This window comes from Hemiscyllium ocellatum, chromosome 33 (genome assembly GCF_020745735.1).
Source record: "Hemiscyllium ocellatum isolate sHemOce1 chromosome 33, sHemOce1.pat.X.cur, whole genome shotgun sequence".
Classification (NCBI taxonomy): Eukaryota; Metazoa; Chordata; class Chondrichthyes; order Orectolobiformes; family Hemiscylliidae; genus Hemiscyllium; species Hemiscyllium ocellatum.
Window position 1 is genome coordinate 13809821 of NC_083433.1, and position 60948 is coordinate 13870768.

At 45.5% G+C, this 60948-nt stretch overlaps 1 protein-coding gene across 1 annotated transcript; it reads left to right on the forward strand.

Moving 5' to 3' along the window:
* Positions 1–11356: 11356 nt before the first annotated feature.
* Positions 11357–40333, forward strand: LOC132831490 (parvalbumin alpha-like). The gene is made up of 5 exons (XM_060849660.1): positions 11357–11465; positions 26859–26927; positions 30863–30995; positions 35181–35290; positions 40080–40333. The coding sequence occupies exons 2-5, from the start codon at positions 26867–26869 to the stop codon at positions 40106–40108; spliced, it is 333 nt and encodes a 110-aa protein (XP_060705643.1). The 5' UTR covers positions 11357–11465; positions 26859–26866; the 3' UTR covers positions 40109–40333.
* The last annotated feature ends 20615 nt before the right edge of the window (positions 40334–60948 follow it).

Consider the following 60948-nt stretch of genomic DNA (forward strand, 5'->3'; position numbering starts at 1 on the left):
GGAATTTGGAGCAGAGGAGAAGGAGATGCTTTATTTAATGTTTGCTGCAAGAAATGACATCTTCAGCATTAGAGGGTGAGCAGGAGAGGAGGGAGTGGCGAAGCCCTACCAACAATGGGGTCAATGGTGATGGAACGTCACGGGTGCAGAAGGAATAGCTGACTGGTGAGGTAGGATTGGTCAGTACCTCCAACCTTGTAAGTGATAGCTGTGTATTTAACTAGTGTTTAACTCTCCAATCTTTTTCACTCTGTTTGCTTTCAGAAATAGCTTATGAAGTTTTCATAGTGAGTTCATGCATCTTCTAAGCATGTAGAACATTGTTGTGGGATGGGAGGTCACAAGGGCCAAGTGGAGTGTATGCACCGTAGGGACGTACATAATCGTGGACACACCATGTGCCCCAGACAAATATATCTGAGTTCTGAGGAAGGTCAGTGGACCCGGAACGTTAACTCTGACTTCTCTCCGCAGATGCTGCCAGACCTGCTGAGCTTTTCCAGCAATTTCTGTTTCTGCAGGTAGGGTCACACAATCCTGAGCTTCAGGGATGCAGAGCCTGTGGAGTATGTGCAGCCACTGTTGTGTATGTGCAGGGCAAACGACTATGTGTATGGCACCTATAGGGTGGTGGTCACACTGCAGATTAGAAACATACAACCAAAGAGGGAATGAATCTAGTAAAGCCAGGCAAGATCTGAAACACATGCTGCCTGAGCATGTATTGGAAGCCAGTTAAACTGAGAATTTTGCAAAAGGGTTGGATAATTACCTGATATCTAAAGTTGCAGCACTATGAGAAAGAGTGGGACTAGTCATGTTGCTCTTATACAGAGGAGAAAGTGAGGTCTGCAGATGCTGGAGATCAGAGCTGAAAATGTGTTGCTGGAAAAGCGCAGCAGGTCAGGCAGCATCCAGGAACAAGAAATTCGACGTTTCGGGCATAAGCCCTTCTTCAGGAATGAGGCCTCATTCCTGCACTTTTCCAGCAACACATTTTCAGCTCTTATACAGAGCCAGCAATGATATTAAGGGCTGAATGGTCTCTTTCTGAGCTCTAACCATTATACAATCACATAAGAAGACATTAATTAACAACTTAACTATTTCAAGGTGGAAAATGGATCTGAAGAAATGCTACTCCCAGTATAGCTTGCATCTGGTGAATAAAATTTGGCAGCTTTTGAGATTGGTCTAGACGGTGACTGATGGGTGAATGGCCCCCTATGCCCACCCTGTGCATTTAGTTTATCTATAGGGTGAGCCAAGCTCCAATAATACCACCTTTGGTTTTTACCTCATGTCGCAGGCTACATAGAACCATGTAGACCCTCCACCCCAGACAGCTAAAAGAGAACCCGGGATTTGGCATTTAACAGCTTGTTTTGAGCCACTACAGGAGAGTCAGAGAGGTCACATCTGTGAAATGTGGGGAGTGTTTGGAATTTGTATGTTGCAATTCTAGTTCAAGATGTCAGTACGTGGATAATCATGGCCAAGGAGTCACATTACATGTTAAGACAACGATGCCTCAAATGACAAATTTCCCCAGGGGTATCAAGGAATCTAAAGAAACTGTGTTTGCCCACATTAACAGTGGGAGCTCCTACTTAAAGGTCTCCGTTCTCCTGAATTTCCATCTCTCCACCTGGCTGTTGCCCTTTCAGACAGCCCTCGTAATATGCCTCTTTGAACAAGTCATTGATCCTCCATTGAACAAGATGATTTTAGAGTCCATAATGTTATACCGCATGGAAGCAGACCCTTCGGTCCAACGTGTTCATGCTGACCCCAGATATCCAAAATTAATCTTGCCCCATTTGCCAGCATTTGGCACATACCCCTCTAAATCTTTCCTATGCAATACCCTTTCAAATGTTGTAATTGTACCAGCCTCCACCACATCCTTGGGCAGCTTGTTCCATACACGCGCCATCCTCCACATGAAAAGGTTGTCCCATAGATCACTTTTAAAAATGTTTTCCCTCTCATCATAAACCTATGCCCTCAAGTTGTGGACTCCCCTACCCTGGGCAAAAGACCTTGACTGTTCACCACCTCCATGCCCCTCATGATTTTATAAACCTCTATAAGGTTGTTTCTCAGCCTCCAATGCTCCAGGGAAAACAGCCCCAGCCTATTCAGCCTCTCCCTATAGCTCAAACCCTCCAACCGTGGCAACATCTTTCATGCACCCTTTCAAGTTTAACAAAGGACATGGAAGACGTAGAATGGTGACATCTTGAAAAATGTCCATATTAAACAGAAGGTGGTGTTGGATGTCTTAAAATGTGTAAAGGTGGATAAATCCCCAGCACCTGATCAGGTGTACCCTCAGGTGGGAAGCTAGGGAAGTGATTGCTGGGCCCCTTGCTAAGATGTTTGTATCATCACTAGTCACAGGTGGGGTGCCAGAAGACTGGAGGTTGGCACTATTTAAGAAAGGTGGTAAAGACAATCCAGGGAACTATAGACTGGTGAGCCTGACATCGGTGGTGGGCAAATTGTTGGAGGGAATCCTGAGGGACAAGATGTACATTTATTTGGGAAGGCAAGGACTGATTCGGGATAGTCAACATGGCTTTGTGCATGGGAAATCATGTCTCACAAAATTGGTTGAGTTTTTTGAAGAAGTGACAAAGAGAATTGATGAGGGCAGAGCAGTAGATGTGATCTATATGGACTTCAATAAGGCGTTCGACAAGGTCTCTCATGGTAGACTGGTGAGGAAGGTTAGATCCCGTGGAAGGCAGGGAGAACTAGCCATTTGGATACGGAACTGGTACAAAGGTAGAAGACAGAGGTTGGAAGGAGGGTTGCTTTTCAGACTGGAGGCCTGTGTCCAGTGGTGTGCCACAAGGACTGGTGCTGGGTCCACTGCTTTTTGTCATTTATATAAAGGTTTTGTATGTGAGCATAGAAAGTGTAGTTAGTAAGCTAAGTTAGTTAGTAAGTTCCCCTGTATCCCTTTCCTCCTGACCTTCTGAATGAGCCTACCATGGGGAACCTTATCAAATGCCTTGCTGAAGTCCATATACACCACATCCACAGCTCAACCGTCATCAACCTTTCTAGTCACATTCTCAAAGAACTCGATAAGGTTTGTAAGGCATGACCAGCCCCTCACAAATCCATGTTTTGGCTTTCATTAACAGGGGGATTGAGTTTAAGAGTCGTGAGGTCATGTTGCAGCTCTATAAAACTTTGGTTAGACCACAATTGGAATACTGCGTCCAGTTCTGGTCGCCCTATTATAGGAAAGATGTGGATACTTTGGAGCGGGTTCAGAGGAGGTTTACCAGGATGCTGCCTGGACTGGAGGGCTTATCTTATGAAGAGAGATTGACTGAGCTCGGACTTTTTTCACTTGAGAAAAGGAGGAGGAGAGGGGACCTAATTGAGGTATACAAGATAATGAGAGGCATAGATAGAGTTGATAGCCAGAGACTATTTCCCAGCGCAGAAATGAATAACACGAGAGGTCATAGTTTTAAGCTGGTTGGAGGAAAGTGTAGAGGGGATGTCACAGAGAGTTGTGAGAGCATGGAATGTGTTGCCAGCAGCAGTTGTGGGAGCAAGGTCATTGGGGACATTTAAGAGACTACTGGACATGCATATGGTACAGAAATTTGAGGGTGCATACATGAGGATCAATGGTGGCACAACATTGTGGGCTGAAGGGCCTGTTCTGTGCTGTACTGTTCTATGTTCTATGTTCTAACATATGGGGTCTTGATGATTCTTCATCATAATTGAGTCATCTAAACGTGAAACATTAGCTTGCACTCTCTCTATGGATGCTGCCTCACCCACTGTGATTTAGAGCATGTGTTGTTGTCAGTACAGATTCCAGTAATTTGCTCTTACAAGGAGCAAATTATTTCATTGGTAGAGGGATTGAGTTTCAGAACCATAAGCCCACGCTGCAGCTGTACAAAACTCTGGTACAGCTGCATTTCAATTCTGGTTACCGTATTCTAGGAAGGATGGGGCAGCTTTGGAATGAGTTCAGAGGAGATTTACTCAGATGTTGCCTGGTATGGAGGGAAGGTCATATGAGGAAAGGCTGAGGGACATGAGGCTGTTTTCGTTAGAGAGAAGAAGTTTGAGGGGAGAGTTAATTGAGTCATACAAGATAATCAGAGGATTAGATAGGGTGGGCAGCGTGAGCCTTTTTCCTTGGATGGCGATGGCTAGCACGAGGAGACATAGCTATAAAATCTGATTGAAGATTTGTAGCTCGGGTATCCGTTGTTGTGGTTCTGCTCGCCGAGCTGGAAGTTTTTGCTGCAAACGTTTCGTTCCCTGGCTAGGGAACATCATCAGTGCTGTTGGAGCCTCGTGTGAAGCGCTGCTTTGATGTTTCTTCCGGTATTTATATTGGTTTATAAATACCGGAAGAAACATCAAAGCAGCGCTTCACACGAGGCTCCAACAGCACTGATGATGTTCCCTAGCCAGGGAACGAAACGTTTGCAGCAAAAACTTCCAGCTCGGCGAGCAGAACCACAACAACATAGCTATAAATCGAGGGGTGATAGAGTTAGGACAGATGTCAGAGATAGGTTCTTTATTCAGAAAGTAGTAGGGGCATGGAATGCACTGCCTGCAACAGTAGTAGATTAGCCAACTTTAAGAGCATTTAAATGGTCATTGAATAAACATATGGATGATAATGGAATAGTTTAGGTTAGATGGGCTTCAGATTGGTTCCATAGGTCGACACAACATCGAGGGCCAAAGGGAGTGTTCTGCAATGTAATGTTCTGTGTTCTATAAAGGCAATTAGGGCTTGGCAACAAATGCCAGTCCACCCCATATTAAAGAACAAAAGGGAAGGGCCATTGTGACACAATGAGAAATAAGGGGGTGAGGGGAAAGCAGGGGAGTGAGAGCAAAGAGCTAACACTGTTATGATGGGATGATTGGTCTCCCTCTGTGCAGCGTATAAAGTGTAAAGCAAGATAAACCAAAAAGATTAAAAGCAAACTTGAGATACATTGGATAGAGCTGCAGGACGTAACACTGTTGAGGATTTCCTAACAGAGTTTCATTCGATGAAAATCAAGCTGGTACAGGTTTACATAGTCATCTGAATCCCTGAGATTATGTTACAGGCTGTTATTGACCCCAGTCTAGCTGTAATTTTACATAGGGTAGATAAAGAGAAACTATTTTCTGCTGGTGGGGGATTCTAGATCCAAGAGACATAGTCTGAGCATTAGGGCCAGACCAGTCAGGAGAAATCCTAGGAAGCACTTAGAGTTTTGGAGTCATCCAACACAGAAACAGACCATTCGGTCCAACTAATCCATGCCGACCATAATCCCAGACTAAACAAGTCCCACTTGCTTGGCCCATATCCCTCCAAACATTTCTCATTCATGTACTTATCTAAATGCCTTCGAAACATTGGAACTTTGACACACAAAAGGTGGTCGATGTTTACAGCCCTCTTCCTCAAATAACAGCTGATATTGGATCAGTTGTTAATGTTTAGTCTGTGACAGATATATCTTTGTTAAGCAAAGATATTAAGGGATATGGGTCTGTTTCTGTACTGTGTCTCTCGATGTGGGCTAAAGAAGGTGGGGGGAGGCAATACTGGGGTTATCGCTGGACTGTTAATCCAGCGACCCAGGCAATGTTCTGGGGAGGTGGGTTCGAATCTCATCCGTGGCAGATGGTAACATTTTGAATTCAGTAAAAATATCTGGAATTACGAATCTGATGATGGCAATAAATCCACTGTCAGGAAAAGTCCATCTGGTTCACTCAAGCCTGGGATCCTTACCTGGTCTGGCCTACGTGTGACTCCAGACCTACAGCATTGTGGTTAACTCTTAACTGCCCTCTGGGCAATTAGGGATGAGGAAGAAATGCTGGCTCAGTCAGTAATGGCCTGATCCTGTGAATGAATTTAAAAAATGGCAGCTATATGAGTTAGACTGCAGATCGACCATCGTCATGTTGAATGGTTGAGCAGGCTTGAGAGGCTGAATGGCCTATTCCTATTTGTATCTTCATTTGTTCTTCCTATAATAGGTAGATTATGAGTGGTGTGATGGCTCAGTGGTTAGCACTGCTACCTCACAGCATTAGGGTCCCAGGTTCAATTCCAACCTCAGGCAAATGTCTGTGTGGAGTGTGCACATTCTCCCCGTGTCTGTGTGGGTTTCATCCTGTAGTGTAGGCCAGGTAAATTGCCCCATAGTGTCCAGGGATGTGTGTTTAGGTGCACTAGTCAGGGGTAAAGGTAGGGGAATGGGTCACTCTCTGGAGGGTCGGTGTGGACCTGTTGGGCCGAATGGCCTATTTCCACACTGTAGGGGTTCTTGGAAACAAAAATAGACTGTTCCTCTAAACTCTGTGAAACAAGATGCCTTTTCAATTAAAATACCTCGCTGGGATATTCCAAGCAGCAGTTGTTGGACATGGAGGGTACGTAGATTATGACAGAACATTGAGCTCCAAGACAATAGAGCTAGTGAACAAACATTAGACAGGAGGGGTGTCAGGCAGGGTCCATGGATTGGGATAGGCTTCGAGGGATCAGAGACAAAAAAGATTTGGAAGTTGTGAGCCAGGGTCACAGTGGATCATGGCTCAGGAGAACAGGTCAGATGAAAGAAATAGAAGCAAAAAAGGGCCCCTCCAGCCTGTTCCACCATTCTATAAGATCGCAGTTTATACTAGAAAACAAAGCACAGAGAGCGAGTACTGGAGGAACTCAGCAAGTCTGGCAGCATCTGTGCAGAGAGGAACATCTCCAGTCTGGAATGACTCTTGTTCAGGAGGTGAAGGAAGGGCGAAGGGAACAAGAGGGTGTAGCGGCCCAGTGTAAAAGGCAACGGGTGGTTCGTATTGATCACAGAGAACTAGAGACGTCAAATGGATGTAGGTTAAGCTGAGAAAGGGAAAGAATCAGTTTTCTCGACAGAGGGCAAAGCAAACAAGATCAAAACATGACAAGGCTCTGGGCTTGGTGTGGAAGTGTAAGAGAAATGAGAAACAGAAACCATGAGGTCAGGCTGTGAAACTGTGGAATTAAACTGAGTCAGAGATTCATAGAGATGCACAGGATGGAAATAGACCCTTCAGTCCAACTCGTCCATGTCAACCAGATATCCTAAATTATCCTAGTCTCATTTGCCCATGTCCCTCCAAACCCTTCCTATTCATATACCCATCCAGATGCCTTTTAAATATTGCAATTGTACCAGCCTCCACCACTTCCTCTGGCAGCTCATTCCATACACACACCACCCACTGCTTGAAAAAGCTGCCCCCTAGGTCCTTTCTGAATCTTACTCCTCTCACCTTAAACCTATGCCCTCTAGTTTTTGACTCCCTTACCCTGGGGAAAAGACCATGCTGTTCACCCTATTCATGCCCCTCATGATTTTATAAACCTCTATAAGGTCACCCCTCAGCCTCTGACACTCCAGGGAAAACAGCCCCAGCCTATTCAGCCTCTCCCTATAGCTCAAACCCTTTAACCCTGGCAACATCCTTGTAAATCCTTTCTAGACCCTTTCAAGTTTGACAACATCCTTCTCATAGCAGTTAACATTTCAGGTCCAGAGCCCCTTCCTCAGAAATCAGTTCTGAGAAAATGTCACCAGACCCAAAACATCAATTCTGATTTCTCTTCCCAGATGCTGCCAGACCTGGGGTCCAAGTCGATGTGTTTGTTGATAGAGTTCCGGTTGGAATGCCATGCTTCTCGGTGGATGGCAGCTTGGTGGATAAGGAGATCAATGGTCTTTAAGACTGTTTTATGGGATGTGCTGCAAAGCCCAGCATTTGTTGTCCATCCCTAATTGCCTTATAACTGAGTGGCTTACTGAGCCATTCCAGAACTGCCAGATTCTACTCCTATATCTGATGGTCTTATACTCTTACCTTCCCACTTATCTTTGTATCATCCCCCTCGCTCGAGTCAGCTCTACATGGGGCCTACATGGGGCCTTCTCCCAGGCCCCGATATTTCAAGATGGCGACGGTGGAGTAGCAGTGTTTGGGTTACTAAGCCCGTACCCACAATGCCCTGAGTGAGGGAATTCAATAATTTTGACCCAACGCTCATGAAGGAACAGCGATACGTTTCCAAGGCAGGATGGTGAGCGGCTTCGAGGGGAGCTTGCAGGGACTGGCGTTCCCATGTAACTGCTGTCCGTCCTTCTAGATGGAAATGGTCACTGGTCCAGAATGTGGCATTGAAAGGGTTTTGGCGATTTGTTGCAGCGCATCTTATAGAAAGTACAGCTGCTGCTACTGAAAGTCGATGGTGGAGGGAGAGGGGTGTTTAAGGTGGCACCGATCAAGCCGATTAGTTTCTTGATTGTTGTTAAAACAAACTCAGCCCAGCAGAGAGCTTAAAATGAAAACAATGCACCTGATCTGTAGTGTGCCGCCCTACAGCTTGGATGTCTGTTAACCAACCCTGAAGACATTAGATCTTTCTCGCTCTGTAATAGGAGGTATGATGTACGTTTTGTGGTATCTGTTGGCAGGTTACCCTCAGAGGAACCATCTCATGCAATCATGGGCTTGTTGGGAAAAAAGAAGAGCATTGGTACTAATTGATGTGCTCATGCTGAGAACCAGTGTAGATATGGGATTACCTGCAATGCAGAAGCTAAGTTGGGCAAGGCAAGCTTAATGGGCTGAATGGCCTACTCCTCTTCCTATGTCTTATGCCTTTATTTTCGGATCTATTCTTTTGTGATGCTGTTATTGATGTTACTTCTGGCTCTGATCGGAAATAGCTCAGTGATTACTCTCCCCCCATCTTTCCAATCAAAATGTGGTTTCTTCCAAATTTCTACCTTTGCATTCCTCCTGCTCTTTGGCGTTACCATTTCTGCCAATTCACATCAAGTCCACAAACGTCCTAAACTGGATTTCATCATTAACCATTACTGACCTCCCTCTCCTTAACACAATTATATTCTACACCATTCTGGTTTTGGCATTATTACAGATTATAAGAACGTGGAATTTCGACAGGAGGCGGTTCGGCCCATCAAGTTTATGCTGGCTCTCAGAATGAGCACCTCAATTAGTCCCATTGCTCCTCTTTTTCCCAATGACCCTGTAATTTGTTTCGTTTCACTAATCATACACTCATGGTTGTATTTATCCCCTCCCACCATTCCCTCTGGCAGTCTTTTGCACATCCTAACCACTAACTAGGTACCCGTTTTCTCCTCATATTAGTTCTTAACATTCACCACCATTGTTGATCCTTGCAATTTTGCAAAAGAAATCAAGAGCCAAATTTGAGTGCAGTATGAGTTCCTTGATTAGGGCCATTAATCTGATCTAATCAGGGAGTTTGGGCTGACAGATAAAAAGGGTGAGTGTTGGGGATGAAGCAATGCTGTGGTTAAGGACTGTTCATGTGTAAATAAAGGGACACTAAGTGACAGGACACTGGTCTCTGTGGAGTTATTTCATCAAGGAGGTCAAGAGTGATGTTTGTGGATCGTTAAAGATGGAGACTGAGTATTTTATCAGCTTAACTCATGGGCTTCAGGAAGCAGGAAATATCTCCACGTCTGGTCCTCACATAGAGTCATCAGCTTGGAAACAGACCCTTTGGTCCGACCAGTCCATGACGGATATAACCCCAAACTAAACTAGTCCCTCCTGCTCACTCCTGGACCAAATCCCTCCGAATGTTTCCCATTTATGTAATTCCCCAAATGTCTTTTAAACATTGTAACTGCACCCACATCAATCACTTCCTCAAGAAATTCATTCCACCCGCGAATCACCCTCAATGTAAAATATTTGCTCCTCATATCTTTTTTAAATCTCTCTCCTCTCACCTTAAAAAAATTGCCCTCCTAGTCTTGACTACCCCCATGCTAAAGAAAACTCTATCTATACCCTTCATGATTTTATAATCTTCCATAAGGTCGCCTCTCAACCTCCGACCCTCCAGTGAAAAAAGTCCCAGATTATCCAGCCTTTGTTTATAGCTCAAACCTTTAATTCCCAGCAACATCCTGGTAAATCTCTTTTAAATCCTCTCCAGCATTATGATATTCTTCCTATGACTGGGCATCTGAGTTAAAACCTCCTCATGTGAGTGGCAGCAGTAAAGTTTGTGTTCCTCCTGAGCTATTATTATGAGTTTGTTAATACTGAGTGATTTGTGATGCCTCTCTTTGGAAGGTACTTATGGGTCAGCCACTTTAGTATGGAGCCTGCAGTCTAACCATTCCTATTCTGCTGGCTCTGAATTGATTTGATGAACCGCTGACTGAGCCAGCTCACAGGACCTTGGCCAGGGTATGGGAGATACCTCTCAGCCTCTGGCCCGGACTCAAGTTGTCACCCTTGTGCACTTTGTAGAAACTGAAAGACAGCATCTCCCGCACTGCAGCACTCTCTCAGTACTGCACCAAGCAACGATGCCAAGTCCCAGAACTGGAAGTGGGGGGGGAGAGGGGATGGAAAGGAACCCACATATACCTGGCCAATCAACAAGAACGGCCAACAATTAAATCAAGCTGCAGGAAGCTCACTGACATGTCGCAGCAGAATACTGTACTGCAGTCATGTTGCACATTATAAATTATAATTGCACAGTCGATGCCAGCTCACAACGCAAACTATTTTCATCCACAAGGTGTGCCAACTAGCTAGTGCCAGTAGGATCATTTGAATTCCCACGTTCTCTTTTATTGTGATTGAACAGAAAAGAATATGGACAATTTCTCTTCACAGTACCTTTAAAGGCAATATTTAAAAGCTTCTCTCTACTCACTTCAAGGCCCCTTAAAAGGAGCTATTAGTCCAATCGGCATTTAATCCACTCCTAAATTTATCATCTGCACCACGGCCAAATGAAATCTAAATTAATCTTGTGAGAATGCAGGGATCCCATATCATCTATATGATACTTGCAAAAGGGCCCACCTTCCCATCCAAATACCTGGGACAGATTAAACTTAAAGAAAGCATTTGCTACAATTTAGACAATTGCCTCACCAATTCTATCGCAGCAGAGATGGATATCAGGAGAAGTCACATGGGCAGCTAAGCTGTGGGTCCAAACTTGGGGGAGAGGGATTGGGTGTAAAGGCACCATTGTGGGAGTGTTGGGATTTGAGGGTTGGCACTCTGTAGCTCACTTATTTGGAGTCAATGCAGGGGTGTCAAAGCAGGAGAGAACTGCTTCTTTACCACAGTTACATAGCTTCACACTGAGTTTTTCAGGCAACCAGCTTGAGATATTAATAGTGCAAGTTTGATTAGGCAAAGTAAATGTGATACTGTCTCATTTCTGACTATCTGATCCTTCAGGAGCTGAAAAGAGATAACTTCCTAAAATAGAGCGGGAGCCGAGTACATAAGGGTTGGGGCTGCTTTCCCCAGTTACCCATTGCTTGTTCCTCAGCCACCTCCTAATTCCTGCAGTCCTTCCGCCAACGCGTGTCCAACACTTTAAGGTAAGTCCCTCACCTGGAGCTTTGCTCAGGAAACGCGGAGGAAGAAAGGAGAGGAAGGATGCAGCGAAGCCTTTTCAGAGGGATCGCTCTGAATGCTTAAAGTGCAGAGGGGAAAGGAGCAGGAGGAAAGAGAAGCCACTTGAATAAGATCTAAAAGAAAAAGGATTTAAAACAGAAACAGAATGCGCCAAAGGGGAGAAAAGCAGTGGGAATGGGAGTGCAATGATGGAGGGAACAGCAAACAAGAGGGAAGGATACAATTAGGAGGAGGAAGTGTGCTACAAAACATCAAATTGAAGTGAGAATTTTCATAATAAAACTATTATTTGAAAAGCAATTTAACAGAATAAAATGAAATAGATAAACACCAAAAGAACTGTGGATGCAGTTAAATCAGAAGCAAATGCAGAGATTGCTGGAAAAGCTCAGCAGGTCTGGCAGCATCTGTGGAGAGAAATCAGAGTTAATGTTTCAGGTCGAGTGATCCTTCCTCAGAAAATAAAATCAATTCGAAAGTTATTTGGCTTTTAATGACAGGTGGAGAGATGTTCTTTGAAATTATGGATTGTCCATCAGAAATTTAAAATATTGATAATGATAACTGAACGCTTCAACTCTGGAGTTTTGTTTTAGTTTTGCACGTTACTGAACGAGAACCTAATTCCCTAGGTTCTGAAGCTGAAGAATTATATTTGGTAGTTGGGGATTCCAAAACAATTTTTTATGCTGTTTGAGAATTCACATGAAACTTAAAATAAGGGCTGAACAGGCTTTTTGGATATTGAAGTCATTTCTATTTATCAGTTCAGTAATTTGTATTGTGTGTGATTGTGTGAAATGGACAATCCTGTTTTTCTCAATGTGATTTTCCAATTCCTTCAGTCAAAAGGCACTTTAGCTGTTATTCAGACATTTTTAGTCAACTTGCTCAGCATTTATACATCTCTTGAGCATTTAATTCCAGGCCTCTCGGCTCAGAGATAGGGACACTACCACTATACAACAAGAGCCTTCTTAGTCTTGTATTATAATGGTTGCTCCTTTGATGTTGCTCTAAGTAAAACTATTGGCCAAAGTTAAAATGATCGCAATATGCTTATGCTTTCCTGGTCAAAGTATTCAGGAAGGGTTAGGTTTCTATGGACATGTTGTTCTGACGGGAGGGTGAGGAAGATTGGATCCCCAAAGTCTGAGGCATGGACGTCTGTGCATGATGCTCACTGATAAATCACACTGGAGCGGAGCTCTGAAACTGGGATCGGGCTGTGCAAGTAGGCACCACCGCCGTCTGAGTGAACTGGACTGCCCCAACGATGAGGATTCAAATGTTGGTCATGATGGTTCAGCTTAAAGATGTTTGGGTGCCTGCTAATATTTTATAAATTTGGCAAATGCAACAAAGCATCTGATGGGTAAATGGCACAATGGCGAAAAGGATCAAGTTAAAAACCACACAACACCAGGTTATAGTCCAACAGGTTGATTTGGAAGCACTAGCTTTCGGAGTGCTGCTCCTTCATCAGGTAGCTGTGGAGCAGGACCATAAGATATATAGCAATTTATAGCAAATGGCGTCTGTATCTAATGGTCCTGCTCCACAGCTACCTGGTGAAGGAGCAGTGCTCCAAAAGCTAGTGTTTCCAAATCAACTTGTTGGACTATAACCTGGTGTTATGTGGTTTTTAACTTTCAACTTCCACCTTGGGACCCTCCAACCACATGGGATCAATGTGGATTTCACCAGTTTCCTCATTTCCCCTCCCCCCACCTTATCCCAGATCCAATCTTCCAACTCAGCACCACCCTCTTGAACTATCTACCTGTCCATCTTCCTTCCCACCTATCTGCTCCATCCTCCTCTATGACCTATCACCATTATCCCCACTTCCGCCTATCTATCGCACTCCCAGTTACCTTCCCCTCCAGCCCCACATCCCTCCCATTTATCTGTCCACCCCCTTGTTCCACAAGCCTTATTCCTGAAGAAGGGCTTTTCCCCGAAACATCGACTCTCCTGCTCCTCGGATGCTGCCTGAGCAGCTGTGCTTTACCAGCACACTTTCGACTCTGATCTCCAGTATCTGCAGTCCTCACTTTCTCTTGGCTGATTTTTAACTTGGTCCACTCCAGTCCAACACCGGCTCCTCCACATCATGAAAAAAACCAAAGTGGAGAGGGGAGCGAGAGGGAGAACACACGAAACACTCTTTCACCATTTGACTCCATATTTTGAGGTGATTTCATTTGACGATTGCTTTAATGCGGTCAAACATCGCCACTTTTTCTCGCAGTGAGGTGACTGAGCCAGCACTTGTTGACCGTCCCTAGTTGCCCCTTGGGAAGGCGATGGTGAGCTGCTTTCTTGACCCGCTGCTCTAGGTACACTCGTTAGCTAGAGAGGGAACTCAAAGATTTCAATGGTAAAGGAATAACGATACAGTCCCTCGTTGGATGAAGAGCAAGCCAAAAACTGAGGCATTTTGTGTATATAACTGCGTGATAACTGCTGCTTTACAGTTTGGGCTATGTTTTCACTTTGTTGTGGCTGTGTTGCTACCATTCATTAAGCATGCTTCCTGGCGACACTCTGAGCTTACTCCCTGCTCTAATCCCCTTGTTTTTAACAATGCTGAAACTGGAGAAATTAATCTGCAGACAATCTTCTTGACATTTGAGTGTGTAATGCCATAAGCTCCACTATCAACTGGGTCTTTAATACTTAGCATTGCAGCCAATTTGCATTTGACTCCACTCCAATTATCTAAAGCCTTGTAGCAATCCACAAATGGAGCCTCCCCTTTTATCTTTCACTGATGTAACCCACACATAGACCCAGCCCGAAACAGAGCAGTGAGTAGAACAGGAACTGCTTCCCAGTATTAAAATGGGTGGCTTTTCTCCAATTTGGCAATAGAATGAAGCAGTCACCTCATGTCGACATGAGATTTGTACACGTGGATGACCAAAAGATCATGAAACAGGGATTCGTCATCCCGCTGGCATCAAGTCGTTGCAAACACGAAGGGAAATTAAGGCTAGGTGTGGAAGACAGTATTTACATGGAATTAAGCCTGTGGTTTGCAAATGGTTGTCAGTCTGATCCTTCACTGAGGCTGAAAGTGAGGTTTCAGAGCCTGAAGAAGGGCTTATGCCCGAAACGTCAATTCTCCTGCTCCTTGGATGCTGCCTGACCTGCTGCGCTTTTCCAGCAACGCATTTTCAGCTCTTCACTGAGGCTACCTTGTCCCCAAAGACACCCTGTCCCTCAGAGAGGGGCCGTTCGACTGCTTGAGTTGCCCTGTTCAGTGACCATTGTCATGTGCTGTCATTTCACTTTGCAGCAAACCGTGCGAGTACTGATTCCAGGACAATGGGGAAATAGCCAGGGGAGTTGTTAGCTCCTTCAAAGGGCCAGCACGGTTATGATGGGATCAATGGCTGCACTTTGAGCTGCATGGTGCTATAATTCTCCCTACAAACGTTTGAAGGCTGTGAGGTGCAAATTCAACATCCTGTCAATTTTCCCTTCGTGAACATGCTGCCCCATGTTTGTGAGCTCCACATTGCTTGTAGCTCTCTTGGTCGCTTGCCCAGAGGATCATTCCATGTCAGCGAACAGCCAGAATGCCAACAAGGCAACACAGCACTGCAGCTGAGCCCAGTCCTGTCCACACCAGCTTCCAGACCTGTGTTGTTTTCAATGAGCTATTACTAGATTCTAGTCAGGATTTGGATCAGAACTCTTGTTGATGCTTTCATCAGGGGGACTGCTGCCAATTTCAATGTCCCATCTGGCCTCAGCTAACCCACCCTTTCACCTCTGAGTCAGAACGTTGCAGGTTCAAGTCCCACTTCACTGACCTGATCACACTTCTGCACAATACAGTATGACCTCAGTTATCCAAATGTCAATTATCCAAACTTTGGATTATCTGAGCAAGACCTCAAGGTCCCTTAAAAACGTCATGCGTCATCCAAATAATCAGTTATCCGAACAAAATACTCCCCGCCCATCTCGTTCGGATAATCGAGGCTGTTCTGTAGTAGAGAGGGAAGGCCTCATTATTGCATTATTACCTCAGATGAGATATTACACCAAGGCCACATCTGAATTCTCAAATGGCCGTAAAAAGTTCCACAACATTGGAGTTCTCCCCACATTTTGGGTTAATATTTATTTTTCAAACAACAGCGACAAACTGGAATTAGCCAGTCATTTAGGAGCCTGTTGTGCACAAATTTCCCACATTACAACAGTGACTACACTTTAAAAGTGCTTCATTGGTCTAAAGTATGCAAAATGCATTGTATAAATTCAACCTTCCCTCGCAATCATAGAGTCATGCAACACAGAAGTGGTCCAACTTGTCCATGCTGACTAGGCTTTCCTAACCTAAACTAGTCCCAATGACCCATATTCCCTCTAAGCCTTTCCTGCTCATGTACTTGTCCACGTGTTGTGGAGATGCTGGCGTTGGATACGGAATGGGCAAAATCAGAAATCACATGACACCAGGTTAGAGTCTGACAGCTTTGTTTGAAATCACAAGCTTTCAGAATGTAGCCCTTCATCAGGTGAATGAGCGGCGCTCCGAAAGCTTCTGATTTTAAATAAATCTGTTGGACTATAACCTGGTGTTGTGCGACTTCTGACTTTGTTTGGGGTGGCTCAGTGGTTGGCATTGCTGTCTCACACCATCAGAGTCCCAGGTTTGATTCCAGCCTCAGGTGACTACTGTGTGGAGTTTGCACATTTTCCCACTGTCTGTGTGGGTTTCCTCCGGGTGCTCCGGTTTCCTCCCACAGTCCAATTATGTGCAGGTTAGGGTGGATTGGCCATGCTAAATTGCCCATAGTGTTAGGGTTTGGGTAGGTTACTCTTCGGAAGGCTGGTGTGGACTTGTTGGGCTGAAGGGCCAGTATGGGATCTAATCTAAATGTTAGAATTGTCAGTTCAGATTTCCAGCATTTATTCTTTTATAAATATTTTCTTTAAAGACGAACTTCTGTTCAAAAAGATTGCCTTCTTAAGAGAGAAAAAATTTCCCTGATTATGACCATCTTTAAAGTATTTTACTCTCTCTCTTTTCCTGCAAATTTTCACTACTACTTCTCTTCAAACAGTTGGCAGCTTCCTCTATCACTTTCCTGATGAAGGGCTCTGGCCCGAAACGTCGAATTTCCTGTTCCTTGGATGCTGCCTGGCCTGCTGTGCTTTGACCAGCAACACATTTTCAGCTCTGATCTCCAGCATCTGCAGACCTCACTTTTTACTCCTCTATCACTTTCTCTTACACCTCTGAGTGAAAAAGTTATCCATAGGTCCCTTTTAAATCTTTCCCCTCTCATCTTTAAACCTATGCCCTTTGGATTTGGGCTCCCTGCCCTGGGGAGAATGGACCTTGACTATTCAGCCTACCTATGACCCTCATGATTTTATAAACCTCCTCACCTCCTACACTCCAGGTAAATAAGCCCCAGCCTTTCCTTATAGCTCAAACCTTCCAGTCTCAGTAACATCTTTGTAACTCTTTCCAGTTTAATAACATCCTTCCTGCAAGATTCAAGCAAATTATTTTGAAGGGGTTTCTCCGTAGAATCATGGCCACTATGTATCCCTCAATTAATACTGATTCTATAACATTGTGGGAGCTGTGTGTAAATTGGCAGGTATCTTCCCTACATTATTGTAGTGTCTACTCTGTTGAAATACCGGATACATAAATCCAAGTCCTTCTCTCTTTTGAATTTATCTGCTAACCGTTAGAGAGTTGAGGATGCCTGCTTAAGTGGGTGGTATGGTGGCTCAGTGGTTAAAACAGCTGCCTTACAGTGCCAGGGACCTGGGTTCAATTCCTGCCTCAGGTAACTCTCTGTGTGGAGTTTGCACATTCTCCCTGTGTCTGCATGGGTTTTCTCCCACAGTCCAAAGGTGTGCAGGTTAGGGTGAATTGGCCGTGCTAAATTGCCCCTAGTGTTAGGTGCATTAGTTAGGAATAAATGTAGGGGAATGGGTCTGGATGGGTCACTGTTTGGAGGGCTGGTGTGGACCTGACAGGCCTGTTTCCATACTGTAGGAAATCTAATCTAAGAAGCAAGGCAAGTGTCCTTTTATCAACACTTTGCAAACAAAGGGTATAGATTTCTTGGATTGAGTGCCATCCTACAATGTTACAAATGAATGAAGCACTTTGGACTATTGCCCAGGGTTACTGAGTTCACTCCCTTTGCCAGCATAAAAGTAAAATACTGCGGATACTGAAAATCTGAAATAAAAACAGAAAGTGTTGGAGAAACCGAGCTGATCTGGCAGCACCTGTGGAGGGAAAGCATTTCAAGTCTGGTTTGTTTCTTCTTCAGAATGGTTACAGAGGCTGACGAGTTTGTTCAGCACTTTCTGTTTGTCTTCCTATTGTTGGAAATTGTGCTCAGATTTGATGGCCCCCTCAGCTGCCAACTGTTTGAAAAAAAGCAGTATTGAAAATTTGTGCAGGGTCAAGGAAAGAACTTTAAAGATGGTTTAATCAAGGAATGCTTTTTTCTCTAAAGTTATAAAGTGCATGGATAGAGTGACTAGTCAAGGTCTTTTCCCCAGGGTAGAGGAGTCCAAAACTAGAGGGCATATGTTTAGGGTGAGAGGGGAAAGATTTAAAAGGGATCTAAGGGGCACACAGAGGGTGGTACATTTTTGGAATGAGCTGTCAGAGGAAGTGCTAAAGGCTGGTATAATTACAACATTTAAAAGGCACCTGGATGGGTATATGAACAGGAAGGGTTTAGAGGAAAATGGGCCAAATGCTGGCAAATGTGACTAGATAAGGTTAGGATATCTGGCATTCTTGTGAGTCTGTCCTACTGAGTTCAAGTTGGAAAGTTAGGACAGTTTGTCAGTTTTTATGGTGATATTGAAGTTCAATACCATGACTAGATAAGGTTAGGATATCTGGTCGGCATGGACAAGTTGAACCAAAGGGTCTGTATCTGTGCTAAACATCTATAAGTTCCTCTATCAAGAAAACGCTTAAAAAAAAAGAACTGTGGATGCTGGAGATCTGAAACAAAAACAGAAATCACTGGAGAAACTCTACAGGTCGGCGTCATCTGTGAGAAGAAGGCAGAGTTAACAAGATGTTAAGTTTCTAATTTCTCACCACAGGTGCTGCCAGACCTCCTGAGCTTCTCCAGCAATTCCTGTTTTTGTCTCTTGCCATTAGCTATTCCGCTATCATTCTATTCCAATCTCATTGATATGGACCTTCCTTGTGTAAAGGGGTAGGGGCTTTATTGACATAAAGCAGGTGCAAGACGCACACTTTGAAACGGATAACTGTTTGAGATTCCTTCAAACCAATGATTCTGCTCACTGAAGCACCAACCTTGCTGCCCTGTGGCAATCAAGACTCCTTCAGTCCCTCGTTGACCTTCTGATTTCTGGAACCCGAGGGTCGGTGGCGCCCACTTGGGGAGGCGTCTCACCTTTTGAATACGGCCATTAGAAGTTGGTTGCAAAGTCTATGACTGATAGTGTGCCGTACTGAAGGAGTGCCATCCTACCAGCTGGACCATCTTTCAATGAAGATCAGGGAAGCTCTCCTCAGTGCTCCGGCTAAAAATCGTCCCTCAGTCGAAGTCACAAAAACGCATGATCACCCTGTTGTTTGTGGGATCTTGCTGTGTACAAACAACCACATTTGTTTTCGTAATGTTATGATAACGTCAAAATAAATTTAATTCATTGTATATTAAGGTCCACACTATATTTTTGTTGAGTGAAGGATTAAATGCTTCTAACGAAATGCCGTTTCATTATGAAGGCTTGCCATTGAACAGCATGTGACCTCGAATGTATACATATAAAAGAACATTTCCATTCTACCACTGCTTCAGACTAAGGAACCAGTGCCAACCCTCTCTTCCTGAAGAATGGAAGGATTGGATCATCCCTTATTGGCTTCATCAATAGATCCCATGGAGTACTTCTGAGGAAAGAAATATCCTGTTGAACTTTCTTCAAATGGTAATTCTCATCAGGACAAAATTACAAGAACACCAAATCTCAAACTCCTCCCTTTGAGATTTGGCATTCTTGTGATTCTGTCCTGATGAGTGCAAGTTGGAAAGTTAGGAAAGTTTGTCAGTTTTTATGGCGATATTGAAGTTCAATACCATGAAGCAACTGGTTGCCTCTTCGCAACATCATATTTGCCAGTTTGTACAGCTGGCAATGCCATACCAAGACTCATGATTCCTTAGTAGAGAAATAAATGTCTGCGGATGTGTGCCAAGGGTGCCCGTTAACCAGATGGCCACAATAATCTGAAAAACACCCAATCTCCTGAGTCATCTCCACCTAGAAATATCATTCTGTCCCTTACTGTGTGAGACCTCAAATTCTACATCAGTACCAATCTTGGAGGCCAGCCAAGATTGTGCTCTTGGACAGTAACATCTGCCTGCATTTATATACTGCCCTTTTAGTGTGATTAAAAATGGCCCCAGGCTACTTCACATGAAGATTATGAAACCAAATCTGCCACTGAGAAACATGAGGAGATATCAGGATGAGGGACCAGATATTCAGTCAAAGAGGTAGGTTTTAGTGATGTCTTAAATGAAGAAAGCAAGATGGAGAGATGGAGAAATGGAAAGTGTGAAGGAAGTCCAGTGCTCAAAGACTTGACAGGTTAAGGCATGGCCATTCATTGTGGAGTGACTAAAATCTGCGATTTTCAAGAGATTGGAATGGAAAAGAGTGGAGATCACTGATACAATTAGAATTAGATTTTATTGTCATATGTGCTGAAGTATAGGGCTACATGAGTGCAGTGAAAAGTATGCAAAGTCACCATAGAATCCCTGTGGTGTGGAAGCAGGCCATTCGGCCCACACCCTTGTATTTCCCATGGCTCATCAACCCAACCTACACAGCCCTGAACAATTTAGCAGGGCCAGTCCACATCTTTGGACTGTCGGAGGAAACTGGAGCATCCAGACAAAGCCAATGCAGACACAAGGAAAACATGCAAACACCACACAGACAGTCGCCCAAGGCTGGAAATGAACCCGGGTCTCTCCTGTCTTGAGGCATCAGTGCTAACCACTGCGTCACCCCAACTTGTTAACAAATCAGAATCTCAGAAAAAAGCCAATAGCAGAAATAAAAGAAAATCAATAAGTAAGGAAAACATCCAGATCTCAAAGTCTAAATCTTATCTCCATAAAGGTTTTTGGAACCACCCAATGCAGGACGGTGAAGCCACAGGGGGACTGAATATGACAAAGTCTACTCCAAGGTCAGGGAGTCACTTAAATGGGGCCAATCTCAGTCACCAGGCACAGAGTTGATGTGCTTCACCACAGCATGCATTTGCCAGGAGGCCAGAGGGAGCACTTCAAGGAGGTCCTCAAAATCTTGCCGACACAATCATAGAATCCTGATAGTGTGAAAACAGGACCTAACCTACACATCCCTGAACACTGTATGGCAATTTAGCATGGTCAATTTACCTAACCTGCACATCTTTGGATTGTGGGAGGAAACATTTTGACAGTGGGAGGAAACCAGAGAATCTAGACAAAGCGCACACAGACACGGGGAGAATGTGCAAACTTCCACACAGGCAGCTGCCCAAGGCAGGGATCAAACCCAGGACCCTGGCTGCGCGAAGCAGCAGTGCTAACCACTTGCGTCGCCAACTGGTGGGAATCGGAAGTGACGGTCCACACAGAAGACAAAGCAATTGCGCAGGTGTCAACTGTTGGCCACATGGAGGCCAAAAGCAAACAAGAGGAGGCAGCAAGAGCCGAACACTCCATCCATCCATATCAGCAAGCAGCAACCACTATGACTGTGGCAGTGTGCATGGGAATGTCTCATCACCTCAACTCCACACTGGAAGGAGGTCATCTTCAATGTCAAGGGACTGCAGAAGGAAAAATGGTTTCACTCAACTTGGTGTGAGTAAGGACACCAAGGCAATGAGGTTGTGAATAATCTTACGGTGGTGCATGGTAAAGTAGGAAGGAGGAGACTCAATTCCAGTGGTAACAAAGAGCTTATGCTCGAAACAGCGACCCTCCTGCTCGTTGATGCTATCTGACCGGCTGTGCTTTTCCAGCACCACACTCTTCGACAGCAGTAACGAAGGCTTGGAAGAGCGATTCAGCAACAGATGAGCTGAGGCAGGAGACTGAGGTGGAAGTTGGAGAGGTTATTAATGACACAGATTTGTGTTCGGAAGTCGAGCTGAGGGTCAAATCCAATACCAATGCTTCAAACCATTTGATCAAATCTCAGGCGCCAAGGATAGGCATGGAGTCAGGATCCGAGAATCTTTAGTCTTTTCAATAATATCATGAGTGATTTGATGGGGATTTTATTTTTGACAACAATTGATGATAGTTTTACGGTAACCATTGCTGGCACCAACCTTATATTCCAGATTTGGTTTACAGTTTTAAAGGTTAGTAGAATGGGCGACTTGGCAGTCAATACAGTTTAATGCAGGGAAGTAACAAACTGAACACTTCGAGGCACACTTAACAGAAATTAAATCAAGGAATAAAAAGACTCACATACAGTCTTGAGATGCCCTGTGTATCACCCCCATGCCAATTTTCCTATGGGCTAAGTGGGTTAACCATGGTAAATGCAGGGTTACGGGCATAGGGTGGGGGGGGGGCTGGGATTGAGCAGGATGCTGTTTGGAGGGCGGGTGCAGACCCGATGGGCCGAATGGTCTCTTTCCATATTGTAGGGATTCTATGACTTGAAAACAGACCCATTTGGAATCTCAAAGTTCCTCCTTGACACCCCTCAAATTTAATCTATCACAAGAGAGCATCCTGGGTCCGGGAAACTACCTCATGTGTGAGGTGATGTCCCTGACATTGTGAAAGGAACCATGTTCTTTTCTCACAGAATGGAAGAAAGATTGATCTGAACTATCACGGACATCACAAATCCTGAAGCACTTTTACTCCGAAGTTCAGTCACTACAAGGGCTCCCCCTCTCGAGGACAATTTGAGATGGGCAACACATGCTGGTCTAACCCATGACACCCACATCCCCTGAACAAATAAAAGAAAGGGTGCCCTGGTGGCTCAGTGGTTAGCACTGCTGCCTCACAGTGCCAGGGATCTGCGTTCGATTCCAGCCTTGGGTGACTGACTGTGTGGAGTTTGCATGTTCTCCCCCGTGTCTGCGTGGTTTTCCTTCGGGTGCTCCAGTTTCTTCCCACAGTCTAAAGATGTGCAGGTTAGGTTGGAGTGGCCGTGCTAAATTGCCCCATAGTGTTCAGGAATGTGTAGGTTAGGTGCATTGGTCAGGGGTAAACGTAGAGTAATAGGGTAGAGGGAATGGGTCTGGGTGGGTTACTCTGTGGAGGGTCAGTTGGGCTAATTGGCCTGTTTCCACTCTGTAGGGAATCTGTGAAAGGTTGTCAGGGTAGATGTGAAGAAATTGTTTCTTGTAGGAAAGTCCAGGACCAGAGGGCGTAGACTCAGAATTGTACTCTCAGAGAGTAGTGAATCTATAGATTCACTAGGCTGGGTCATCAGGTCTATTCAAGGCTAGAGATAGAATACAAAGGTTGGGTGATGGAGAGTGTTCCATTGGAAAAGTAATAGGATTAAAATGTTTTCAAAGCACTGAAGGTATAGAGAGGGAAAAGAAAGAATGATTGGAAAATCAATAACAAGATTTGGATGGCTCAGTGGTTAGCACTGCTGCTCCAGGGATCCAGGTTCAATTCCAGCCTCAGGTGACTGTCTGCATTGACTTTGCACGTTCTGCCCGTGTTTGCGTGGGTTTCCTCTGGACGCTCCCGTTTCCTTCCACTGTCGGAAGATGAGCAAGTTGGGTGGATTGGCCATGCAGGCTAGGTGGGTTAGCAATGAGAAACGCAGGGTTATAGGGTGGATCTGGATGTGATCCTTTTTGGAAGGGTAGTGTGGACTTGATGTAACAAATGGCCTGCTTCCATGCTGTAGGAATTCTATGATAAGTATAAGACCATTTCAAATAAGAGTTGGCCAAATACCGATGGTGGGAATTACTCTTGTGAGTGCCTGTTTTGTGATCCATCTCTCTTTCTCCCAATAACTGTTGTAGATGGAGGGTAACCTCTCTCTCTCTCTCTCTCTCTCTCCCAAAAACTGTAGCTGGAGGGGAACAAATATAATTAGGGACTTGAACCATATTGTCAGGAGTAGGAGTATCGCTTTGATGGCTCTATCCCATTTGTGAATAGCGCATTGAGTATTTTTCCCTGTTCCTTGGCCTTTACTGAGTTACACATGCCAGAAAGCTGTACATTCTGAGTTTGAATGATGAATATTTTGCAACCGCTGTGGTTTGTACAAATGTAGTGAGGTTGGCCTTCAGCTTCTAGGAAGATGGAGGCCAGGGATCACTGTCTTGGATTTTCACAAGGCGTTGGTGGGTCCATGTGTACCTTCCTCAGGGTTGAAGTCACGTTGTCGAAGGTTAAACACACAGGTCTCAAAGTGATTCCACGATGTCAAACGGCGACATTTTTGTGTCTCTGGTCGGTGGAAGGCATTCATTCTCCTCAATTGACCGGACCTCCCAGCATCTCTGTGAATGGACAGAGGGGCCACGTGTGACAGGTTAGGCAACCAGGGCTTGTTGGCGCCAACTTACATCATATTGCAGAGTTCAAAGTTCAATATGGCGCATCTGGCTACTTCTGCCCTGCCTGCAACAGTAGTAGATGCTCCAGCTTTCAGGGCATTCAAATGGTCATTGGATAAACATAATGGAATAGTGTAGGTTAGATGGGCTTCAGATTGGTTCCACAGGTCGGCGCGGTATCGAGGGCCGAAGGGTCTTTACTGCATTGTAATGTTCTATATGCTATGTTGTACCAGTGGACAATTCTCTGCTATGGAGCACACAACCTGCAATTGTTAAAGACTCAAGCACTGGTCCCGACATTGCCCAGCTGATGTTGAAAACTCTCTGCATCTTGCCCTCATCTTCATGGGTATCTTCTTCAGACTGGTGTGAAATCAGCATTCACTTGAAAATGCCAAGTCAGAGTGGGCCCACTCTACCGAAGTCCCACTGAAGATGCATTTGAAGTTCACATTATCCAGGATTTATTCGGATCTGAAGACATCCCTCCAAGGTGTTGCCATCCTCATTCAAAGGCACACTCGAGGCTGCTACACATAACCATTCAAGCTGTTGGAAGAGCTCAGCTATGGAGGCAACCGTATGTAACCACAGTGGCAGTTGTCTCAGACTGAAGAGTGCACATGCCGGTATTAAACCTGGGGGCGCACATGCTATCACTAAAATTGACCTTGATTGTCCCCAGCTCCACATCATCCCTCATGAGTGTAATTCGTCTGACGTGGGGATCCTTGCAAGCTTCAGCATCAGAGCCATTCATCCACTGTCCACATGGGTCACACCAGCCTTGGATTTCTTCTGGAACTCTGAGAGCTACCAGGTCGCTCGGAGCTGCACCATAGCCTGGCAGCTGTGAGATATCAGCGTGCGGTTTATGGCAGTGCTAATTGTGTGCTCACTCGTGAGATTGTGGGGAAATGAAGGGGCTGAGAGGGGCTGTTGACAGGTAACAGCTCTGAGAATGGAAGTTCAAAGTCTTTCATGGCAACATTTGGAATTCAAATTCAAATAAATTAATCTGAAATATTAGCTACTTTCAGTGATGGCGGCTGTTGTAAATATTATTAATGACCTATAAAGAGAAGGAAACCTAAACCTGTTCAAACCCACAACAACGTGTTGACTCTTAATGGCCTTATTAAATGGCCTAGCAAAGGTAATTAGGGATGGGTAACAAATCGAGCCCCTGTCAGTGATGTCTGCCTTTCACGAATCCCCAGATATCTGTTACTTTTGTGAGACCATTGAACTCCTTGTGGCCCTTGTATCCAGATCCTCAGAGTTTAGCTCTCAGTGTTGACCCCAAGCTTCCTGCTCCCACTGCTTTCCAAATATGTCTCAAGAGGAACTTTGGTCCCCTCCTCACCCCTCTCAACAAGATGTCTCCCCTGCTGACACCCAAGCCTCCTATGCAGCATGCAGAACCTTTAGGGCCCACATTGTCCCAGGCCATACCTTTGATCACTGTCCCCAGGTCAGATTGGCATTATGCTTTGCTGCCAACATTGGTATAATGTGCTGATAAAACATTGACATCCTGCACTGCTGCCAACACTAGCATTCTGCATTGCTGCCAACACTAGCATTCTGCACTGCTGCTAATACTAGCATTCTGCATTGCTGCCAACACTAGCATTCTGCACTGCTGCTAATACTAGCATTCTGCATTGCTGCCAACACTAGCATCCTGCACTGCTGCTAACACTAGCATTCTGCACTGCTGCTAACACTAGCATCCTGCATTGCTGCTAACACTAGCATCCTGCACTGCTGCCAACACTACCATCCTGCACTGCTGCTAACACTAGCATCCTGCATTGCTGCTAACACTAGCATTCTGCACTGCTGCTAACACTAGCATCCTGCATTGCTGCTAACACTAGCATCCTGCACTGCTGCCAACACTAGCATCCTGCATTACTGCCAACACTAGCATTCTGCATTGCTGCCAACACTAGCATTCTGCACTGCTGCCAACATTAGCATCCAGCATTGCTGCCAACACTAGCATCCTGCATTGCTGCCAACAATAGCATTCTGCATTGCTGCCAACACTAGAATCCTGCACTGCTGCCAACACTAGCATTCTGCATTACTGCCAACACTAGTATTCTGCATTACTGCCAACAATAGCATCCTGCATTGCTTACCAGCATTAGCATTCCGCATTGCTGCCAATATTGACACCCTGCATTGCTGCCAGTACCTGCAATAGCTGCAATGCACCTCTCCTTCAAGTGGTGCAGACTGACCTCGGGCTGACACATCCAGCCAACCAATGACAGATACTAGCTGCATGTCTGCTCCTTGCACCTGATGAAGGAGTGGTGCTCCGAAAGCTAGTGCTTCCAATTAAACCTGTTGGACTATTACCTGATGTTGTGTGATTTTTAACTTTGCATTACATCGATTGTGTGCAAGCCAAACTCTCGTCAATAACCTCATGTTTGTATTTGGGCCCCCAGAGTATCAGAGCCTTGAAGCAGAAACACACTCTTATCTAAAGGAGAATAGGACAAAGCTTTGGAATGAGAGGGTTGGGTTTGGATAGGACAGGATGGCATTCACAGTAGACATTCCCACTTGTCGAATCAATGTTCACATCAGCTCAGACACAGTGGCCAGACTGGCTTCCCCTAGTGTTGTAATTTTGATAAATATGGAAAGGGGAATGAAAACCATGGGTTTTGTAAAGAAATAGTCTGTGCTATTAATATTTTCTTTTCTTCAACAGCTGCAAACATGCCTATGACACAGTATCTCGCAGAAGCAGACATCAAAACAGCCCTTGATGCTTTCCAGAGTAAGTGAAACCCATTACCACATCTTTCCCTTTCAAGTCATCTGGCTATCCTTCTTCTTTTCTGATATCTGTATTTCTTTACTTTATCCTGTCTTTCCTCTCCTTCCTCTCTTCCATCTTTTCCTTTACTCTTTATTTCCCCTCTTTCCTTCTTTCCCCTCACACTTTCTCATCCTTTCTTTCCCTTTTTCCTTCTTTCTTTCTCATCTTTTCTTTCTCTCTTGTTGTTTTCACACTTCCACTCTCATTTTTTCTTCCTTGTTTTTTCCTCTCTTTCTTTATCTTTCTTTTCTCGTTCCTTCGCTCTTTCTTGCCTCCATTCCTCTCTCTTTCTTCCTATGCCCTCTTTCATTTTTCTTTCGTTCTTTCTCTTTCATTCTTTCTCTCTTTAACGCTTTCTGTCTGGCTCTTCCTCCATTAAACTGGAGTTTAGCTTCAAAGATGCACTCTTTCACTGCTGCACCATCACTGCGCTGGGGATGTCGCAGGAAGTTAGGATGGCTTGGTGGTTAGCATTGCTACTTCATGGCACCCAGGACCCCAGTTTGATTCCATCCTCGGGGGGTTTGTGCCACTCCCCGTGTCTGAAGAGGTTTCCTCCCACAGTCCAATGATGTGCAGGGGAGGTGGATTGGCCGTGAGAAACAAAGGGGTGTGGGTCTGGATGAGATGCTTTTACAGATAGTCTGTGTGGGCTCAATGGGCTGAATGGCCTGCTTCTCCACTTGTAGGGGATTCTGTGAAGTGGTCGGTCAGTGTCATTTTTCTTTGATGCCTTTTCCCCCAAAATATGGTTCTTGAGCATGGGAATTCTTGGGAAAATTTGCCTGCTGCACTAGCACTGAACATAACCGTGGTACACTGTAGTGTGTAGCTCGTGAATGAGGTGCCTTGAACCATGGTTAGTTACAGGGTCTGGGAGCAACTAAAGTTTCTAAAGAGCCAGTGTAGCGTCAGGTTATCCTTTTCCTTCGAACGTTGTAAGATCCAGTGACCATCAAGTGCTCTGTGCCTCTAGTTAAACCAGTATTGTCCAAAGGAATTAGAATTAGATTTACTGTCCTGTCTACTCAAGTTACAAGACAAATCAGGAGTGTGATGAAAAATATACAATATCGCCAACTCGTGGCACTATCTTAGTTACAAAGTACCTGGGTACAAACAAAATAGAGAAAATAAAGAAAAACAAGTTAAAGAAAATGGTCAGAATAAGCAGCCAATGGTGACTTCCATCGGTAGAAGTCACATGACACCAGGTTACAGTCCAACAGGTTTATTTGACATCACAAGCTTTTGGAGCGCTGTTCCTTAATCAGGCAAGGACAAAAGTCCAGCGTTCCAAAAGCTTGTGATTTCAAATAAACCTGTTGGACTGTAACCTAGTGTCATGTGAGTTCTGAATTGGTCCACCCCCGCACCTCCACATCATGGCTTCCATTAGTGAGATAGGGGAGAATGTGTAAACTTCACGCAGACAGTCGCCTGAGGCTGGAATTGAACCCAAGTCCTAGTGCTGTGAGGCAGCACTGCTAACCACTGAGCCACCGTGTTGCCCATCTTGACTTCCACCAGGGTCCATTGAATTGGGGACCCAGCACCAGTCTCTCGAGTGATCAATCCATCGCCACATCTGAGGTAAAGGAGGAACAATCCGTAACTCTAAGCGATAGCCCTGCTCTATGTAACTATGTGGTAAAGAGAAACACCATGAAGGGAAATGAAAGCATGTCGAAATATTTCAATTGTTACACCACACCTGAATCCTGGGTAATTATGGGTAATCATGAATAGTTGCAACAGCTAAATGTATTCGACGGAGCTGCTGAGAGTGCGCTGCACCATTGCTCCCCCTTCAGTCCTCCGTCTCAATCCTAACTCATCTCTGAGAGACAGATACAAGATTCACATTGCCCTTGGCAATGTATTTTGCACCATATCATAGAATCCCTACAGTGTGGAGGAAAGGCCATTTGGACAATCAAGTTCACACTGACCCTCTGAAGAGTATCATAGCTAGACCCACCCCTCTACCTATAACCCTGAACCTAACCTACACACATCTCTCTGGACACCATGGGGCAATTGAGCATGGCCAATTCCACCCTAACCTGCACACCTTTGTGACTGGGGGAGGAAATGGGAAAACCCACACAGACACGGGAAGAATGCACAAACCCAACACAGACAGTCACCCAAGGCTGGAACTGAACCCGGGTCCCTGTGGCGCTGTGAGGCAGTAGTACTAACCACTGAGCCACTGTACTGCCCTTATGCCAAACATGAGGATAGCCATAGGCACCAAAAGTCCCTGTGATAACGCTGATCAAATGCACCAGAACCGGCAGTTACCCAGAGATCTGAAAATAAATTTTATCGGTCTCGAAACATTAACTCTGTTTCTCTCTCCACAGATGTTGCATTTCTCTAGCACTCTCAGTTTCCTAGCACCTGCAGTATTTTTCTTTTAGCTAACTGTGCTGGAGTGGCAATATGGGGATGGAGGCAGAATCCCAGAGTAGCTGCAGCATTACAACAGGGGATGATTCAGCCATCATCTCTGTACTGGCTGTCTGAAACAGCCTTTCCCTCAGTACTGTTCACCCCCTTTCCTTCGCCTCGATAACATTCAAGCCACAATTTTCTCTCTGGGGTGGGGTGGGGGAGGGACGGGGGGTGGGTGCATTTCTTTCCAACTGATCCGTCCCAGAAGTTCTGCAAGGGTTCAGAAGGAAGATGCAGAATTTGATCCCTGTTCTGTACTGGGTTGATTGACTTGTTACAATGACAGGGAACAAGTGAGAACTGCAGATGCTGGAGATCAGAGTCAAAAGGTGTGGTGCTGGAAAAGCACAGCCGAAACATACCTGAGCTCGAAACGTCAGTTCTCCTGCTCCTCGGATGCTGCCTGACCTGCTGTGCTTTTCCAGTGCCACACTTTCTGACTCATTACATTGATAGTAAATGCAGCTGAATACAGATGAACAACCAGGTAGAGTGCCTGTTCCTGATGAAACAGGAGCAACAAACCATTCAGCCCACTGAGTATGCTCTGCCATTCACAAACATCCTGATGTGACTGTGACCTTAACTCCACTTTCTTGCCTCATCCCTGACTGCATCAAAACAAAACTCAACCTAAATTAACCTTGAGTACATTCAATGTCCCAGTTTCCATTACTCTTTGAGGAAGAGCGTTCCAAAGTCCTCCAAAAGAAGAAATTCTGCCAAACCTTCATCTTAAATAGGAGAGACCTTTAACTTTAATCAGAGTCTCTTAGTTTTCCTTAAGGTATTCCACATTTTAGGGTGAAGTAGAGAAAGCGTTTAGTCTCGCGGGAAATCAAGGGAGGTGGAGGACATGGGAAAAGTGGACTTCAATCTACAGTTGTTCATGGTCATATTGAATGGAAGAGCAGGCCAGCTTTTATCATCCAAAACAGAAATTGCTGGAGAAACTCAGCAGATCCGGCAGCATCTGTGGAGGGAGAAAGCTGAGTTAACATTTCAGGTCAAATGACCCTTCTTCAGAACTTCAAAATCTGTTCTGTAGCAGGGTCACTGGACCTGAAACATTAACTTTGCTTTCTCTCTCCACAGATGCAGCCAGACCCATTGAGTTTCTCCAGCAACTTCTGTTTTTGTTACTGATTTCCAGCATCCGCAGTATTTTGTTTTTATTTGGCTATGATCTACTCCTGCTCCTAATTTCTTAAGTCTGTCCTCGGTGAATATTGGATGAGGAGAGAGCTGGGTCCACCCCCTCATCTCTCACACCATAGCCAATGACCCAAAATGGTATTGGTGGCTAACAGTAGAAGGGGAATGAAGGGAGAAAGGGACAAGATAACTTCCTATGCTGCTATAACATCCTTAATTGCAAAACCAGAATGAAAAGATATTTGCCTCACAACTATACCTCATCATGTAACTTCTAGCTCCCGGAAGCTTTGATCACAAGAAGTTCTTCAACATGGTGGGTCTGAAGAAAAAGAGTACTGAGGATGTGAAAAAAGTCTTCGAAATCCTTGACCAAGATAGCAGCGGCTTCATTGAAGAAGACGAACTCAAGTAAGATCCAATTGCCCAATTAAACTGAACTTTCAGCAACCTTTTGACAGAGCGTTGCATTTATGGCATTAAAATATACCAGAATTCTTCAACTGGTCTGTGGGAGGTGGGCCCTTTACACTGAGTTGTCTAGTTAGGATGCCATCTTGCTAAATGTATTAAATTGGCAGAGTTATAAAGAAAGGCTAGTGAGACTTTCTTCATCTAAGCATAGAAGATTGAGAGGTGACTTTATAGAGGTTTATAAAATTGTGAGGGGTGTAGATAGGGTATGGTAGTTTTCCTTTCCTTAGGATGGGGGATTTCAAGACTAGGCGGCACATTTTTAAGGTGAGAAGAGAACGATTTAAACAAGACACGAGGGGCAACTATTTTTATACAGAGGGTGGCCTGCGTGTAGAATGAACTTCCTGGGAGAATAACGAGTTTTGAGAAGATTTGTAGCTCAGATTGAGGTTTTGGATGTAGGTTTGCTCACTGAGCTGAAAGGTTCATTTCCAGACGTTTCGTCACCGTACTAGGTAACATCTTCAGTGGACCTCAGGCGAAGCACTGCTGAAAATTCCTGCTTTCTATTTATATGATTGGGTTTCTTTGGGTTGGTGATGTCATTTCCTGTGGTGAAGTCACTTCCTATTCTGAGGGAATGGTTGATGTGGGTACAATTACATTTAAAAGACAATTGAACGGATGCATGAATAGAAAAGGTTTGGGGGGATATGGGCCAGGTGGGATTAGTTTGGTTTGGGATTATGTTTGGAAGGGGCTGGCTGGACTGAAGGGTTTGTTTCCGTGATGAATGACTCTGTGACATTAACATCGGCAATGCCTCGGTTTTCAGTTATTGACTTAGAGTCATGGAGTCATAGAGATGTACAGCTCGGAAACAGACCCTTCGGTCCAACCTGTCCATGCCAACCAGATATCCCAACCCAATCTAGTCCCACCTGCCAGCACCCAGCCCATATCCCTCCAAACCCTTCCTATTCATATACCCATCCAAATGCCTTTTAAATGTTGCAATTGTACTAACCTCCACCACCTCCTCTGACAGCTCATTCCATACACGTAACACCCTCTGCATGAAAAAGTTGCCCCTTAGGTCTCTTTTATATCTTTCCCCTCTCACACTAAACCTATGACCTCTAGTTTTGGACTCCCCTACCCTGGAAAAAAGACCTTGTCTATTCACCCTATCCAAGCCCCTCATGATTTTATAAACCTCTATAACGTCACCCCTCAGCCTCTGATGCTCCAGGGAAAACAGCCCCAGCCTGTTCAGCCTCTCCCTATAGCTCAAATCCTCCAACCCTGGCAGCGTCCTTGTAAATCTTTTCTGAACCCTTTCAAGTTTCACAACATTTTTCCGACTTCCATTATAATCCAATAAAGCTGGTGAATGAGACAAACCGGTTAGATGGCAAAATGGAGATCTGTTATGGCCAATACATTCATTTCCAAGAAATACTAGGTTCTTTGTTAACTTTGTTTCTCCTCTTGTACAAACTGGCAAATGGAATCAGTTCAGTTTAGGAAATCTGGTCAGCATGTACAAGTTGGGCTGAAGGGTCTGTTTCTGTGCTGTGTGACCCTATCTGACTCTATACTTTATGGGTGGCACGGTGGCTCAGTGGTTAGTACTGCTGCCTCACAGCACCAGGGTCCCATGTTCAATACCCGCCTTGGGCAACTGTCTGTGTGGAGTTTGCACATTCTCCCCAGGTCTGTGTGGGTTTCCTCCCACAGTCCAAAGATGTGCAGGTCAGGTGAATTGGCCATGTTAAATTACCCATAGTGTTAGATGCATTAGTCAGAGGGGAATAGGTATGGGTAGGTTACTCTTCGGAGGGTCGGTGTGGACTTGTTGGGCCGAAGGGCCTGTTTCCACACTGTAAGGAATCTAATCTAAACATATGAATGTCCAGGGCAGACAAAATATGCTTTGCAAAAAAAAGTTTAAAAGTCCCATGTTATATTTGTACCAGAATCCATCACCCCCAAACCCATATAACACAGCATAAGCGTCAGAACAGGAGTAGGCCATTCAGCCCTTCAGGTCTCTTCTGTTAGTCAGTGAGATTATGGCTCATCTGTAGCCTAACTCCATTGGCCTATAACACTGACTATGTTTGCTTAACAAAATAAAAATCTATCTCAGATTTAAAATTAACATCAGATCAACATGCACTGCCATTTGTGGAAGGGAGTTCCAATCATCCATCACCATTATAGCAGAAAGGGGAGATGCTAGGGGTGTTTGTCAGTGGATAGTATTCTTGCTTTCAGGTGGCACAGTGGCTCAGTGGCTAGCACTGCTGCCTCACAGTGCCAGGGACCCAGGTTCAATCCCTCCCTCGGGTGACTGTCTGTGTGGGGTTTGCACATTCTCCTGTGTCTGCTTGGGTTTCCCCCCACAGCCCAAAGATATGCAGGTTAGATGGATTGACCATGCTAAATTACCCATAGTGTTCAGGGAGGTATAGGCTAAGGGGGTTAGCTATGGGAAATGTAGGGTTATAGGGTAGAGTGCAGTGGGTTTTGGTTGGGATGCTGTGTTGAGGGTCAGTGTAGGTTGAATGGTCTGCTTCCATACTGTAGGGATTCTATGATTTGTGTGTTGAAGTGCTTTCTAATCTGAATAGCCCTAATTCTCAAAGTATGCCCCCTAGTTCAAGAATCCTTAAATAATGGAAATTTTTATTTACCCTGTCTTCTCCTGACAACATCTTGAAGACAGCTACCAGATCATCCCTTAATTTTCTAAAACCTTATTTGCATTTCACTCCTCATTAACGCAACCCCTTACGTCCAGGTATCATTCTGGCAAACTTGTGCATTCTCTCTCCAAGCCAAAGCATCTTTCTGATTTTTTTTTTAGATTTGATTTATTGTTGTCGTAACATTAAAAGGTTTCTGAATGGGTACATGAATAGGAAGGGTTTAGAGGGATATGGGTCAAGTGCTGTCAAATGGGACTAGATTAATTTAGGATATCTGGTCGGCATGGACAAGTTGGACCGAAGGGTCTGTTTCTGTGCTGTACAGCTGTATTATTCTATGACTCTATGTACCTAAGTACGGAGAACAGTATGATGTACAGAACAGGCAGATCATAGCAAACAAGGACATACAGATCATAGGGTGCTTAGTTGGAGTGAGGTCTACAATGTTACAGCTGCACAGGAGATGCACAAAGCAAGATCAATGTTATTTGAATTTAGACAGGTCCATTCAGCAGTCTAATAACAGCAGGGAAATACATGTGAAGAAGTTGGAAGAGTGTATTCTGAAGGTATGGTGCCCAGCTCACAGTGTTCCAAGTGAGATCTAACTCAATTGTATAATTGCAGCATAATCTCTACCCCTTTTAGTTCAGTCATCTAGACATAAAGGCCAGCATTCCACTGGCTTGCTTGATTATTTTCTGCAGCTTATCATGACATCTTAAAGATCTACACACTGAACCCACAAGTACTTTTAAACATCCTCACAGGAGGGGGCAGGAACAGAGGCTAGTGAAGGTAGATTGAGCAATGGAGGTGTGAAGGGGGATGGGTCGAAATTGCAAGGAGTAGTCAGTGTTGGTTGAGTTTATGCTTAGAAGAAGAAAGAATCCCTACAGTGTGGAAACGGGCCATTCAGCCCAACGGGTCCACACTGACCCTCCGAAGAGCAACCCACCCAAACCCATTCCCCTGCCCTAGATTTACACCGACTCATGCACCTAACTTACACCTCCCTGGACACTATGGGCCATTTAGTATGACCAGGTCACCTAACCTGCACATCTTTGAATTGTGGGAGGAAACCCACAAAGACACAGGGAGAATGTGCAAGCTCCAGGCAGACGGTCGCCCGAGGCTGGGATCAAACCCAGGTCCCTGGCACTATGAGGCAGCAGTGCTAACCACTGAGCCACCATGCCACCCCAATCTCTGGCTTGATAGCAGCAGCAGCAAGGGATTTGCCTGATGTTCTAGCTGCAGTAGATTTATATCCCCTTGCACTAGTGTAAAATCACAGCGTAAGGCATGATCTAGTGACCCTTGCACCATCAGGGGCGCTGTCTGAAGAAGAAATGATTTTCAAGGAAGAATAAGAATCAGAGCCCTAGAAGTTGAGGAAGCAGTGGCTGATAATTGTCATTTGTATCAGCGTTTCGTTTGTATTTTGCCCTTTTCACAGACTTGTGCTAAAGAGCTTTCATGCGAATGGAAGAGAACTCTCCGACAGTGAAACCAAAGCTTTGCTTGCAGCCGGAGATGAGGATCATGATGGTAAAATAGGAGCAGAAGGTATGTAGTTGATTCCAACGATTAGATCTGAGACTATAGTATGGCGACATCTATTTACTTGCATGTACTGTACTATATAGTTCACAAGAAGCCAGTGTTATAGATATTTTCTAATCAACCCATTCATTGATGTATTCTAGAGCAGGTGGGATTTGAACCTGGACCTCACAGGCCAGAAGTAGGGATACTACCACAAGAACCCAAATTGCTATCTGTTATAACCGATTGAGGGGCATTATTTTTATATCAATTGGCTCAGTTGTGTCATGACTCCCCTAGAGTGCATCAGATTTGAAGGTGGCCCTCCTGGCTCAGAGGTAAGGACACTACCCACTTTGCCACAAGTGTCGGAATTGAACCAGTGAGCCTAAGGATGTCGGTTTTGTGACACACTGCAGTGGTCCCACAATCCCAACTGAGTGATTGATGGAGGGTCATAGAGGGGACGAAGCACCCCTTGGTGCCTTCCGTCAGACCATAAGACACAGGAGCAGAACTTAGGCTATTCAGCCCATCGAGTCTGCTTCGCCATTCAAGCATGGCTGATAGGTTTCCCAATCCCATTCTCCGGCTTTCACCCCATAACCCTTGATTCCCTTGACAATCAAAAATGGCATTCATTCTCAATAGAATGCCTTGGCCAACCTAGAGTGAACTTGCTCAGTTTGAATGGAACCAAAGGTTTGGCAGTTAACTACTGCAGGAATGTCTCTTGTCAACCAGAATCCAGTTGCCAACAATGCAGCACAGCCTTTTCACACGGCATTGTAAATTGTTGTTCCCTTTGAGATCTGCTTTTCTTGTGTTTCTGTCCTGTCGAGCACAAGGCAAAGCATTGGCCACATCTCAATCTTTAGATTAGATTCCCTACAGTGTGGAAACAGGATCTTCGGCCCAACAAGTCCACACTGGCCCTTCGAAGAATAACCCACCCAGACCCATTCCCCTACATTTACCCTGACTAATGCACTATAGACAATTTAGCATGGCCAATTCACCTGCCCTGTACACTATTGGATCATGGAAGGAAACTCACACAGATGCAGGGAGAACGTACAAACTCCACGCAAACAGTCGCCCAAGACGGGAATCGAAGCTGGGTCACTGGCACTGTAAGGCAGCAGTGCTAACCATTGAGTCACCATGCCACTCTCTTCTCAGCAGTACTCGAACACAGGTTTCACCTAAGCAACTATGGGCAATCTTTGTTGTCCATCCACTCACTGTTGCCCTCCCCACTCTGATGAAACTGTGTCCTCAAGTTACCAGTATCACATGATCTCCACTTACTATCCATCCCACTCCTTCGTCCACACTCTCGTCATTGGTGCCTGACATGTCAATCAATGTGCTGTCCCACCTTTGTACAGCCAGTTGGATGAGGAATAGATTCTGTCCTCTGAATGGATGACTCTTGACAATCAGTGTCATGAGCATGGTGCTGGAAAAGCACAGCAGGTCAGGCAGCATCTGAGGAGCAGGAGAGTCGGCATTTCGGGCAAAAGCCCTTCATCAGGAAAGGTCCTTTACAGTCAATGTCCAGTTAACTCTTGTGTCCACTCATCTAATAAAAAAAAGTGCTCATGGAATTTTTTAAGAAGTTGGAGGAACAAATTGCTGCAGATGCTGGAATCTGTACTGAAAGCAACAAATGCTGGAGATCACAGAGGGTCAGGCAGTATCCATGGAGGGAGAGCAAGCTCATATTTTGACTCAAAGCTTTAGCCTGCTCTCTCTCCATGGGTGCTGCCTGACCTGTTGTGATTTACAACATTTTTTGTTTCCAGTAAAAGGTGCTATCAGACTCCTTGAAGATTTTGAAGACCATTCTGGAAGGTTGGCAACACTAGAAACTGCAGCCAAACACTCATGTTCTTGATTTAAATGGGGTGGCCGAGTGAAAGATGCAGGATATTGCATCAGCTTCATTAACAATTCAGGTCCATTAGCATAGTAGGAATAGCCCAATAATGATTACATTATGAAACCCAGGGCCTACTTTACCCATCCCACGTCGAGGCATTGACACAAGTTGCGGGTGAGATTGTCAAACAGAACTAAACTGGGATAGAAGGGCCATTAACAATGCTTAAGGAACTGGACAACAATCAGGAGAAAGCAATCCATCAACAACCCTCAACATTCACTCCCTTGACCACCTACACCCCAGCATACAGCACCTACCTCTGAGATCACCTTCCAAACCTTTACCCTCTGGCAAGGAACGGGCCAGCGATGTTTAGGCTGATCATAGGTTGCAAGTTCCCCTCCAAACCACACCCTGGTCGAGATTTTTGATCCATGATCGGAACTTGTACTTTCAGCAGGATACGCGGCTCCATCACTTTTAAAGAAAGCTGCCCAACCAGTCCATGGTAATGGGTTACATTGGAGTGGGCATTCCCTTACCGAGAGCTGTGGATGCCAGGGGTTGAAGGAGATTTGGGTGGAAGAGTTGGCTCCATGACCCAGTGCTGTATTGAGGTTTCAAAACAAAATGAAAACACAGCCCTCATATCTCCTCATTCTACCACACACTCATGCCTCATCCTTGGTAACAATTTCATACCCCTGTACTTATTCCCTATCACTCTTCTTACCCTCATAGCTAATGTATTAATTCCTCATTGGTCCTCATAGCCTCTGTCCCAATCTCTGTGCCTCCACCTACTCCCTTTTATAATCCTTATACCAACATGTGCTACCTCATAACAAGCTATGGACCCCAACGTTTGCCCTTACACCTACCTTGCCAACTTACCCAGTTTTGAAAAGTGTGGCGCTGGAAAAGCATAGCCGGTCAGGCAACATCTGAGGAGCAAGACTATCGTCGTTTCAGGCACAAGCCCTTCATCAGGAATGTCCTGATGTCGTCACATTCCTGATGAAGGGCTTATGACTGAAATGCCGACTCTCCTGCTCCAAGGATGCTGCCTGATCTGCTCTGTTTTTCCAGTGCCACACTTTTCGACTCTGACTTTCCAGCATCTGCCAGTCCTCATTTTCTCCAACTTACTCAGTTTGTTCCATCTGCAGATCTCAGGATCTAAGGGACATGAATAAAGTTGTATTTAATACAGGTCTAAGTGTGTGTTGTGTACTTCACTGTGTTGCACAAAAAACTCATTCATTAAAATCCATTCACAATCTTTACATCCCTTCAACTAAACAATGCCTTATCATAAAAAATATTGTTAAGTGTAGAGTCTCTTGCAGAAACATTGGAATTCAGTTATTATCCCACTTCAATGAGCCTATAGGCACTTAGAACTGTTAATCAAACTGTGAAATGGCAGGCACTCCACTGTAATAATGGATGGCTGTGAAACCAGGCATGCAGTAGCTACCCAGTAATGGAAATCTCTCAGCTTATGTCATTAGACAGAGTGAGATAACAATTATTATTTTAATATGTAAATGTTAAAATTATGCAAATACTCCAGACATTTTTTAAAGCTTGATTTCACCAAAGATCCTCAGACTAATTTCTTCCAAACCCATGACCACTTCCATCTAGAAGAACAAAGGTAACAGATACTAGGGAAAACCACCACCTCCAAGTTCCCCTCCAAGCCACTCACCATCCTGACTTGGAAATATATCACTGTTCCTTCACTGTGGCTGGATCACAATCCTGGAATTCCATGCCAAAGTGCATTGTGGGTCAATCCACTTCGGGTGAACTGCAGCGGTTCAAGATGGCAGCTCACCCCACCTTCTCAAGGGGGCAATAAATGCTGGCTCAGCCAATGACAACAATATCCCACAAAAGATAAAAAAAGACTTTTAAATACCATGTTAGCTTGCATCTTCCTGTCTGCACGTGTTAATCCATGTAGTATGTACCACAGATAGTTACACTTTTGTTGAGCCAGATACCTAGATGTTTATTTTGAACACTGTTTAGAAGGTTGTGATGTACATTCGGTTTGATTTATTGTCGTCACGTGTACCTAAGTGCAGTGAAAAGCTTTGTTTGCACACACAGAGTGAGGGTTTGCTTTTGACAATTCCAATTAGCTTGACAGTTAATATAGGAGATAAGAGTTAGAGTTGGTTATTAAGTCCCTTGAGTCTATTCCACCAATCTTCTATCTCTACTTTAGCTCTTCTAAAGAGCACACTACCTCCTTGGATAGGGCACTTAACACTCCCTAAAGGCTCCTCGACCTCTCAAAAGGTGTCCCAGGACCATATCAAAAAAAAACAAAAGACACCTTACCTCTCTAAAGATGGGCTCTGGCTGGCCAAAGAAAATACACAAAGTTTTTCACCCTGCGCTTACCAGGTCTGCAGTCAACACTTCTGGAAGGAAATCTGCCATCCTTACCTGATTTGACCTACGTGTGACACACAGCAATCTGGCTGACTCATTCGGGATGGATAATAAATGCTGGCCTAACCAGTGATGCTTTCGTGTCAATGATGTGGAGGTGCGGGTGTGGGACTGGGGTGGACAAAGTCAGAAGTCACATGACACCAGGTTGATTTCCAACAGGTTTATTTGAAATTGCAAGCGTTTGGAGCACTGGTCCTTCTTCAGGTGACTTGACGAAGGAACAGCACGCCAACAGCTCATGATTTCAAATAAACCTGTTGGGATATAACCTGGTGTTGTGCGACGTCTTGCTTTCATGTCTGGAATAAATAAAAGTAACAAGGAAACTGGCTCAAAGTGTGAAACAGCCAACTGCAGTCACTACCTCTGCTGATTTATTTTAAACGTTTTAATTTGATGTCTTAATTCCTGAATTTTTCCTCTTTTCTTTCCCCTTCTCTCCCCTCACAGAATTTGCAAAGCTGGTGGCTCAAGCATAAAAGAACTGAACCAAATCATTGCTCCTTTACCAACTCCTCCCCTCCCCTCACCATTTGAATTCACAACGATCCCAATACCCCAACCCTGGCCCCAGAGAAAACTTTCATTAATTAATGTCCACCCAGAATTCCTTCTATTTATTTGTACATTTTATACTCGTGTTTGTGCCGGAAGATGCTGTCAAACAAACAAATGTCAAAAGAATAATTCGGTCTGACAAATAATGACCTCTGTGTGTTCTGTCTTTAATGATTGGTTCAAGATAAACTTGGTCCAAGTGTTGCTAGATTGGTGGTCTAGCTTTTGCCTACAAGGGTCCCTCATTACTAGGTGTAACCTCAAACTCCTGATCTAGTCAAAGCTGCTCGCTCATTCGCGATTTGGTTTATTTGAAATCACGAGTTTTTGGCATGCTGTTCCTTCAACAGGTCACCTGACAAAGGAGCAGTGCTCCGAAAGCTTGTGATTTCAAATAAACCTGCTGGACCATAACCTGATGGTTTAACCTGAGAATAACTGTGCTTCAAGAACAGGGAGTGAGAGATTGAGAAGGAGAATCCTTCATGAGCATCTTGACCAGTGTCGGAATTAAACCCACACTGTCAACATTACTCGCAAACCAGCTGTCCAGCCAACTGAGCTGTTGCATTTGGTCACCTGACCCAGCAGGTGAATACACACTTTCCTTACATTGTGTGTAGCAGGAGGAGAAAGTGAGGACTGCAGATGCTGGAGATCAGAGCTGAAAATGTGTTGCTGGAAAAGCGCAGCAGGTCAGGCAGCATCCAAGGAGCAGGAGAATTGACGATTTGAGCATGAGCCCTTCTTCAGGATTCCTGAAGATGGGCTCATGCCAGAATCGTCGATTCTCCTGCTCCTTGGATGCTGCCTGACCTGCTGCGCTTTTCCAGCAACATATTTTCAGCATTGTGCATAGCAGCACAGGTTTGCCTGTAAGGCATACCTTTCATATAATTTGTTTGAAAATTTGTTCAACACTCAAGTTTATCATCCATCAAAACTGAAATCTCAGGTCTTCTTCTTAAACTACTGGGTGTTTTTACTCTCAATGCTGCTTGTGGTTTTCTATAAAGGCAGTTCCCAATATTCAAACATCTGACTTATGAATGTTCCGGCTTACAAATGAGATCGCACACAGGTGTCCATTAATTTTAATGGGCCAAAGTGAGGACTGCAAATGCTGGAGATTAGAGTCAAGATTAGAGTGGTGCTGGAAAAGCACAGCAGGTCAGGCAACATCCGAGAAGCAGGAAAATCAACATTTCAGGTAAAAGCCCTTCATCAGGATGCATGTCTGACCTGTTGTGCTTTTCCAGCGCCACTCTAATCTTGACTATTAATTTTAATGATCCATCGCACTGATGAATGGCTACTCCTTATGGTACTGTCTTGAGTTCTGACATGTGTACAAGTTAATATGTGCATGTACACAGGAACAGAACTCATTTATAATACAGATACTGACTGCATATGTAAGTCTGTCTAGCATGTACCACAGATAGGTGAACACTTGTTGAGCTAGATATCTAGAAGTTTTGTTTATAACACTGTGTAAAAGGTTGCGATATCACAGACTCACATGCATGGTCTGGGTTCTATGCTTAGTGAGTTGCTGTACATCAGACGCACATGTGGCTGAGTTGACTGCATCACACACAGAGAGTGACTGAAGAAGAGGTGGGTACTTTTACTGGATGTCACATGTTGCAATGTCATGTAACTCTGTGAAACGCACAGGCCTCCATAGTCTAGAATTAAGCCATAATAAAACAATGTTGCCCCAGGGAGGATGGGAACTTCAGAATAGTGGCCCAGGGACAATGCCAGATTGATTATTGTCTCATGGACCGGAATGAGGAGAAACCTTTTCACTGAGAAGATTGCAATTCCTAGGAATTCCTTACCGAGTGGGATAGTAACACTCATTGTCATGTAGCTTCAAGAGCAGGGCCAACAGATGTTGGGGCACAAAGGGAAATGAGGGGTGTAGGGATATCGCATGAAGGAGGAATTATGGGAGAAGGTCCGCCAGGATTTCTTTCAATGGTGCAACAATATTGAAAGAACAAATGAACGACACAGGTTTCTATCACCTACGGCATTCCTCATCAGGATGGGGTGGGATGTCAAGAAGAATTTGAAGATGCCAAAACATTGCTGTCATTGTGCATCCATGTGTCAAAGGTCACAGACATATTGTGAGGTCAGTCTTGGTCGGTTGCTGTGACACATTCTGTGGATTGGACTTGTCCAACTGTGGTCTCTGCAGGGCAGACAGTAAGGGGTCCTTGTGGGGGGAGACAGTGAGTGGGGGAGGCATCCCCGTAGGGCACACAGTGAGGGAGGGTCCCTGTTGTAGTGGGTCCTGTTCCTGCTTTACTCCGCGCTGAGTCGGTATCTGACAGGGTGGCCACCTGCGCGTGTCTCGCACCAGCTGGTTCTAGGAACCGGGGAAATCCCACACTATGGGATTCCCTCTGGGGCGAGCGCTGAGTCAAAACTGCTGCAGGCTGCACAGCAAGTCTGACCCTTATATCACCCAGGTAACCCACTGCCACCAATACTCAGGCGATTCTCCCTTCCGTCAGTGGTTTAATGGCCACCCCGTTGTCTACCTACTCGGGCAGTTTCCCCGGAAGAGAGAAAAGGACTGGGCTGTTTATGCCTGACCAGACCCAGTCCTGAGTGGACGGCTTCGAGGTGTCCCAGGAAAAACCCTAGATTCTTGACTCCGGAACTATGGCAAGGCCTTTTGAAACACTGTGACTTTACCAGAGGTCCGTGGTGAGGGTGCAATGGAGCAAACAAGACGCAGAGCCACAGTCCAACACCATTTTATTATCAACACCCACCAGAACCCGTAAGAAAGACAAACATTAGACACTATACAGTTTACTATGACTATGGGAACAAGATGCTAACGCACACAACGTAAGGCCTTACTTTACACAAGTTAGCAATGCTTATAACTATGACAGTGGAGAACCCCCTTTCCCACAAAGCCTCAACCACTGATATGGTTCTCGGAAAACGCCACGCTTCTGGGTAAGAAACTTACAGCCAGGCTTGAAATTGAGTGCGAGGGTGAACAGCAGACCTGTCCCAGCAGCCAGTGAAGAGAGAGGGAGAGAGATCTGTCCCAGCAGTCAGGAGAGCCCCCTCTTTTTTCGAGAGAGCCCAGGTACCTCAGCAGTTATAGCCTGGAAATGCCCCCAGGGCACTGGCAATGTCCGATGTGTTTTACACCTCCCTACTGTGCAGGTGAAATGACCTCCGTGGCTGTGTCCATCGTTTCATAATCTCTCCGTTTGCTAACACGGAGGTGCTAATGGCTCTCTTCTGTTCTCCTGAGCCTAGCCCAGACATCGTGACTCCAGGCTTTGTTGGCTTATCAGGCCTGCATGGTGGCCACTTCCCCCCTCCAATACACTTAGGTGTCTGGCCGATTCCTGCCAGAACACCTTGGGGGCTGGGCTCTCTTTTGTACAGGCACAGAGATAGCAGCCAGCTGAGCCTGCTGGGAAATCATGTCAAGCTTTCAGAAAAAGGTGGCTGCTCTGTCCATTTTAGCTGCTTTTCCCAGGTTCCACTGCTTGCTCCCCGCTTCTGTGTTGCCCGAAATTGCTACACTGTGGGGGACAGTGAGGGGTCCCTTTGAGGAGTGTCACTGCGGAACACAGTGAGAGGGTCTCTGTGGCGGGGGGGGAGACAGTGAGAGGGTCCCTGTGGGGGACAGAGTGAGGGGATCCCTGTGGGGGGACACAATGAGGGGATCCCTGTGGGGGGACACGGTAAGAGGGTCCCTGTCGGGGGGACACGGTGAGGGGGTACCTGTGGGGGGACACAGTGAGAGGGGGGTCTCTGTAGGGGACACAGTGAGCAGGTTCCTGTGGGGGACACAGTGAGAGGGTTCCTGTGGGGGACACAGTGAGGGGGGGGTCCCTGTTTGGGAGACACAGTGAGGGGAGGTGTCCCTGTGGGGGACACAGTGAGAGGGTCCCTGTGGGGGACACAGTGAGGGGGGGATCCCTGTTTGGGAGACACAGTGAGGGGAGGTGTCCCTGTGGGGGATGCAGTGAGGCGGGGCCCTTGGGGGGACACAGTGAGGGGGGGGCTTGTAAGGACACAGTGAGGGGGTGGCCCTGTGGGGGACACAATAAGGGGTCGGTCCCAGTGGGGGACACAATGAGGTGGGGGTACCTATGGGGACACAGTGAGGGGGAGTCCCTGTTTGGGAGACACAGTGAAGGGGGATCCCTGTTGGGGGCACAGTGAGGGGGGAGGCCTGTGGGGGGACACAGTGGGGGGGGTCTCTTTTGGGAATACAGTGATGGGGTGGTCCCTGTGGGGACACAGTGAAGGGTCCCTGTGGGGGGACACAGTGAGGGGGTCCCTGCGGGGAAACACAGTGACGGGGTCCCTGTGAGGAGGGTCCCTGTGAGGCGGACCCCTGTGGGACAGTGAGGGGATCCCTGTGAAGGGACACAATGAGGGCGTCCTTGTGGGAGACACGGTGAGAGGATCCCTGTGGGGAGACATAGTGAGAGGGTCCCTGTGGGGGGACACAGTGAGAGGGTCCCTGTGGGGGGACATAGTGAGAGGGTCCCTGTGGGGGGACACAGTGAGAGGGTCCCTGTGGGGGGACACAGTGAGAGGGTCCCTGTGGGGGGACATAGTGAGAGGGTCCCTGTGGGGGGACACAGTGAGGGGGGGTTCCCTGTCGGGGGACACAGTGAGTGGGGGGGGGGGGGTTCCCTGTGGGGGACACAGTGAAGGGGTTGTCCCTGTGGGGTACACAGTGAGGTGGGGATACCTATGGGGACACAGTGAGGGGGGGTCCCTGTGGGTGACACAGTGAAAGGGGGTCCCTGTTGGGGACACAGTGAGGCGGGGGCCTGTGGGGGGACACAGTAGGGGGGTTCCTTTTGGGAACACAGTGATGGGGTGGTCCCTGTGGGGGGACACAGTGAAGGGATTCCTACGGGGGACAGGTGATGGGGATCCCTGTGAGGAGGGTCCTTGTGGGACAGTGATGGGGTCACTGTGGGGGACACAGTGAGGGGGTCCCTGCGGGGGACAAGTGATGGAGGTCCCTATGAGGAGGACCCCTGTGGGACAGTGAGGGGGTCTGGTGGGGCACACAGTGAATGAGATCCCTGTTGGAGGACAGTGGGGAAAGATCCCTGTGGGACACTGGGTGAGGGGGGAGTGGATTCTGTGGGAGGGACAGTGAGGGTGGAGTTCTCTGTCAGGGATCTGGTGGGGCACAAATTGCAGTAGACCCAGTTGATCATTTCATCTGGATGCTCCAATTGGCTGTTTGAGGATCTAGTGGCACCCTCCTATCGCAGCTGCTGGGACCACTAATCTGATCACCCCCCACCTCGGAATTGATGAATGACTGAATGAGGGTTTTATTGGGTGAGTGAGATGTAGGTGAGTGAATGAATGAATCAGTGAGGGAAATATGGGTGGGTGCGTGAGTGAGTGAGTGAGGAGCTGGGCAAGTTCTGGGATGGGGGGTGGTGGGTGGGTGAGTTGGACAGGACTGACACATCCACCCTTGCCCTGAGTGTAATGGAGTCAGTGCAGTCAGTCGGATGTGTATAACACCAGCAACAGAGAATTCCGATAGTGTGTGTAAGTCTGAGATAGCACAACCTTGTAAATAATGGCCGTTATAAATAAACATCAAGATATCTAACTCTATCTGTGGCATATGTTATGTGGACTAATATAGTAAACAGAAATGGTATCAAACTTCAGAATATCTATTATCGTAATCGCTTTGACATTTTTGAGATCTCACTGTGTGCAAATCGCCTACAACATTTCCTACGTTCATTAAGGCAGTAATTACACCTCAACATTATTTCAGTGCTTTGACAAGTCTGATGGAAGTGATCCTGCCGAGAAACCATAGCGACATTAAAACAACTCGTGTTTTCTTTCCCAAATCATTCGGTATAATCTTGTCTGTTGTCATGACAAGTACCAGGGGAGTTGGTGGTCAAAGATCACACGGTCGGGGAAGAACGTGTTTGTTCTCCAGTTGGTAGGAGGAGAAGGGATGCCTTGCTAGACAAACAACAACTGCATTGTGAGGCACGGAGGGGGAAGGCAAGGTGCCAATGTTACGAATCCTCCAGGAAAATGTCCAAACACACTTGGCAGCATCCACCATGAGCTGTTGAGATGATACAAAGCCTTTGTTCAGATCTTAAAATCACACAACCCCAGGTTATAGTCCAACAGGTTTACTTGGAAGCACTAGCTTTCAGAGCGCTGCTTCTTCATCAGGTAGCTGTAGAACCTAATGAACGCGCAGCACTCCGAAAGCTAGTGCTTCCAAATAAACCTGTTGGACTATAACCTAGTGTTGTGTGATTTTTAACTATGTCCACCCCAGTTCAACACCGGCTCCTCCCTATCTTTGTTCAGATCATGCAGAAGCTGATCTGGTGATGCACCTTCAGAAGAATGCAAGGCCTGAGAGAAGGTACAGCAGGGATTCACCTAAACTATACCTTCCTCAGTCTTCCATGTTAGACGGTATGGACAGCTAATACCAATGGTGTGGGTTCAATTCCCACACCAGGAGAAAGTGGAGTCTGCAGGTGCTGGAGATCAGAGTCGAGAGTGTGTTCCTGGGAAAGCACAGCAGATCAGGCAGTATCCGAGGAGCAGGAGATTTGCATTTTGGGCGTAATTCCTGGTGAAGGGACATTAACAGGATGCAGAGATGGGCTGAGAGGTGGCAGATGGAGTTCAATCTGGGTAAGTGTGAGGTGATCCATTTTGGAAGGTCGAATTTGAAAGCTGAGTACAGGATTAAGGATAGATTCTTGGCAATGTGGAGGAACAGAGGGATCTTGGTGTACAGGTACATAGATCCCTTAAAATGGCCACCCAAGTGGACAGGGTTGTTAAGAAAGTTTTGGCTTTCATTAACAGGGGGATTGAGTTTAAGAGTCGTGAGATCTTGTTGCAGCTCTATAAAGCTTTGGTTAGACTGCACTTGGAATACTGCGTCCAGTTCTGGTCGCCCTATTATAGGAAAGATGTGGATGCTTTGGAGAGGGTTCAGAGAAGGTTTACCAGGATGATGCCTGGACTGGAGGGCTTATCTTATGAAGAGAGTTTGACTGAGCTCGGACTTTTTTCACTGGAGAAAAGGAGGAGGAGAGGGGACCTAATTGAAGTATACAAGATAATGAGAGGCACAGATAGAGTCGATAGCCAGAGACTATTTCCCAGGGCAGAAATGGCTAACACGAGGGGTCATAGTTTTAAGCTGGTTGGAGGAAAGTATAGAGGGGATGTCAGAGGCGGGTTCTTTACACAGAGAGTTGTGAGAGCATGGAATGCATTGCCAGCAGCAGTTGTGGAAGCAAGGTCATTGGGGACATTTAAGAGACTGCTGGACATGCATATGGTCACAGAAATTTGAGGGTGCATACATGAGGATCAATGGTCAGCACAACATCGTGGGCTGAAGGGCCTGTTCTGTGCTGTACTGTTCTATGTTCTATGTCCGAAACGTCAATTCTCCTGCTCCTCAGATGTTGCCTGACCTGCCGTGCTTTTCCAGTAACACACTCTCGACTCAATTCCCACACCAGCTGAGGTTACCATGAAAGAACCTCCTTCTCAGTCACTCACCTCATCTGAGTCATGGTGACCCTAAAGTTAACCAACACCTCTCTCTCTAATAATGAAGATCTGGATCCCAAATGGGACCACTTGGCTTCGGATTTTTCCGGAAACTTCTCACATATTTTTGCTAACGGTGAAGACGGATCTTCCGTCTTATCTGTGCGATTACCCATCTTTAAAAAAAGGTTCCTTATTTCACAGAACAATTTAAGCGCCAATTTAAATAATGCCAATCCAACTGAATCGGAGATTCTCAGCTCTGATAGTTTCCCGACCCACTCTCTCTTTGTTTTCGGATCCGTTTCTCATGTCTGACCCCGAGATGTCTCTCTCCCCCTTTTCTAGTGTACATGATCTCTTCCTCGCTTCTTTTGTGGAGTTCTCAACTCCATTAAGGTCCTCGACTTTTTATCTCTCTCTCTCCGTCTCTCCCTCTCTCTCTCTCCCTCTTCCCCCTTGCCAAGACCAATCCTTATCGGGCTGAACGCGGATAATAGACAGCGAGGGGTCAGTTCAGCCACTGCTTATGAGAGGAAATCCAAACGATTCTAAAATACTCACGTCAGCCTGGCCAAATTCCTCAGCTTAGGCTCTGAGATTTCTAGTCCCACTGATAACACTACCATGCCACCAATACCCTCTTAACATTGTGAAGGAAGATTACACAAAGTCAAATTGTATTTCCCAGAATTTAGACAGTCTAGGAAGTGGCTTGACCCAAGATTTTTTTTCAAGATATTAAGTTGGGACAGAAGTTGGGAAACTATTTCTGTCGATTGGTCAGTCTCAAACGAGAGAGCACAGACTAAAAATGTCAGTCAAACTTCTCCAGAGTAAAATGAGGAAACACCTCAAACAAAGAAGTGGAAATCTCTGATCTCAGACCCAATCTAATTTGTTTTTATTCTTCCATGAGTGTGGGTGTCAAAGGGCTTTTGTGACCCATTCCTAATTACCCTTGAGCTTAGTAACATTCCAGAAGGCAAATGTTGTGGCTGATTCTGGAGGCACATGTCGGTCAGACTGGGTAAGCACAGCAGATTCCCTTTCCTCAAAGGGCATTAGTGAAAGAGGTGGGTTTTAAGCATTGATGGTTGTCATTGTCATGATTGGAATGAGCTGAGAGTGTGATGCTGGAAAAGCACAGCAGGTCAGGCAGCATACGAGGAGCAGGAAAATCAACGTTTCGATCAGTGATGTGGAGTTTCCGGATTGGGGCTGTTAACTTGGTCCAATCAGGGAACCCTGGCTGAGAGATATAAACAGTAGCGTCAGAGAATCTGCTCAGGCAGGAAGCCAACTTCTAAGGGAGCTGGATCAGTGGTAAGGGGAAAGAGAGAGAGAAAGCTGGATCAGTATCATGCACTGTGCATGTGAAAGTAAAGGGTGACTTGATGACTGGATACCAGGCCTCTGTGGAGTTATTTCAGTCTTGCTCACCATTACTGTGACTGGCTTTTCATTGAATTTACATTCTCCCATCACCACAGTGAGATTTGAACGTCTCCCAATTGATTAGTCCCAGAATACTGAATTACTGAGGCATTACTACCATAATGTAGTGAGGGATAGGGAGCAAGGGTCACAGATAGAGATCAAAGGGTCAAATAGACTTCAACTATTCTGACATTCCCATTCCATCTTAATATGACTCACAAAACCGAAGACAGATGAACGTATTTACAAATTTTGGTTTATTGGTTTGAGTGCGTATGATACAGAAGATCTTACGCAAAAATATACAACAGATGCACGCAGGGAGAAAAAGGACTATGCACTTAAGTGAAGCATGCACTTGGGAAAGGCTTATGTGTCGTCCTGTCTAACTCTCCTCAGTCAGTCTTATAAACTGTTCGATATATAATCACTGTCATCCCACATCACTGGACAAATTTGTTTAGTGGTGATGAATCTAATTTCTCTGAAAGGTCCTCAAGATCTCCATTAATGCTGACAATTATCTCAACATGTTCCTTTTCCTCTGAACTACAACAGCTCTATCTGCAGGGTGATGGGTACTTTTGACCTGGTCACACCCAGTGTCTCAATATCAAGGTACATCTGTAGGAAGGAAGCAGAGATGGAGATAATGTGAAGCACTGTCGGGTTCAGTGTTGGCACTATCCCAGAAACCCTAAGCCCCATGAGCACACCCGCCCACCTACAGTTTCTCATGGAGCGCCTTGTATCATGTGCTCAATGGCCGCTAAAATATTTGAAGGCACAAAGACCAGTGAAGGACATCAGTGGCTCAGTGGTTAGCACTGCTGCCTCACAGCGCTAGGAACCTGGGTTCAATTCCAGCCTCGGGCAACTATCTGCGTGACATTTGCATGTTCTCCATGTGTCTGCACAGGTTTCCTCCCGCAGTCCACAGTTGTGGAGGTTAGGCAGATTGTCCTTGTGAAATTGTCCCCAAGGGTCCAAGGACATGCAGGCTCGGTGGGTTAGCCAAGAGGAATGCAGATTTATGAGGTGGGTGTGGGTGGGATGTTCTTCAGAGGGTCAGTATGGACTGAATGGCCTGCTTCCACACAGCTATGGAGGCTGGACTTCAATCTCATTGGAAGCATTGCAAGAGAGTAAATCGTTCATCCATAGCCCATTGCAGCTCCTTCCTGGTTTTCTAAGGTAAGGCTCGCTACCTTACAACAGCTCATGGCTGCAACTAAGCAGCAGGCAAGAGTGAACAGCTGGGACTATATTAGATTAGATTAGATTACTTAGATTAGATTACTTACAGTGTGGAAACAGGCCCTTCGGCCCAACAAGTCCACACCGACCCGCCAAAGCACAACCCACCCATACCCCTACATTTACCCCTTACCTAACACTACGGGCAATTTAGCATGGCCAATTCACCTGACCCGCACATCTTTGTGATTGTGGGAGGAAACCGGAGCACCCGGAGGAAACCCACGCAGACACGGTGAGAACGTGCAAACTCCACACAGTCAGTCGCCTGAGTCGGGAATTGAACCCGGGTCTCAAACGCTGTGAGACAGCAGTGCTAACCACTGTGCCACCGTGCCGCCCACAAATATTAAATAGCCTCAAACATTTTTTTTTGTTGGAAACTTTGACACAGAGGGACAGTCTTGAGCTGAAGCAGGTTCTTATGCAAGAAAGTTTCTGTTGTTATTCTGGTCAGAGAGTTATAGGGAGAGATTGGGGGGAGGGGTCACCAACAGTTGATCAGAGCTTTGCTGCCTCTTGCCCAGGGACTCCCGCTAACACCAGCAATATTCGGGATCCAGCTGTAGCAGAACGGAAGGAAATCAGCCATGGACCATGGGAATGGCCAATCGGACAGTCTCTGCCCTGTGAGCGGTTTGAGGGTGGGGTGGAGAGGGTGGGCTAAATTCACCCTCTTTGGGGAAAACGAATCATAGAATCCCCACAGTGTGGAGGCAAGCCATTCGGCCCATCGGTTCAGCACCGACCTTCCGAAGAGCACCCTACCCAGACCCATCCCCTTAATCCTGTAACCCTGAGTTTCCCATAGCTAATCCACCTAGCCTACACATTACTGGACACCATGGGCAGTTTTCCCGTGGCCTGTTCACCTAACCTGCACATCTTTGGACTGCAGGAGGAAACCAGAGCGTCCAAAGGAAATCCACACAGAGAATATATGAAATTAGGACCATGAGATATAAGAACTCTTCTGGCCCATCAGGTCCACCATGGCTGATATGTGTCTCAACCCCATACTCGTGCATTCTCTCTGTAGCCTTTGATCCCCTTTACTAATTGAGAAGCTATCCATCTCGGTCTTAAATACACTCAATGACTTGGCCTACTGTGGCATTGTGTTCCACCGATTCACCGATTGCATACACTGGGTAGAACATCGACACGCTATTCAACTCCACCAGTCCAGGCTGTTATTCATACCACACATGAGCCTTACACATTCCCAGCTTCATCTCTTTATCAACAGTTACAATGAGCTGTTAGTAAGTGATGTCTCCAGGGTCTGACAGCACCATTACTCACCGGGGTCTGTGAACACCAGGTAAATCGATAACGCATGAGAATTGAGGCCAAAGCCACTTTCACCATCATAATGCTAAACTCACTCCCGATGCAGCTGAATGCGCCAAGGCCAAAGGGCAGGTAGCACACAGGGTCACGAAGATCTCGCTCTTCTCTTGTGAACCTACACACGTTGATAAACAAAAATCAATAAGAACTCAAGATTTAGGCACAGGAGTCGGCCATTCAGGCCTTTGAACCTTATTTAATACCGTCATGGCTGATCTCATCTCGGGCTCAACTCCACTCTCCTGTCTGCTCCCATGATCCTTCAACCCATGACTGATTAAAAATCCATTTATGTCCTCCTTAAATTTACTCAGAGTCTCGGCCTCCACCACATTCCGGGGGAGTGAATTCCACAGGTTCCTGACCCTTTGAGAGAAGTTATTCCTCCTCATCTCTGTTTTGAGTCTGACGCCCCGATCCTAAAACTACCTCTCATTCTACATTTCCCTACGTGTGGAAACATCCTCGTTACGTCTTGTTATGAAGTCGAGAGCATGCATGGTCGCTTTAAGATAGAAAGTGCTTTTCTTAAATTGAAGCAGTTAAAGGTCCTGCTGTTCCAAATTTAAATGGATACCTGAGTTTTGGTTGTTGTTTTGACAACAATTCGAATTTAAACAACGAGTTTAAATTATGCCCAGGATAACAGAAGTCAATGGAATTAGAATTTTTTTGTTTTGACACTTGGAACCAATCAAATTATAATAAGTTAATGTATCGTGGGGGTTATATGAACCTGCTATTTTGAAAATTAAAGGGAGAGCAACTGCCATTGAACAGCGAGCGACTGCTGTAGAGCCAGAGATTTAACTGCCCATCTAATATCTTGCTATCAAAGAAATTAGAAAGCACTCTCTATCAAAAGGTACCTTTTTCATGTAAAACATAATCGCGGTAAAACGAAAAAGATGACTCAGGGAGATTAACAGCTGGATGATTGAAGGCAATGGGGAAGGCAAGAGACTGTGGGGTCTTCCGATTAAGTTAATGAAATGCTTAATGTGTGTTATTGGAACAGCATTTTTTTATAGAGTTGGAGTCAAATAGTACGTGGTTAAGAAAATGGGGGCTTAAATTTGTGAATATTTTGTTCACTATTAGAGTTAAGAAAGCAAATTGTTATTTTTTTCTTTAAATAGTGAAATGTAGGCATTGTCTGTCACTCATATTTTATCAGATTACAGGTGAGGCGAGTTTTTCTGAGAGTTTGGTTTAATTAACAGAGGGGTTTGACCTCTGCTTCATAACAGTCTATTTTTTCAATCCCCTTTAGCAGCTTTTCTACTGAATTAGATCTCCTGTCAATCTTCTGAAACTTTAGGGAGAGAATGGGCCTAAATTGCTCAATCTCTCTTCATAAGAAAAATCCCTCATCTCAGGAATCAATCAAGAGAACCTCCTCTGAATTGCCTCTGAAGTAACTACAGGCCTCCTTGATTAAGGGGACCAAAACATTACACAATACTCCAAGGAGAAAGTGAGGTCTGCAGATGCTGGAGATCAGAGCTGAAAATGTGTTACTGGAAAAGCGCAGCAGGTCAGGCAGCATCCAAGGAACAGGAAATTCGACATTTCGGGCATAAGCCCTTCATCAGGATTCCTGATGAAGAGCTTATGCCCGAAACATCGAATGTCCTGTTCCTTGGATGCTACCTGACCTGCTGCGCTTTTCCAGCAACATATTTTCAGCACAATACTCCAAGTGCAGTCTCATTAATACCAACAGAGGAAATGTGAAGTTGGCCATTTAGAACCGAGATGGGATCATTTTCTTCCCTCAAAAGCTTGTGAATCTTTGGAATTGTCCACTTCAGAGAGTTGTGGCTGCTCAGGTATTGAGTACAGAACAACCTCAATTACCCGAACATCAATTATCCGAACAAAATCTCAAGGTCCTGTAAAAACGCTATCCATTATCCAAACAATCTGTTATCCGGACTCTCAGTTATCCAAACAAAATACTCCCTGCACGTCGCGTTCGAATAATCGAGGTTGTTCTGTACATTCAAGAGGTGGCATTGCTCTATCTTGCAAAACCAGCCATCCAGCCAACCGAGTTAACCAACCCCCTAGCAAATGCAACAGCAAACTCAATGAGCCAAATGGCCTACTCCTGTGTCTATTCCTTATGTTCTTATAATCCATGGCCTTTTGAATGTTGATGGACCTGGTTCTTGGGATGGGGGCGGAGGCTTTAGACTTGATGGCAATTTAAGAGATTAGTGGTAACTTGTCAAAATATTCTGACAAACAGTTAAAAAGCTACTCGCAGAGAAAGATATTGCTGCTTCTTCCATTTTGTATTTCCCAAACATTAACGGATGAAGCAAGTGGCATCGTCAACTGGTTATAAACAAGATGGTGGCCGTTCACCTCTAGGTTACCTCAATGGGTCAAATCTGCATGGATGGTCCCAAAATTCCCTGCTGTGATGCATCACCCAGACCGGGACCGTGACCTGGGTTCCTCTGGAAATTTTCAGATCGCACACCTCCACCAGTTTTCGACAGGTCCTTTGCAGCCAAACCACAGGAGGGAACAACCGCAATGTTTCCATGATGACCATGTCGAGGTATTCCAGTCCTGCGATGTTTTCATAGGTGAAACCCTGACAAAATATAACGTAAAGTCAGAGGTGCCATGAAATGTTGAAGGATTTAACGAGAACGCAATTGAATAATTCGCCGAGTGCTTCCACCCCAGATCTGAGCGACGCTGCATTAACATCAAACAATGATTCAATGGCAGATTGAGAATTGGGAATCATAAGTACAAGTTAAGATGCTTCCCTGTTTTGGGAATGCCAGGGAGCCAATATGGGAAAAGGGATAATGAGTTAATCCAGATCTTCATGCCATTTCTTAATGCCTGAACCTTTTCTTTCATGAACTTTTTCCAAACTGAGATGAGGGATAATTTCACTTCCAGGTTTGTGTTTCCGAGGGACATTGTGAAGGAAGCTGAAGAAAACCTCCACTGACTTGGTGGCGCTGGGCAGAGGTTTTTCTTGTATAATTACGTAGAGAATTCCTCTCTATTTTGAGCATTACGCTGTAGAGCCATGTTTGGAATTCTATCCTTAAACATATACAGCTGCTAAATGCTCTCTTTCTCTTTGGTCATACCAGGTCACCACTGGTGGGAGAACATTCAGTGTGAACTCTATCACGGTCTCCTCTTGTCCAAAGTGGCTCTCACTCATTTTGAGAAGTCTCACTCATTCCTGTTAGCCTGTCCGCTGCATATTATCCTAGAAAGCCTACAGGGGAGAGAAAGGCCATTGGGCCCATCCAGTCTGCACCACCCCACCCTATCCCTGTTAATCTCATATTTCCAACGACCAATCCACACTAGCCTGCACATCCTTGTACTGTGGGAGGAAACCGGAGCACCTGAGGGAAACCCATGCAGAGACAGGGAGAGTGTGCAAACTCTGCGCAGTCATCCACGGCAGGAATTGAACCCAAGTCCCTGGTGCTGTGAGGATGCAGTGCTAACCACTGAGCCACCGGGATGTATTATTGCTGGAGGGATTGTCTTTTTGGGATATGATCAGCAATTTTCTTTTGGGGTGCAGTTTCTGGAGTTGGTGGGGTAGGCAGTTGCAAATGTTCTGCTCTCCCATCTCTCCCCGGTGTGATCAGTAACATGTCATAATTCTCTAGATCTCACGTGAAGAATGTTTTGAACTGAACAATCTCCACAACGTCCAATCAATGCACTTTAAATCAGCATCTCCCACAATTTGATGCAGATGAGTACATTTGCTGTTAGGCAGAAATGGGAGTTGGGTTTCTGAGTCATCATTATTGTTTGGAATTTTCAGTGCTGTCCCTTAGACAGCTACAGAGGTTCACTACCATTGATTATCATCGCTAGTGAGTTGGAGAGGAAGTTGCTAGAGAGTTGGGAAGCACAAAATCCCTACAGTGCGTAAAGAGGCCATTCAGCCCATAGAGTCCACCGTAGACCCTCTGAAGAGCATTCCACCCAGATCCTGCATTCCCCCCTACCTCCCATCCCTTAATCCCACATTTCCCATGGCTAACTCACCTAGGACATTAAGGGCAATCCACCCTAACCTGCACCTGGACTGTGGGAGGAAACTGGCGCACCCGGAGGAAACCCACGCAGACACATGGAGAACGTGCAAACTCCACACAGATGGAGGGCGGAACTGAACCCGGATCTCTGGTCTGGCCTACATGTGACTCCAGACCCACAGCAATGTGGTTGACTCTCAAATTGGGATTAGGGATGGGCAATAAATGATGGTCTATGCCCCATATTCCATGAATGAATATTAAAAAACACGTTGGTCAGGAAAGTGGAGCTGAGGCCACAATCAGAATCAACATGGTCTTAGAGAATGGGTAAGCAGCCTTAAAGGGCCAAAAGGCCTCCATCCTGCTCCTATTTCATATCTGCTTGATGGCTGCTTGAGGATTGGATCGGTTTTGATGAGTGGATGCCTGGTGCTGGGCTTTTTTGTTTTGGGAAGGTACCTGCTGTTTGACGGCTGTGTGGATCTCCTGCTGAAGCTGATGTTGGACGCTGGGGTGCCTGGCCAATAAATACGCAACAAACTCCAACGTGTGGGTTGCCGTCTGGTAAGCACGGAGGAGAAAGCCTAAGGCCTGTGCCACAACTTCATCTTCAGTCAACGTCGCTGAGGGAAGCAAAATGGTTGGAAGGCAGGAGAGAAGTAAGGACATGACATTGATGTAGCACCATCCACATCCCCACGATATCCCCAAGGTGCTTTACAATCGAGACGGTGGATCAGCTGATCGGAAGCCCAATTCGTTCACAGCAAGTTCCCACAAACAGCAACGTGATGGCGAAATTTGGGAAATTTCCAGAGAGCCAGGTAATGTTCTGAGGACCCAGGTTCGAATCCCACTAGGGGCAGAGGGTGAAATTTGAATTGAGTAATAATCTGGAAGTAAGAGTCTAATAATGACCATGAAACCATAATCAATTGTCGGTGGGGGAGGGTTGAAAGCCCACTGGCTCACTAATGTCATGAACTGCCACCCTAACCTGGCCTACATGTGACTCCAGACCCACAGCAGTATGGTTGACTCTTAACTGCCCTCTGGGCAAATGAGGGATGGGCAGTAAATGATGGTCTATGCCCACATCTCATGAATGAATGTTAAAAAAATTGGTCATAGACTGCTCACTTACCGGAGGTCGGCAGCGATTTCTTTCCCTTCTCCGTTTTGGTTTCCTCATGATCTAAAAGGTACTGAAGAAAACTACCGCATTTCTAGGGAGATAAAATCCAATGGTTTTAAAGAGAAGCCAATGCAAGTTTTTTTAAAGTGGTTTAGAATGGGCAGGCTGGAGATTAGATTAGATCAGTTACAGTGTGGAAACAGGCCCTTCGGCCCAACTAGTCCACACTGACCCACTGAAGCGCACCCACCCAGACCCATTCCCCTACATTTACCCCTGCACCTAACACTACGGGCAATTTAGCATGGCCAATTCACCTAACCTGCACATTTTTGGACTGTGGGAGGAAACCGGAGCACCCGGAGAAAACACACGCAGACACAGGGAGAATGTGCAAACTCCACAGAGACAGTCGCCTGAGGCGGGAATTGAACCCGGTTCTCTGGCGATGTGAGGGCAGCAGTGGAGCTGTAGATATGAACAACAATAGTCCAGTAACTGATCCATGCTCACTGTACTTTTCATAGAGTCATAGAGATGTACAGCATAGAAACAAACCCTTCAGTCCAACCCGTCCGTGCCGACCAGATATCCCAACCCAATCTTGTCCCACCTGCCAGCACCTGGCCCATATCCCTCCAAACCCTTCCTATTCATATACCCATCCAAATGCCTTTTAAATGCTGTAATTGTACCAGCCTCCACCACTTCCTCTGGCAGCCCATTCCACACATGTACCACCCTCTGCATGAAAAGGTTGCCCCTTAGGTCTCTCTTATATCTTTCCATCTCACTCTAAACCTATGCCTTCTCATTTTGGACTCCTCCACCCAAGGAAAAGACTTTGTTATTTATCCTATCCATGCCCCTCATGATTTTATAAACCTCTATAAGGTCATCCCTCAGCCTCCAATGCTCCAGGGAAAACAGCCCCAGCCTGTTCAACTTCTCCCTATAGCTCAAACCCTCCAACTCTTGCAATATCCTTTTAAATCTTTTCTGAACCCTTTCAAGTATCACGACATCTTTCCAATAGGAAGGACAGCAGAATTGTATGCAATATTAGTTGTGAAGGGGGACTGGACACTGAGCAAAGTAAAGAGACACCACACTGAAGCTGCTAGAAGCTGAACCTTCTGCACATTTTGTAATTGCAGAGATATTTTCAAATTCTTATGAATAAACCTGTCACGCACTCAGAAACCAGTGATATCTCAGTGTCTCTCTGAGGTGGATAAAATACATGACAGACTCCACTCCTGCAGTAAGGTCATTCTTATCATTGGTAACAAATCCCCTTGTGTAGCTTGGCTTTTTTATTCAGGGGTACAGAATGAGTTATGCACGGTTTTGGTCTCTTTACTTGAGAAAGGAAGTACTGGCACTGGAGGGTGGGAAGAGGAGGTTCACGAGTTTGATTCCGGAGTTGAGAGGATTGGCTTATGAGGAGAGATTGAGTAGACTGGGACTGTGCTCATTGGAATTGAGAAGAATGAGGGGGAATCTTATAGAAATGTAAAATTATGAAGGGAATAGATAAGATAGAGCAGGGAGGTTGTTTCCACTGGCGGGTGAAACTAGAGTGAGGGGGCATAGCCTCAAAATAATGGGGAGCAGGTTTAGGACTGAGTTGAGGAGGACCTCCTTCACCTAAAGGGTTGTGAATCTGTGGAATTCCCTGCCCAGTGAAGCAGTTGAGGCTACCTCATTGAATGTTTTTAAGGCAAAGAGAGATAGATTGTTGAACAGGAAAAGAGTTAAGGGTTATAGGGAGAGGGTGGGTAAGTGGAGCTGAGTCCATGAAAAGATCAGCAATGATCTTACTGAATGGCGGACCAGGCCTGAGGGGCCAAATGGCCTACTCCTGCTCCTAGATCTTACGTTCTTATGATTTCCATGAGTACAGAGGGAGTGAAAGAGAAGACAAACAGATGGGGAGAGACAGAAGGTGACAGCAGAGAGAGTGAAAGAGAATAATTACAACACAGAAAATCCTTAAAGGGCAGCAGCAGAAATAAAAAACAAATCTTACTTGTGGCTCCTTGAAATCTTTCCTCCTCACTCGGGCCTTATGGACCAAGTCTGTGAAGTAGCCAATGGCTTCCTTCCAAAATAAATGGAACTTAATCATCCGAAGGAGAGGCGTTAAGACTGGAAACATCACTGGGAAGAACAATGGGAATTCAGAAGCTTTGCCACATTCTGAGCAGCAATAAATTTTGATGTGGATTTAAACTTAATCATTGTGCTTGATGCTTTTAATAGTTTAATACTTTATACTTAGAGGAGAAAGTGAGGACTGCAGATGCTGGAGATCGGAGCTGAAAATGTGTTGCTGGAAAAACGCAGCAGGTCAGGCAGCATCCAAGGAGCAGGAGAGTCGACGTTTCGGGCATGCGCCCTTCTTCAGGACGTCGATTCTCCTGCTCCTTGGATGCTGCCTGACCTGCTGCGCTTTTCCAGCAAAACATTTTCAACTTTATACTTAGAGCCAAGGCTGGTCCTGACAGAACGAAGGACTTGTTAACATCAAAGATACTGAAACTTAAATGTCAGGAGCAGAGTGCTTGAGGTGCTGCGTTTGCCAGTTCTGTTAGTTGTCTTGATTACAAGGGCAACAATGAGCCTATCAATATACAGAGTCACAGAGTCATACAGAAACAGACCCTGCATGCATTAACGTTGCATACGTTACCCACATGTCACAGAGATGGTGGAGTATCTGCAGTGAGCCTGCAGTAGGAGATCCCAGTAATAGAGAAAGTTATGGCTTCTGTCATCCCTGCGAATATCCAAATCGAAAAGTGACAACGCCAGGACATTCCGAGCGTACTGGGCAAATAACCTAGAAATTTTTTTAAAAATTCAAATGTCGAAAGGTGAGGAAAGGATTTCAATAGAGTTCCTGGTACAAAAGATACTCCTGGCCACCAGCCCCATGGTCCATGGTGGAGCACTTCACCAGAACGACTGTAAAGTTGGACATTTTGGAGTCATCGTCATAGAGACGTACAGCATGGAAACAGACCCTTCAGTCCAACCCGTCCATGCTGACCAGATATCCCAACCCAATCTAGTCCCACCTGCCAGCACCTGGCCCATATCCCTCGATGTCCTTCCTATTCATATACCCATCCAGATGCCTTTTAAATGTTGTAATTGCACCAGCTTCCACCACTTCCTCTGGCAGCTTGATCCATACACGCATCACCCTCTGCATGAAAACGTTCCTCCTGAGGTGCTTTTTAAATCATCCCCCTCTCACCTTAATCCTATGTCCTCTAGGTTTGGACTCGGGCATTCTGGGGAAAAGACTTCGGCTATTAATCTTATCCATGCTCCTCATGATTTTATCAACTTCTATAAAGACACACACTTCCTTTATTTCTTCATTTTATTCTGCCTTTACATTCTATGTTCTGGTTTATTTTTCTGTGTTTTAAGATGGCGTCGGACACTTCTCAGTGTATTTTGTAACAAGATACACATGGCAATAAATTAACCTTACATTTATACAAGGTTTTTATGACCATAGTAAACAACACTAAATGATATAGATTGCTTGGCCAGGGCAGTAAAAGTATTGCACTCACTCCCTCACAATGACAGGCTTTCCTTCTCTTTTTCCAAAGTGTTGTACAAGATCATCAGCGTTTGTGGCCATGGACGGAAGCATCTGGAAAAGAAAAATTAAAGGGACATCCGCAAATTGTGGAAAGCAAGGGAAGTTCATGGAATAAGAGGCGAGACCGGCCATAACCAGAAGTAAAGTATCACACAAATGGCACAGCACAGATGGAGGCCATTTGGCCCATTGAGCCAGCTGCACCTCTTTGAAACTGCTGCCCCTCCCCATTTTTCCTATAAAATGCTGTAGAGTGTGGATAAAGGGTTGATGTGAAGTAAAAATGCAGTCTGTGGATCAGTGAAGTCA

Bases quoted from the DNA above. Each gene is read 5' to 3' on its own strand.
- LOC132831490 (XM_060849660.1), top strand. From the start codon at position 26,867: ATGCCTATGACACAGTATCTCGCAGAAGCAGACATCAAAACAGCCCTT. The intron at 26,928-30,862 runs GTAAGTGAAACC...TGTAACTTCTAG, and splicing joins AGCCCTTGATGCTTTCCAGA to CTCCCGGAAGCTTTGATCAC. The intron at 35,291-40,079 runs GTATGTAGTTGA...CTCCCCTCACAG, and splicing joins TGGTAAAATAGGAGCAGAAG to AATTTGCAAAGCTGGTGGCT.